At 28.7% G+C, this 72,089-nt stretch overlaps 5 protein-coding genes across 6 annotated transcripts; 2 read left to right on the plus strand and 3 right to left on the minus strand.

The window, feature by feature from the left end:
* Nucleotides 1-7,078: 7,078 nt before the first annotated feature.
* Nucleotides 7,079-12,217, minus strand: LOC126654520 (coniferyl alcohol acyltransferase-like). The gene is made up of 2 exons (XM_050348406.2): nt 11,710-12,217; nt 7,079-8,540 (listed from the first exon to the last, which is right to left on the minus strand). Exons 1-2 carry the CDS (start codon nt 12,118-12,120, stop codon nt 7,554-7,556), a joined length of 1,398 nt encoding a protein of 465 aa, XP_050204363.1. The 5' UTR covers nt 12,121-12,217; the 3' UTR covers nt 7,079-7,553.
* Nucleotides 12,218-31,791: 19,574 nt separating this feature from the next.
* Nucleotides 31,792-37,812, minus strand: LOC126654775 (pentatricopeptide repeat-containing protein At4g19191, mitochondrial-like). Of its 2 annotated transcripts, XM_056103874.1 has the most exons (3): nt 37,654-37,812; nt 36,502-37,529; nt 31,792-32,046 (listed from the first exon to the last, which is right to left on the minus strand). In XM_056103874.1, exons 1-2 carry the CDS (start codon nt 37,680-37,682, stop codon nt 36,512-36,514), a joined length of 1,047 nt encoding a protein of 348 aa, XP_055959849.1. In that variant the 5' UTR covers nt 37,683-37,812; the 3' UTR covers nt 31,792-32,046; nt 36,502-36,511. The 2 variants fall into 2 exon arrangements, with proteins under 2 accessions (XP_055959849.1, XP_050204710.1); XM_050348753.2 differs by lacking the exon at nt 31,792-32,046 and having other exon boundaries at nt 36,144-37,529.
* LOC126656778 (pentatricopeptide repeat-containing protein At4g19191, mitochondrial-like) lies at nt 37,713-38,491 on the minus strand. Its single transcript, XM_050351396.1, has 2 exons — nt 37,850-38,491; nt 37,713-37,739 (listed from the first exon to the last, which is right to left on the minus strand). The coding sequence occupies exons 1-2, from the start codon at nt 38,489-38,491 to the stop codon at nt 37,713-37,715; spliced, it is 669 nt and encodes a 222-aa protein (XP_050207353.1).
* Nucleotides 38,492-44,161: 5,670 nt separating this feature from the next.
* Nucleotides 44,162-44,581, plus strand: LOC126656779 (S-protein homolog 1-like). The gene has a single exon (XM_050351397.1). It carries the CDS (start codon nt 44,162-44,164, stop codon nt 44,579-44,581), a length of 420 nt encoding a protein of 139 aa, XP_050207354.1.
* A 7,727-nt stretch (nt 44,582-52,308) lies between these two features.
* Nucleotides 52,309-52,749, plus strand: LOC126656780 (S-protein homolog 74-like). Its single transcript, XM_050351398.2, has one exon. The coding sequence runs from the start codon at nt 52,309-52,311 to the stop codon at nt 52,726-52,728; it is 420 nt and encodes a 139-aa protein (XP_050207355.2). The 3' UTR covers nt 52,729-52,749.
* The last annotated feature ends 19,340 nt before the right edge of the window (nt 52,750-72,089 follow it).

Below are 72,089 nucleotides of genomic sequence, written 5' to 3' on the forward strand. Positions count from 1 at the left end.
TTATTTTTAGAGACGCTTCGTGCTTATGAGTGAATTGTTTTACATTTTGATATTGTAATATTAATTGATTTAATTATGAATGCTTACTTAACTGTTCTTTTTATATTGTTTATGTTATTCATTATTATTTTTTATTTTCTTTTATGTTATAAAATGAATTTCTCACCTACCTGACAGGCAGTCCTAACGTTCTGAATGATAGTTTCATTACTAGAGAGTTAAATTATTGCATGCATGGTGGTTGTTTGTAGTAATGAAGTAAAAGTCCTTTTTTTATAAGCCCATCCGGTTTCCAAAATTTCACCCTGACTAATCCGGATGGACCCGCGTCGCGCACCTGGTATGGTAGGTGAGTCTGCCAGTGGGAATTTTTTGCATTCACAAGGACTCGAATCCAAGACACCAAGCCGCTTACTACTTGTACGAACCCAAAACAATAGTATTCACTCTCATTTTCAAAATTCAAAAGGGAAAATATTTTTATTTTCTTTATTCAATATCAAAATAGATTGAAGACTACATGACTTGCAAATTAACTTTGAAACCTAATATTCACAGCAAGAAAATAATGAAGGACTAAAAGGGCAATATAGATCTTAGTGGCTGTTTGGTAAATAGAAAAACAAAGTTAACGATCATATAAAGACAAACTTGTAAGAAATCGTAAATTTGGATTAGTTTTTTAGAAATTAAGTATCAAAGAGGTGAGCATTTATATGATAAATAGCTGGAAATTACTAAAAAGCCAACAGAAATATAAACTAAGAAGAGAAATTAAAAGGGTTTAAAGGAGAAGTGAAGTTACTGTACAATATATAGTGTTTTTCACTTTTCCTTTATATGTTTTATATAAATTTTCACTTTGTATCAAAGGAAATTCTAATCTAAATTAAGGGGTCGTTTGGTTTAAGGTTGGGAATGGAAAATGGGAATCATTCTCATTCTCCCTTTTTTGTGGCGAACCAAACGGCCCTTTAATTCATGAATTTTTCATGCAGCTATTCAATATGGTATTAAAAAATCTAACACATAAAAAACTCATAGAGCGGATTGATAAGAATATCCATTTTATCAATTGGAGGTCACTTTTTAAGAATAACAATATTAGTTAGTTCTGTTTCGACCACTTACAGCTGGCTACTCATGCTCAACCCAACAAGCCATTGTGTTATCTTGTACCTATATACATTGGCAAAAATTAATAAACTTATTTGAGATCAAATTGGAAACAAGTAATATATTTAAAAAACGATTGAAAGGAATGGCTCAACAATGTAATATAAAAGTTGTCCTTAATTTTCATAAATAAATAAATACCAACCCATATACATAGATGACATTTATATGCCTACGTGGATACTTACATTTTCTTAGAAGAGCACTTAAAATACTACTCTCTCGGTTCTAATAGAATTGACCATTCTTTTTATCACACAATTTAAAATATTCAATCATTATTTATGGATTTTGTAATTTTTTCTTACTTTTTTTGTCAAACCTTTATTTAATATAGAGTTCATTTACAATTTATTTTCAATTTACTTATTAGTAGAATTTAAAAAGGAGTAATATAGAAAAGCTAAGTATAAAATTGTTATTTTTTGTGAATAAAAAATTTGGGATAATTTTTTTTAAAGCGGAAATCTCTATTGAGACGGAGAGAGAGAGTATATAGACGTTGAATTTATGCAAACCAATTACATGTATGTGTTAACGAGTGGCTTTCATAATCTTTCTTGATTGCGATGGGATTACCAATCCGATACAAATTTCTATTTGTTTAATTTAATAAAAACAATTTGTGTATGGACTCTTTGATATCTAATAATTTGACTAGTTCAGACCCTAATTCAAAGTATGTTTTCTTTATTGACAAGACTTGATGTCAAAGTCTCAGTTAAATAATACTAAATTTATAATCATTTAAATTAGAATTAATGTTATAAAACTTCACCAACTCTACATGTTTTTTCATTTTAATTACATCGTTTAAAAATCATAATTTTCAGACACTAACTACTAATTTTTATTCAAAAATCACTGAGTTGGAAACTAGGTATTGCATATCAGAGTGAACCGAATATTGACACGTCAGCATTTTTATCGGAGTTTTACTCGGTATATGGATTTAAAAAAATTGGTAGTTGATGTTTGAAAATGACGATTTTTATGATTTTTTATGATATTACTCCTTTAAATTATTATATTGGCATTGAATAAATTATCTTTAAGTGGTGAGAAACTACAAGATAATCGCATAAATATATCAAATAAATTATTTCAAGTATTAGACACTCCCTCCGTTCCAAATTTATAGGCACTATTTTAAATTTTTTTATTTTAAATTATAGGCACTAGATATTTATTTTACTAAATAAATGTCTTATATATACTCTAATTAATTACTCCCTCCGGTCCATAATATTTGTCGCATTTGAGAAATTTTTTTGGTCCATAATATTTGTCATGTTATAATATCAAGAGAGCATTAATTGCTATTTTTCCATGTTTGCCTCCCATTAATTCATTGAAAGAATACAATAAACAAATGAAAATAGTAGTCATAAATATAAACAAGTTTTAATGTAGGGTTAACTTAGTAAAAGTGTTTACAAATTAAGACATATTAATTATTTTCTTAATTCTTGTGTCAAAGCCAAATGCGACAAATATTATGGACCGGAGGGAGTATAGAATATCTTAAAAAGACAATAAAACTCATAAAAAGATATAAATTATCATCTATCTATAACTATCTTATATGTCGGAAAGGGGAGGGGGGAGGGGGAGGACAGACAAAATTACGATAATAGATTTCATTAAGGGTTCATATTAAAAAACTAGTTTCGCATTACGTGCTATGCACGTGGCTCGTAACGTAACACGTCAATGAACATATTAGTAAATTTATTATAATTATATCAATTTTTTATTTATAATTAATATTAAATTAGATAAAAAAATTTGTTAAAGTAAATATAATATATTCGGTTATTAAATTTGTTCCATACTGAATTTATTCTTCTTTTGGTTTTATAATAACCATAATTAAATAATTAATTTAATTTTATTAATAATATTTTTAGAAATAATAATAAGATAGAAATTTAAATAATAATATATTGACCAAATACAATGTTTTAATTTTGTAGTTTAATTAAAGTAAAAGATAGGTATTTCTACTAATTTGGAGACAATTTAGTTATTTTTTACATATTAAAACTGAATTGGAGATAAGTTAGCTACCTATTCTAATTAGAACTTTAATTACAATAGTAATTAATTAAATAACTAATTAGATAATGACTATAAAACCTTTATTTAATACTAAACTGAAAAGGATTATTCGGTAAATTTGCCTGTCTCCCCCATCCGTGCTTTTATATATAGTATAGATATAAATCACTAAAAGAATAAAAAAGGATTAGCATTTAATTTAGTTTCAAACACTGATAGTTGGTTTTAATCTTTTTCTATTGACTACGGTAACTTTAGTATTGCAACACAAATTGCAATAAACACAACCAAATATAGTTTGTATTAATTCAAATACTATCAGTTGCCTCTTAAAAATTGACATTTGATTTGCTTCTTTAAGTAATTAACATCGACGCTAGCTAATTACTTCAGATTAATGAATCACAAAATCTTCAAAACTGTACAGCTTAATGGGTCATATAAGTATAAGCACATGTGTTAAGAAATTTATCAAAATTATATGCAAAATTAATTCTAATAAAGAAAATAATGAATATTATTTAGTCTTAATTAATATCAAAGACTAATTCTATTTGAAATAGTCATGTCCTAAACTACTACTAAAATAATTTTAATTACAGTAGAAGTAATTAAGGATTTAAACAAACACATATTATCTATACAATTATTAAATAGTGTTGCCAAATTACGTAAAATTATAATTGATTAAAGACTTGAGAAAATTTACAGAACTTTTTCTACAATTAGAGAAAAAAATCACAAAAGCTATCATTCAAGTTTATATTATAATTTAAATGATTTAATTAATTAATTAATATATATATATATATATATATATATATATATATATATATATATATATATATATATATATATATATATACGGGTCATATCAATATATTTTTGCAATTTAATTAAAATTTAATATATATAAAGGGTTAAATATATATTAAGCATATGTTAAAATTTTAAAGTAAATAAAAAAAATAATAATTTCTTTAAAACTACAATTATTAAACATTTTAAATAATCTATATCTATCTATCTATACTATATATAAAAGTACGGAGGGGGGGGGGGGGGACAGGCAAATTTACCGAATAACCCTTTCTAATTTATTACTATTTGGTTATTTAATGAAAGGTTTTATGGTCATTTAAAATAGTAGTTTAATGATTTTTTTATTAAGCAATTGAAGTAGTCAATTTGATTTAAGTAACAAAACGTTTAATTTCACAATTAGCAAAACACCTCTAAACCTACTTATATATACGCCTTTTGTCCTCTAATTTTGCCCGCAATGTTCAAAAATTACCTGGTGAATAGTAGTATAAGGCAATATAAGTCTCATGCATGATTTTTTTTTTATGTTTCGTTTTCCTTTTTTTTTGTTTGATTTTGTGGCTAATTAAAGAACTAGATGAAAATTATAATTTGATTGTAAATCCTGTGGCAAGCCAATTTTATACTCCTGTAGCAAATAAATTTGGGACGTATTGTCAATTTTATATATTTTACTTTATATACTTCTCTTGAAAAAATTGATATCAATAAATAACAATATCATTAATTTTATTTTTCTTCCTACTTAATTAGTATAACAATTTAATTCAAACACTAAATAACAAAGATATCTATACTCTAAAATATAGCTTAATAATTTTAGTCAATTACAACTTACAAGTGTTTGGATTTACAGTACAACAAAACAAAAAATTCAAAAATATTATATTTTATATAACATGAAACCATCAATGCTAATCTGGTTTGCAAATTTCTATTTTCAAATTTAATTACTTTTTTTATTAATTACAAAATCACACTATTAAAGAATTATTGTTTTATTTAATAAGAAATATTATTATTACTGCCATAATAATGTATTTATAAAAAATGGTCCATAGTTTGTATAAAAAAAAGATTGTTAATTTAATCTCTTGCTAATAACTATCAAATAAATATATTTATTAAATTAAAAATATATTAATCTAATTAATTTTAAAATTAATCAATTGAAGTATTGTCTCTATTTCTATCAAAGACTCTAACTAATATAATATTAATGATCAATAAAATATATCGGTATAGTTGTAGTGAAACATTATTAATATTTAAATTGACAAGTCGCATTACGAGCCACGTGCGTAGCATGTAATGCGAAACTAGTCTATCTATCTATATCTATAACTATCTTATATGTGGGAAGGGGGGGGGGGAGGGGGGGGGGGGACAGACAAAATTACGCTAATAGGCTTCATTAAGGGTAAAATTTATTACTAAAAAAAGAAAAATAAAAAAAAATTAATTTAAATAATATAACAAAAAAGGATTAGTATTTAGTTAAACTTAAAACTCTATTGACCATGATAATATTAGAATTAGCATATACTTAGACCTCAAACACTATTAACTACGGTATTAGTACTTTTTACTACAACATTATCACTTCTTATAAATTAAGCTTTTATTAATTAAGCCATGTATGTGTATTTTCATTCACACACTTGAAGTAACACGTAAGCACTTGAACTTTTTCCAATTTTATAACAGATTATAAGAGTTATAGATTATAAATTATAAATTCTCAAATATCATAATAAACTATAGAAGTTATTGATTATAATTTGCAGATTTCATATAAACTGTAAAACTTATCGATTATAAATTTAAGGTATATATAATTTAAATATAAATACAATCTAAATTTTAAATAGAACAATTCAAGATGAGAGTAAAACAAATTTCATAATTTAATAAAAAATAAGATAATTAATATATTTTAAATTTTACTTACCTATGTGTATATATATGACGGGTCATGCAAATGTCATTTGCATGATACAATTTCAATCTAAATATGAAAAAATATAATAATATATTTATATCTAAATATTTAATAATTTAACTAATATTTAAGTTAAACAACGGATCATATCATGCGTACCCCATATAAATAAAAAAAATATTCATAACAATTTATTAACAATTAAACTATTTTATTTTTTTATTTTACTATCTATTTTATTTTTTTATTTTACTTACTATTAAATATACATAACGGGTCATGCAAATGTCGCTCACGTGTGTAGCACGTGGCTTAACGCTAGTATTTATTAAAAGCACGAATGGGGGGGGGGGACAAACAAATTTACTGAATAATCCTTTTCAGTTTACTACTAAATAAAGGTTTTATAGTCATTAACTAATTAGTTATTTAATTAATCACTATTGTAATTAAAGTCTTAATTAGAATAGTTAGCTAAATTGTCTCCAAATTAGTAGGAATACCTATCTTTTAGTTTGATTGAACTACAAAATTAAAATACAGTATTTGGTCAATATATTATTATTTAAATTTTTATCTTATTATTTTTAAAGATATTATTAATAAAATTAAGTTAATTATTTAATTATGATTATTATAAAACCAAAAGAAGAATAAATTTAGTATGGAAAAAATTTAATAACCGAGTATATTATATTTACTTTTACAAAAATTCTTAACTAATTTAATATTAATTATAAATAAAAAATTAATATAATTATAATAAATTTACTAATATGTTCATTGAGAAGTTACGTTACGAGCCACGTGCATAGCATGTAATGCGAAACTAGTTATATCAAATGAGGGCAAATATGATATTTTTTCATATATCAACTTATTTTATTTTAAAAATTAAATTTTTTTAATACCCATAGGAGTGCTAATTAAGTATCTACTAAACCCATAATCTTAGGTATAAAGTGGTTAAATTCAACATGTTGTAGCAATACATCATCATTATCCCAACCACACAATTTAAAAAATTTATATTCGAACCTCTCCTAGTATATGATAAAAGAAAAACAGTACATCTTGCTTTTAAATATTGAAATTCTTAGGTTTTAACTTGTAATATACAAATAGAAATGGTCACACGTACAAATTACATTCATCAACTCCAACTTAATATTGAACTCGATATTTTATAATTCTGAAAATAATTGAAGTATACCAGAAAACCCAATGGTAGTGCTGGCACATTAAATACTTTTACAATTACCTAATTACATTATTATTATAAAACAGTTACCGACATTCAATTATTATATTAAAAAAAACAGAAAGTTGTCCGATCAATTCAAGCAAAAATCTACGATATAGCCGATGTAGTCAATGTGTCACTCATCCCACACATGCAAAATTTAGCCCGAATAATCGAAAACCTTCCGTTGTTTTTTAAAATGCATACTGAATCATCAAAATATGATTAATTAAATGTCGGTAACTTTTTATAAAAATAATATAATTGAATAACCGTAAAAATATTTAACACTCTCACCAGCTAGTCTCATGCAGATGCTTGAAGATCATCCCAATTCAAGGGCATAAAAAACTTGGCAGCTTCAATCTCCAAGAAATCCAGTTGGTCACTAAAAAGATGCATATACAATATCCAATCTCCATTCCCTTGAGGACTAGGCATTGGCATGACATAACCAGTTTTTCCACCCCAAGGAAAATGATATGATCCAAAAATAGGCAAACCCCATCCAAAATCCATTTTTAAAATTGGAAATCTTTGCCCTGAAGATACAACAAAAGCTGGTCCATCTTCTTTATTACTTGTATATATTTTAGATATTGCTGCCTCTGGTCTTTGTGCTTCTACCCAATCAATTAACCCTAGAAAATGTTCCTTGGTTACTGCCTCATTCAAGAGCTCATGAACATTATTTGTCACCCAACTCAACTTATTTTCAACTAGTTCATCAATTTTCTTGCTATCGTAAGGTATCGAAAGAACGTTTCCGAAATAAGCGCACATCGAATCGTTCCCGTTTGATAATCTAGTCCGTCCATCGACAACGATCCCCAATTTCGACATTTTTACCTTCCCATTTTTTGTATTAGTACTAGCACATTTTGCAATAAGCTGCCATAAGAATGCACTAAACGCCTCGAGTTTAGTCCGTTTGTATCCGTTAGCGCTAGCGAGCGACTGTAGTCGAACGAGTTCGTCTTTTTTGACGTAGTATATGCGGCTAATAAGATGGTCATCATCGTCATGGTGCTCATCGGCATTATTATCGGTTTTCGAGTTTTTCGATGAGAAAAGTGAGGAGATGGGCACGTAAAGATTGTCGATAGAAGGATCGACATGAGCGGGACGTCTAGGGTTAAGCAAAGATCGTCGGAAGGACGGAATGATGGAGATGGGTTCGGATTGAGATGTTTGTGCCCATGATACAAGAAACATGTTGGCTGAGTAAGCATCTGCTATGCGATGGTCGAATGTGCACGCTACTACAATTCCTCCACATTTTAGTTCTGTCACCTGAAATATTATAATTGTGATTGGAAGCAAATGAACTTGTTATTTGAAAAATAAATAAAGACTTGCTTGACATCTAATTATTACTATTTTCATCTGAAAAATGGAAAAATATTTTTATATACATCCGCAACTATGATCCGTCTATCAAATATATCACGAGTTTAAAAATCATGTCTGATCAATTATTTGTTTAATATATGCTAAATAAATTCACAACTCCTTTGAGTATCAAAACGTCACTGTTTTGAGATGATTAATTTATATTGTTATTTAAAGATTTAAATCATTTTTCAAAGGAGTTGTGAATATATTTGGCACATGTCGAATAAATAATAGATCAAATTAACACAATTTTAAAATCGTGTTTTATTTGGCAAATAGACCTTAATTGTGGATATATACAAGAACAGTTTGCCCCGAAAATACTGATAGGTTGAGTGTGAGATCATTACTTTTGAGACATGGACATATGAAACCAATCTGTCCAAAGAGTTTAAATAGGTTCATTTTTTTTTTTGATAATGTAGGTTCATTTGATATATGGTCTTAAGATAATATAACTAATTATAGAGTATTGAAGATCACTTAACTATGCAATTATTACAGTTTGGTTAATTATTAAACTGTCTTTTTATTTCTTTTTGTTTAATATCTTTCTTTGACAATCTAAACCAACAAACTGTAGTTCAAATGGTGTAAGCGCCGAATCGTAAACTGTGAAGATTCTGAGTTCAAATTCTCCCACAAGCGCTCTCCCTCCCCCAATTATTAGAAAAAAACACAATATTTAGAATATAAGCAGTTATGTAGTTGTTTGAATTCAAAAAATAACGTAGTTATTATGACATAGTGATTAGTGACATTTGTTTACCATATATATGGTGGTTTATATTTTCCTCAAAATATATACTAATTTATTATAAATATAATTAAAATATTGAATTATACTGTAACATATTTATATTAATTAGACTTTTTTTATTTGTATTTTGAAAAGGATTGACTAAAAAATAATTTTTTTCAATTAAGCTGTTGAAATTTTTTATTTGTGATATATTTTTCAATTTAATCGTATTTATAGATAGATAAATTTATTTTATAGTTTTTTTATGAATAATAAATATATTAAGACCACAAATAATGGCAAAAAAATCCAAACTCCAAACTTTCGCATAATAAATGGCCCACTTAAAGTGGTGACGGCGTAGAGAGAAGGCAACAATCACGGTCCAGAGAATAAAATACAAAATGGATTTTTATAGAAATCCAAATCCGAATAGAAAAAGCTTCTATTATAAAATTTTAAAGAGTAAAACTATTTTTGAAAAACAGTTAAAAATAACCACATTCTTGATCCGAGAAAGACGATGTTGTATTTTATAGTTTAATTAATGCAAAAATAGAAACCTACCAAACATGATTTCGTTCAAATACATTTAGAATATATTGTATATTATATTACCTCATAGAGACATATTTTTCTTTTTATGTTCTTGTTAGTACTATTACATGGACAAGAACGTATCGTTTTATATTAAAAATTTGTAGCTTACGCAGAAAGAAAGCAGGAATGGTTTAACCAATTAAATGAAAGTTTGTCCCTTTTATGTGTTTGCTAGCAAATATTATTCCAGGAATATAATAAGTCTCGAGTAATTTTGTCCTATAACCGACGGTTTTGATTTAGAACCGATTTAGACCAAATTTAAAATTTAAACGATTTGAGTTTGACCGGTCCAGTTCACGATTCAACCCGGAAATGGCCACCTCTAGTAAATAGTTATCTTAGATGACATAAAAACATATATGAAAAAGTTATCGACTTTTTAGGATGAGATAAAATACAAATTACGAAATGAAAAAGTTAAATTGTACTATAAAAGAATAAAATTTTGGTATATTTATAGGATGCTATGGCCAGTTTGGCCACCCACTTTCTGAACTCCGTCATTAACTATATATATATATAATATAATCATGTTGCTAATTAAATTAAGGCATGTTTAGATTAGTACTCATGCCAATCAGAAGGAGACGAAGGCAATTTAGTTAGGGTAAACTAATTATTTTAGTTAAGACTACGAAATAACTAGCTCATCAATACAAAAGTTTAAAACAGTCTGGTAAGATTCTAATTATTATCTAAAATCAGAAAATAAAGGAAACAAGACGAAAATTAAAGAAAAAATGATTCTTTTTTTTGTACTTAGAAAGAATCTAATTATATAAATAGTTAATGGTTAGTAATTGAATTTTTAAATTTTTAATCGATCTTAAATCATCACTTTTATTGAAATTCAAAATTAAGACTTCAGACATACTCGGAAAGTCTTAACTATTTGGTCGGATTTTACTGGCAAAATGCGAGGGAAAAACTGTTAAAAATATATATCAAAAGAGTTATATAAAACACAATAAAAAGTAATTTTTATGTATTTTTAATTATTTCTTTCGGCGTATTTTGGCCTGCAGTATTTACATATGCATATATGCATATTTGACATAGTTGGTGTAAAAAGAATGACACTAGTTGAGGCGGCGAAGCCACTTAGTAAATATGGTTTAAATTGCAATTGACCATTTTCATAAGGACATTATATTCATATGTTACAATGATTAGTCAAAATTACATGTTATTTTTAATATTTATTGATTATTTTTTATTTTAAATTTAACTCTAGATATATCTACTTTCAAAATGGTTTATTGTATTGCCCTGCCAGTAGTCAAATTTAGAGGTGAACAAAAATCTGGTTAAACAAATTTAACAGATCTATTTTTGTTAATTAAATTAAATTTTTTTACTTCATTGAGTATTTCGGCTAAAGAGATATTTTTGTTTAGCTATGGGTACAATTTTTAAATTATTAGTTAATCAAACTAATCAAATTAATATATTTTTAAATCTTTATGTTTATTTGATAATTTATCAATGTAACCGATGAACCAACAAAATCAGTCAGTTTTTTATTTTCAATATTTAAATTAATTCATTTTCAATTAATTTTGATCAATTTAATCGTTTCAATTATAAATATAAAATAATTATATTAATTTAGTTACGGATAATTCAGTCCGAATTTAATCGAACCGACCAAATGCACTCCGCATGGTAAGATCAATTTAAGGAGATAACGAGGGAAAAGGAAAGATATAAAAGAAGACGAACCTGAACAGCAAAAACACCATTCTCCTTGCGAGGTACGAGTTTAGCTTCAACAGACTCATCAGGATTATACAAGTTTAACTCCACAAGTTCAACATCAGCAACCGCCTCATAAAACTCCACACCACGGTTGTTGCAAAAAATCTCCGGCTCGCCCACCGAGTTAGCCACAACCTCACCAGCAAAAGGATAGTATGACACCAGAGCCTGAGCCATGGCCTTTTTAAGAACATTAACCATAGCCCCAAAACTCAGTTTTGGTTTCTTGTAACAGAAGAAAACACCCACATCAACTGGAGGAAGAAGCAAATCAAGGTTTGAGAGTGGTAGCCAATGATCTTGCACTGGTAATACTGCAGCCACCACCTCTTTTTTGCTCATAGTAACTGTATAAATTTGCTCATTAGAACCCATTTTTTTTGTTTTTGGAGAATGTATTTTTATATGGAAGGAAGAAAGTTAATTATGATGGACATTTGGTTTGGAGATGTGTGTTAATTTATAGGCAAAGTGATCATTGTATAAGTTTAGGTTTTGCAAACTTTGTTGTATTATTTTTGTAATGTACATAATGTATAAGTTGGTGAAAACAACTCCCAGCTATAAAATCAATCATAAAATATAGTTTTATTAGAGATAATACTAGCGCTTTAAAAAATTGAAAAATCAAACCGAACTAATTGGTTCGTTTTGATTTTAATTGATATGATACTAAAATTTGGTTATTCGGTTCAGTTTGATTTTAACAACAGAACCAATCGATTCGGTTTGGAAAATTATACTTCCTCATAATTCTAAAAAATAATTTTAACATGTGATGAAATTTATTCTGTTTGTTAACTATGTCAGTTGACTTATTCAAATAGATAACTAAAAATATATTTTAATTATTTTTTGAATTTATATTTTTATAAACTTTTATAAACCAAAAATGATCATATTATTTTAAAAAAATTTAATTATTTTATATTCATTTTGAATTAGCATATTCTTTACAGATTTAGGAGAATTTTTTTTCTCTCTTTGGTGAAGAGTTTTATTTTTTGTTATTTTTTATAAAAACCAATTAATTTTATATTTTTAAAATTTTAACTCCTAATTTCACATTCTAATTTTTTTTTAAATATAAAATTTTCTACTTTAAAATAATTATAAATAAACAATTTTAATTATTTTTTTAAACAATTTCTTTGTGAGTTTATTGAATTTTGTGAAGAAAGATAAATTTATTATTGATATAGTGACCTTTTGATTAATTCAACTAACATAGTGATTGACAGATGAAAATATCAATAAATTTGAAAAACAAATTAAAAACATTATTTTTAAAAATGTAAAAAAAAAGTTTCGTTATTTTAATCTTACTCCAAATAATTTGTAGTTATTATTTCTAATCATGTGGCATTAATAAGGCTTAATTACTTAAAAACCGCCCACCTTGATTTTTTTTTTCGTTTATACCCTGACCTAGAAAAAAATTCATTTATACCCTGACGTATGTGTTTATGTTTCACCTCTACCCCGTGGCACTAAATTAACCTCTTTTCATTTAAAAAAAAGTTTAAAATAGTCCTTCATTTAGAGAAAAATTCATTTCTAATTAAACTCTAATTAGCTTAGGTTAAAAATGAAGAACTATTTTAAACTTTTTTCTTGATGGAAAGAGATTAAGTTAGTGTTTTGGGGTAGAGGTGAAACATAAATACATACGTCAGGGTATAAATGAATTTTTTCCTAGGTCATGGTATAAACGAAAAAAAAAGTTCAAGGTGAGTGGTTTTTAAGTAATTAAGCCCATTAATAATGATGTGGAATAACCTCAAGGCGTAGATGAGTTGGTAAGGCGCTTTTCTAGTTTAAGTGAGGTCGCTGGTTCGAACCGTATTCATGTATGCAGCCGTTAAAAATTTGGGGCCAGAATTTGCCTCCCATAAGAGACCTACACGGCTCAAATGGGAATTAATCTGAATGTGTAAGGTTTAAAGGTGCTGTCTCATATTTGAGACCCGTTCAAAAAAACTTCATGGACCCTATAAAGAAAGAAATGATGTGGAACGCATTTATATTGAAGCGATACGTTTTCAACGTTTTTATGGGAAACAATGTTCTAATAGTAATGGAATACGAGGAATGATCTAAAGAATGTTATTTGACGATGAAGAAGAGTATATGGTGGAAATTAGACGAAGTTAGTTATTCTTTTTTTTTATAATTGAAAAATAATAATATTTTATAGGAGGATTTGAAATTAAACCACGACATAATAGTTTAATGTCAGGGCTTAATGTCTTAAAAAACCCCCGACCTTTCATCCCCTTTTCAATCCTACCCTGACGTTGAAAAATTATCAATTTTACCCCAATTTACATTTTTTCATTTCAATTGTATTCTGAAGCATAAAATCGACCTTTATTTATTTGAAAAAAGTTCAATAAATTCTTTTAAAAATGGTCAATTTAATATAAAAAGTTAATCTAATGCAAAAAAGGGTCAATTTAGAGAATTTTTGCCAAATTAAAAAAGGTCAATTTGATGATTTAGAGTACAATTAAAATGAAAAAAATGCAAAATAGGGTAAAATTGACAGATTTGCAACGTCAGGGTAGGATTGAAAAGGGGACGAAAGGTCAGGGTTTTTTAAGACATTAAGCCTTGATGTCAGTGCATACCATTTAAATTATAACTCATTACTACTCTTTCGATTGTTTTTTCATTTATCTATGAAATAAAATGTATTTGTATATTTAAAAATTTAAGATAATTTTAATTATAATTTTCTATATTTATCACGTCTTATAATTATATGTCCATGTGATGGATCAAAATATCAATTTATTAATAAAATTATATTAGTTTTTAAGCTTAATGTCTTAAAAAAACTCTGACCTTTCATCCCCTTTTCAATCCTACCCTAATGTTGTAAATCTGTCAGTTTTACCCTATTTTATATTTTTTCATTTTAATTATACCCTAAAGCATAAAATTGACTTTTTTTATTTGGTAAATTTTTTCTAAAGTGACCCTTTTTGCATTAGATTAACTTTTTATATTAAATTGATCATTTTTAAAAAAATATGATTGAACTTTTGTCAAATAAATAAAGGTTAATTTTATGCTTCAGGGTACAATTGAAATAAAAAAAATACAACCTGGGGTAAAATTGACAATTTTTCAACGTCAGGGTAGGATTGAAAAGGGGATGAAAGGTCGGAGTTTTTTTAAGGCATTATGCCTAGTTTTTATTCTTACAATTTAAGACAAAAAAAACACCTTTTTTAATTTGTGTGGTATACTAAAACTATACAGAGAAACTATTTGCCAAGACCAAATTCAAAAATCGTGACCGGCGCTAGGATATGGGTGTGATAACTTCAAAACCCGTAACTATTTTCACGGATAACAAACGTAACATACAACCTGCATAAAGCCAATGCTCGAGGGAAACGAGACTCCAACATAAATCTAACAATTGATATAAGTAACATTTAACCAAAATGCTCGGCAAAACTCCGAGACTCCAACAACATGGCATGTATATAAATAATCACAATCTAAAGCAATAACATGCCAATAGGAGTAAAGCCAATAGTCAGACTAACCCGACAAAACAACAAGTCTAATGTAATAAAGACATAACACTAGTACTACTGCGGTTTAAGAGTTCTAAATAAGTTTTGATCATCTTTATTTAAGATAAAAGTAGACCTCCAAAGAATAATGAAGATCAATCAGACGTGCTAAAAAATAAACCTGGAAAATAGAAAAATAACGGGGGTCAAATATATTGAGATGAGTTCATGCTACCATTTAGATTTATTAAGTGAAAAACCTTAAAAACATTTATAAAGCATGATATCATTATGGATAAGCATTAGAACCCTAAACCACAAATATCTAAATTCAATTGTCGTGCCGGCAGTGGCGGATCCAGAAATTCATTTCAGCCCGGGCTAAATAATACATAATAAATAAATTCATTCATAAAATTATGTAATAAAAAACAAACAATAAATATTACTTTAGTTTCGATCAATACGAAGCAATTGTAGTTCAATTCCTTTTTTGATTTTTTATGAATAAATCAAGAGGAAAACCTAAAAAATTAGAATTGAATAGAGTTATTTCATAATAAGACAAATAAATTAATTGATATAAATAATTTTTTTTTAAAAAGCTTACCCAAAGTTAGAGGTTGATTGATTCTAGAGGAGAATTTGAAATTGAAAAATTAGGTTATGATATTTAAAAATTAGGTTGTAGATTTTGAAATTAGGTTAAAGAATTTGATTGGAGAATTTAGAAAATAATAATATTTATCTCAAATTCCATAAAACAGGAAAAATTGAGGGATTGAATAGAAACATTTGTGATTTATAAATAGAGTATTAATTAAGAAGGGTGGTGGGCATTCTTTTTATTATGCTGGAAAGTTTGGGACTGATGCATTTAATAAGCATCAGTCCCGTTTCATCTGTTTTGTTGTAAAACAGAGCGGATGAAACAACTAACAAGAGGCCAAAACGGCGTCGTTTTAGCCCCTTATTTTGTTAATTAAACTGAGGCCAAAACGACGTCGTTTTGGCCTCTTTAATTAAAACAAAATAGAAGGCAAACAGCTTCTTCTTGCGTGTTTCAGAAGAACAGTGGCGGCCATGGCTGACTTTCACTCTTCAATGAAATCAGCCCCTCAAGGCAGCCATGGCTGGCTTTCAGAAGAGCAGCGGTGGTCCTCAGGATTTCCGGCGGCAGCCCGTGCTCAAGCCTACCGGAGCCCAAGGTTAGATCCGCCCCTGCGTGCCGGTACGACGTATCTTCGTAAACGATCCTCGATTACCACTTAAATAAATCACGTGAGTCCTAAGAGACGTATCTTTCACCGGCGCCCACTAAGGTGAGACGAATCTCCAACCTACCTCAAATACAAAATGATCATACCGGTGCGCACACGGTCTCGATGATGCTCATCGAGTAGCCCTTTCAAATTAAGATCCATAAGTTCAAAAAACAGTTCGAAAACCGCGTATACAATATATATACAAAATATACAATTTAATTAATAAAACGGTAAGTAGCAATATAAACCCACTGCTTGTAAATTCCCACAAAACTCGGCAAGCACTAAACCTGGTTGTACTCTAACACACGAACAATCGATGAGTCTAAGAAAATATAAATAATAATTAAAATAAGTCCTAACTCTAGAGACAACTAAACGCCACATAGGACTAGCACAAACATCAACGAACCAAGACATACATCAAACACAGAGCAAACACGCATACTAAATACATAGCTAAAGTCATACGATAGCTACATCAAATCGAATTTCCACTTTGAAAAAATAATCTAGGATACAATTTAAATAACATAGTTAAAAATAGTAAACCAAGTTAAAATTTAAAGTGGCGAGTGAACGGAGTTATCATAATTGCCAAACTTCTTCTCACAAATTGTGTGCCCCAAGTATAACCCAAACCAAAGAAAATCAAACTATATCAACTCTAGCATGCATACTAACCACACAAATTATAACACATGATATGACCAAACATATAGAATCAAATAAGCATGCCTTGCATAAATAAAGCCAATTAAGCATACATGACACTTAGCCCAAAACGGGATCAAACACGAATCGCCAAACCAAACACTTTATATCAGATTATAATAATTCCTTAACATACAATATGGGTTCAAATAAAATCCTAAGTCAACACAACATATCGAATCCGAAAACATGGCATATTAGCGTAAAACTAGCTAGTTTCGCAAACTAAGCCAATATGAACCAACTCAACATGAATCAATATTACAATTCCTTAAAGATCAGTAGTATACCTCAAACATAAAATATCATTTTAGTTCAGATCATATCTCATGCCAAAAACACCAATTGAAACAATAACGCAATTTTGCTAGAAATTGCCTAAACATGCCAAATCAAACATCTAAGATTCCAAACATGTAATAACTTATTATAAACAATAAAAAAATCAAATTAAACATATCATATCAGTAGGTACATCATTCCAATTCGTTCGTTTAATTACGACATCCATAACTCATGAAATTGCCATATTTTATAAAATTGTCTAAACAATTGATTACATACAAATGTGTTTTAACACCCAACCCATTCAAATCATAAACATATAAACCACCCTGCATATGATACACATCAGTAGGTACAACATGACATATTAATTTCATAGATCGAAACAACCAACAACCTAAATCATACATTTCTAGGCAAAAAGATACAACGAGGATACCATGAATCATAGGGATAAGATATCATTAACTAAGATTGATACACAATAAGGTAATATTAAGATTAAACTCGAGGAATAGGTTCTGGACCGAAGTATGCTAAGCCACATACGCTCCAACGATAAATACAACGAATGATACAACAGTTGAATCTTGCGAGATAAACGTAAAATCACGTTGTAAATGATATTATTCACGCCCGGACAATCTAAAATGAAGAAATGAAGTTCTCTAAGTGTACTTAGTTGTTTTAGGGTTTGCTATCACATGGTAGCGGAGTGACTCAAGGTAAGGGGTCTATTTATAGACAAAAAGCTATCAGCAGATGACAAGGCATTTAAGGCAACATTATCATATGATATGGTGTCTTTCAAAGAAGGATTGCGAATCAATGTTTGTTTGGCAGGAGCGGGATGCACATGGGCTGTACGCACATGAGGAACATGTAAATAAGAATGTCTTTTTGGGAATTTTGCATGAAACACATGTAAGTGGAAACGTCCTGTACTAATATTATTCAGCTGAGAAATAACCTATTTGTTTAACAGGTTATTGTTAGGACGGAGAAATCAGAAACAACAATTTCTCTTATTCAACTTTTAGCTAGGGTAACGCTTTTGTAAACTTTGTATATCGCAAAAGCGTTTTGCAAATTGTTGTAATACCCCAAAATATTTAAGTATCTAACTGGACCACGTGTTCAGTGTTGAGTCGCCGGAGTAGCGATATCGAAAGGATTTCCAAGAAATTAAAGGAATTTAATATCATATTCCAATTCTAAAGTTGGAATTTAAATTAAAAGGGAAAATGTCAAGAAAAGTCCCGAACTAGAGTTAAGGGACTAAAGTGGTAATTTAACCATATAAATCTCGAAATGAAAATTATTTCGCCAAGGTCCGCGAAATGTTTTATAGTATCGGTGGTAAAAGTTTCGGGTCAATCGGAGACCTTTTAAAATTTGGACGCGGATGCGTTTTGGGCTAAATTGCAAGTTTTGAAAAGTTCAAGGACCAAAATGCAAATTATCCAATTAAGCCTCGAGAATAGCAATTGGAAGATTATTGACAGAAAGTAATAATCTTGTGTTAGTATTATTTATTTAAATATAAATTATACGTGAAGTAATTAAGTTGCAGTAAATAATTAACCATTTGGTTAAAATAGAAAGTTTAAAAGAGAAATGGTTAAAGTTAAAGAATTAAAGGATTAAACTGGCTAATTAGCCAAGCTATATGTAAAGGAAATGAAGGAATCAAATGGGAGAAGAAGGTTACAGAAAGAACGAGAGAAATTCGACGATCTATTACGATCCGCCGTCGTTTCGCCGTTTCTCATCCAAATCGAGCGTTCTTTATATCGATTCGTTCAGAATTCGATTCTCTATCAGCGTTAAGCTTCAAATTGAGGTAAGTTTGACGTTTTCATTGCGAGAATTAGTAAATAAGGGTTAATTCGTTTTAACAAATTAAACGAATCGTAATCGCGTTTCTATAGTCGTTTTTGGTGAGATTTAGATTGGATTATATGTTAAAATAGAGTGGGAGCATGTCGGGAGTATCGGCGCGCGGCGAAGCGCCCGGAAAATGGATTTTTCGGGGGTTGAGTGCGGTGTGCGTGCGATCGCACACTGGGCCGTGCGTATGCACGGGATCCTTCGGGCGCTCGCACAGCCAGCAATCGTGCTTGTTTCGACCTAGATTTCCGACTTTAAGTACGCCAGACATTAAAAGTTAATCACGGATCCCGAAAACGAGAAATTTGGATGTCGAACATAACGAGTTCGATTAGGGTTTCGGGATATAAGGAACCTAAGTTTATAACTTAAGATTTTAGTACTAAGTCTACGTTTATGAATTAAACGTACATATGATTTGAATAGGAATTGGATGTATCGTCAAGCTATCAGGCTTTCGAGCAGGAGTAGCTACGAGATCAAACAATGCACGGAGCCTACGTGTGCGGGTGACGATAATGCAGCTTTGGATAGCGGTCACTGTGAGTGGCAAATTTATTTTTGCGTATTATTATGAAAGTTATTTTCATACCTTATTAGTATAATTACCCGTATATCGCATTTATATGAATTGTTATATGAGATGATAGGTTGATGAATTTAATTGTATAGATGCTGTTGTATTCGTTGTTTTGAAGATGAGTGTCTAGTGTGCGGTCCGAAGAGACCAACTACCTATTGGGTGTCAATAGGTTGCGTGATCATTAGTGAGTCAGTCTAGAGTGCCTGATTTTGTGATTAAGATTTAATATTTTGATGCATGATATAATACGAATACGATATGAGGGTGAACTCGGTTACGATGTAACTTAAACCCCGTATCTAGTGGGTTGGACCCACCAGTGAGTTGGACTCAAACTTTAAATTTGATACGAGTGAGCACTCGGTTACGGTGTAGTCTGGAGTCCCCGTATCTAGTGAGTTGGACTCACACTTTTAAATTAAAAATGTTTACTGTTTACTTATATCGTTAATTTACATACATATTAAGCATACGATGCTATATTTTGATAATAGCATTAGTAACTTGCAAACTCACTCAGTATTTTTCCAAATATTGACCCCTCACTCTGATGTTTACAGGTAGTCGGAGTCGGATCAGACAAACCATCTCCATTGTTCCAGAAGTCGTGGGACTTGCACAAGTATGAATTCCTAGAGCTGCATTAGTCAGTAGGCGTCAATAGAAAACTTATGATTTGATTTCAAATAGTTAATTCTTAATGTAAACTCTAATATAATATTTCAATATCTATAATAGTATTATCTAAAAGAGTTTTCTAAAAATGTTTTATATATGATATTATATTTTTAATTGCGAAAAATTATTAGTGGTTTAGGCTTGCTACGGGTTTCGGAGCTACCACTCCCATTCCCTAGCGTCGGTCTCGGCTCAATAATTTGGGTCGTGACAATTGTATACTTCCAAACTCGTGAAAAGTTTTCAAAATTAATGACAGTAGATGTAGGTGGCGTGTTTAGAGGGATAATAATTTGATTTAGGTTTGATTGGTTGGGTTTGTAGGTTGGATTAATGAAGTTTTTGTTAGGGTTAGGGTTTTGGTTTTGGAGAGGGAGAGAAGGGAGAGGCATTATGTTCTTTTAGCAAATTAGCAGGAACTCTTAAATTAGGGTTTTGTGATTTTGCTTTTTTTTTGTTTTAATTTAGAGCTAATGGTCTGAAAAAACCTCCACCTTTTAAGCCCCTTTTTGTTTGCACCTTGACGTAAAATCGCCGGTTTTCACCCAAATTCGCACATTTCATTTTCAATTGCACACTCAAACATTAGATTGACTTCCTTTCACTTAAAAAAAATCAAACCAATATTTTATATTTTAATATATATTCTAATAGCGCTTATTGTTATATTTAAATTAAAAAAACTCTTCTTCTCAAAAAAATTTAAACTCAATAATAATTTTTTATTTAATACAAATAAATATTTTTATGTTATAAATATAATTTTTTATTTTAATTATAACGTTGAGGACTATTTAGAATATTTGTTAAAATATGAAGTATTAAAAAAGAGGTCAATTTGATGTTTGATGGTGCAATTGAAACCAAAAGGTTTGGATTTTTATATTTAAGGGTGCAATTGCAAACGAAAGAAGTGGTTTTGAGTGAAATTGGCGATTTTATAACGTCATGGTGCAAACTAAATGTGGCTAAAAAGTGGAAGTTTTTTCATACCGTTAACCCTTACTTTATTAACATGCTTACATCTTTTATTTTTGAATTAAATAAGTTAATATTAAAATTTATATTTTGAAAGATATAATTGATTAATGATAATTTTATAAAAAAAAAGTTATAATATTTGTTATTATGCTTTAAGAATCATTTTGTTTTTGGAAAAATAATTACAGCTGAATAAAATAATTTTTTTTTTGAATATTAGTCTCTTCGGACATAATCTATTAATAGTACTAATGTTGTAACTTGAACAAAAAAATATAGATTTGATTAGTAGCAAATCTTTGAAGATTTAAACTTTGGACTATGGATAAAAAATGTATATTCCAGTTAAATAAAGTGGTAAAAAAAGTCTGTTCAACAGAAAAAAAGTGGTATGAAAAGCACAATTTACATTTGACGCGAAAGATAATTACTAGCTACCAATAGAGTGTTAATTCTTTGAATACTTATGAGATAAAGAAAATACTTGGATTTTAATAATCTTTTAATTATTTATTTATTATATATGAGGTTCTTTTATAGACGGAATTCTAAAAAACGTCATCGTCTTTATTGGCCTAAAAGTCCCACACATGTACAATTTAAATAGTTAAAAGATGATTTATATGTAAAACTTTGATTAAGAATCAAGTGAAATAAAATTAATAATATAATAATTTTAGGATGAGTTTATTCAAAAATATATAATGTGGATCATACATGTGCAATCAAAAGGAGTTATAGATTTGCTAAAAAGAGTTTAGTGTGATCTAAAATAATTAGTAAAACTTAAAATTTGATATAAATGGAAATTTAAAAATGAGACCAAATTTAGTTTACATGTTAGAGTGGGTTAGTTTGGATTGAATTTTGAATTTCTTGAGTTTAAATATTATGCAGTAAAGTTAATTGACCTTGCCTTATTTAATTAAAGTTGATTCCATTGACTAACCCATTAAACAATTGATTTGATATTAGGTACAATAGTGGTTGTTACTGATTGGCACAAATGCCAGATCTTTGAGCAAATTCTCTGTAGTTGGTGCAGGTTGGTGCAAGTTACTAACACCACCAATTAAAATTTAGTCCCTAATCAAAGAATATATTTTTAAATTGTCAAAGTTAGTTTTTCTTTTTCCAACATTGCAAATGCCTTTGCAATTTTCCTCAAGGTTTCTGTTTAGCTATTGGTTTAATAATTCACAAACTTCAAACATTCCACCTTTTTATATCAATTTGAGTTTTTTTTATTTTATTAATTACAAAAAATTAATTAATTATAATCAAGTCTTCCATTGAATCAATCAAACATAACATGAGAGAAAACAATCATTTAATGGATGAAGAAAATTCGGATTTAATTCAACAAAAATGGTTATTATTAAATACGAACTATAATTAAGAGTTAATGACATAAAAAAATCACGGTTTTTATATATAGTGTCATTTTAATTGGACTAGTTTCGCATTACGTGCTATGCACGTGGCTCGTAACGTAACTCGTCAATGAACATATTAGTAATTTTATTATAATTATATCAATTTTTATTTATAATTAATATTAAATTAGTTAAGAATTTTTGTAAAAGTAAATATAATATATTCGGTTATTAATTTTTTTTTTTCATATTGAAAATTCTTCTTTTGGTTTTATAATAACCATAATTAAATAATTAACTTAATTTTATTAATAATATTTTTAAAAATAATAAAATAGAAATTTAGATAATAATATATTGACCAAATACAATATTTTAATTTTGTATTTCAATCAAACTAAAAGATAGGTATTCCTACTAATTTGGAGATAATTTAGTTATTTTTTACATATTAAAGCTAAATTGGAGATAATTTAGGTATTCCTACTAATTTGGAGATAATTTAGTTATTTTTTACATATTAAAGCTAAATTGGAGATAATTTAGTTACCTATGCTAATTAGGACTTTAATTACAATAGTGATTAATTAAATTATTAATTAGTTAATGACTATAAAACCTTTATTTAATAGTAAATTGGAAAGGATTATTCAGTAAATTTGCCTGTCCCCCCCCCCCCATCCGTGCTTTTATATATAGTATAGATTAGATCTGATCTAATCGAAATTAACAATAGTTTATTTTTCATTTTTAGAAATGAAATTGGTTTTTGCGGTGCAAGCGGCTTTTTCTCCAAATATAGATATATTTTGCGTCAATAGCGATGAAATTTTTAATGTTAAAGAAAAGAGATATATCACAGAAGATGTGATCAGGGACTTTAACTATGAAGTTATAGCTACTAGCTGTAGAAGTCGTGCGATTACAGTTAGTATTATTATGACAAACGAAGCTAATCTAATTTTTTTTATTTTAAATGTTGTAATGGATGCCTTCAACAATAAATTTTTGCTTTGTAATATTATCAGTTTGATAGCACATGACTACTTTAATTTATTTGAGATGCATAAATATTATTTTAATTACTATAGAAAATTTCATGAGGTAGCATATGACTATTTTAGTTTATTTAATTGGTTGGGGTGTTTCTCTCCGGTCATAAAATTTTATATACTGGCTAAGCAATTATCTTTTAATTAATAGAATTTTTTATTTCTTAAAAAAATATTTTATATGTTTATGTTACATTTTATATCCATTGAACTCGTCAATAAAGTATAAACTCATAATTAGGTTTCAAAATTATATTCTTTGATTAACTGTTTCCTAATCTTTAATTTTATTCTTTCCGATTCATAAATATATTATTTATATGTCTTATTCCCAATGTAATAATTTATTTTTTTGACAAAATAAAAATTAATTTCATATGAAACAAAAAATTATGAAATTACATTTTTATATGAATGAATGTCTTCTAATTTAACATTTTTAACACTAACATGTGATCTTACTGATAAATCAGAGTATTGCAGACAAACTTGGATTGCTCGTACATTATTCAAAAAGTTTCAAAACAAGTCTAACGAGTGTCTTATATGCACGATAATCTATTTTTTTACGATATTAATTTATTTATATTTTTAAATTTAAATAGATATTATTCTAATTAGATGAATTTCATATATAAAAAATTAAAAATATTAAATATCATAATCTTTTTAATTATTATTTTTATTGTCTATTAGATTCAAATTCATTCAAAAACTTGCAAAAAAAATATTATTAGTATATTTGGTGTTGTATTTTTTATAAAATCAATAAATTTTATATATTATAAAAAATATAGAGAGTTAAAGAGAGAAACGCTAACATTTAATTGGAGTAGTTTTTCCTTTTTCATACGAAGAATTTAATTATGACCGCGTTGGACGAATCTTCGGATTAGGATCGAATTTAACGAATCAAGGATCAGAAAGAAAAAATTGAAATTCAGAGACTAGTTCATCAAAATACATGTATTGTTTAGTCCCAAAGCGTATGTGAGTTGGTAATGCGCTCTTCTAACTTAAGTGAGATCGCAGGTTCAAACCGTACTTGTGTATGCATCTGTTTAAAATTTGAGGCTAGAGTTTTACCTCCCGCAAGGAACCTACCCGATTCGAGTGGAAATCAGTCTGAATATGAAAGGTTTAAATATGTCGTCTTATAGTTGGAGTCCGTTCAAAACACCGTGTATCAAAAGAGAACGAACAAATGATTAACGCGCCCTATAAACTTATGACAGAGGGTCATTTAATCCAATTTTTACTTTTTTGAGCAACTAACCTCAAAACTCTTCATTTTTGGATCAAATTATCCCATAATTATATTTTAAAAACGCGTGAAATTCAAACCAAAGGCGAAGGATGCAAAAAAGAAATGAGACAGTTCTCTAATTGTTGCGATAAAATTATCTTAAATCTATTTTTAGGTATAAAAATATAAATTATGGGGTAATTTGACCAAAAAATGAAGTGTTTTGGGGTTGGTTGTTCAAAAAAAACTAGATTAAATGTCTATGTGTCACAAGTTCAGGGGGCACGTTGACCCTTTGTTCAAAAAAGAAGGCGTATAATTTAGGTCCTCAAACTGAGTTTAATTCTAACAATTTTTTCATAAATGAAAATTATTTTTTAATATTTTTGTTAGTTAACGGAGCGTGACTGCACGCGAAAGACAGATATCCAAAGAAGGACTCATTTCAACCATAAATAAAAATTTAGGGATCAGAAAGAGAAAAATTGAAAATCAAGAACGACTAACTATAATAAACATATAATTAAGGGATTCAATTACAAGTTTATCCTAAAATAAACAATCATCTCTAAATTTTTACTATAAACATTGGACACCAAATGTAAGTCAGACAAGCATTATGCCAAATATGTTGGTTGAACCAAACTAAACTAGTGATTACTAACTTTAACTTATGAAGTGATTAGAATAATATGATATAGATTGCCAGCGTCGTAAATTATGAGTGTTTAAATCAGTATTTTAATAATCAGATCGAACTAGCAGTTCAACTGTAAACCGAGGGCTACTTAAGTTTGGTTCTTCTTAAGAATAAAATATATATAGTCCAGCCTTATTGAATCGTAAAACTGTATGAACCTGTGAATTATTGAGTCAGTGAACTAAAAAACTGACCCGTTTTTGTTAATTTGACAATAAATTATTGCAAAATATAACATAAGGTTCTGTATTATTTTTTCCGTCTCTAGGCGGTTTTGTTTTTTTACTTGATCCTATATTTTTCAAAACAATTTTTAAATTTTCTTTTTAATAAAAATGCAGAAATGTGAGGGAACAAGTAAGATTGTTTTGAAAGTACAAAACTAAGTAAAAAAACAAAAGGATTTTATAAATTTTGAAAATATAGAGACAAAGAAAAAAATAAAAATGCTTAGCAACAAAACAAAAAAAAATTAAAATAACAGAAATTTTAAAATATGTTAAGCCATAAATTAGTTATCTTTCTTTGTTTAAATTAGAAAAATTTATGGTTAAACTTCAAACGTGTAATTTAAGAGCTGCCCAATGCATGCAATGTTATCATAGAAATGGAAGTAATTAATCAATTTTAATTCAAAAGGAGAAGCCTAGACAGCTATATGTACGTAGATGCATGCAGTTATTGAGAAAGAGCTGAAAATGTTACTTGACGATAAAGTTATGTCCTAGGGTGGTTGAAATTTGTATTAGCACTAGCATAATCCGAAATTTAGACTTTCTCGATAATTAATAATCCTATCAAAACACAACACTAATGAATTATAATTCAAATAGTATAAACACTCGATAATAACTTGTCAAAATCGTAAATTAATTTTCTTTTATAAACGATTTCTCTTTCTCAATTATGTAAAAAAAAAAATCCTATCAAAACATTCTCACATGATATCTTCATTATAATGGTTTGTATGTAAATTTTAAACTTTCTATACCATAAAAATAGGGTTTTACTATTCGCCGTCCAAAATTACTACCCACCGCACTGAAAATTATCATTTTACCCTTTGAATAAAAAAATTTCTTAACAAAAAAAATGCATTCTCTCAAATAGATTTGAATAACCGATTAAAATGACGAACAACGCTCATGATTCGTCGAGAAACGAATATCCACCATCCGAAACTAGCGTACCCGGATAATTTTTCTATTTTACGTCGTTTTTAATTTTTTTTAATAAGTTTTAGTGGGCCATCGCCCTATGATGGCTCATGGCCCATAAGGCCATCACCATTTTATTGCGATGGCTTTATGGGCCATCGCCATCCTAAAGCGATGGCCCATATCATGGAGATAGCCCAAAAGGGCTATCTCCATGATTTGCTCCCTTTGGGCAATCGACATTTTTTTGCGATAGCCCAAAGGGATAATTGTCCCTGGGGGACGATTTCATCCCTGAGGGTCAATATTTATTTTTTTTAATTTTTTTAATTTAAATAAATAAATAAATTTAATTAATTAAATAAATAATTAAATATGTTTTAATTGATTTTTATTAGTTAGAGATTAATTATATTAAATTCTATTAGTCTTAGTATAAGTTTAGGATGTGCGTTTAATTATAAATTTTATTATTTGTATTTTATTAGACTAAATTAAATTGGTTAATTGTTTAGTTAATTAAATTTTAATTTTTAGTGTTTGTAATTAGAGTTTAGATTAGACGATGGCCCTTAAAAAAATAAAAAAAAATTATAAAATATTAAAACTGTTAAAAACAAAAATAAAATAATTACTGGAGGTCCCCGTATAGATCGGCTCCGGTTATCGTCGGGATTTTAGGTTGAGTTTGAGAGGTTTTTGAGTTGAGAGGATGTTTGTTTTTTTGTTTTTCAATTGAAAATAGGTTAGGGGTATTATAGTCAAAAGTTGGGCGGTGGGTAGTAATTTTGGGCGGTAAATAGTAGTCCACTAAAAGTATTACTCCTTCCGCTCCATTTAAAAAGTCGCATATACATTTTTAGAATATTCCATTTAGGAAGTTTTATTTCTATTTTTGGAATATTTTTTTAATAAAGTGTTTTTATCTTTTTTTAAAGCTTAATGTTTTAAACATACCCGACCTTTTAGCCCATTTCAATCCTATCCCGACGTTGAAAACTAGTCAATTTTACCTTATTTCACATTTTTTCGTTTCAATTATACCCTTAAGCATTAAATCGACCTCTTTAATGGGTAAAATTGACCAGTTTTCATCGTCATGATAGGATTGAATTTTCTTTGGTTTCTTTAATTAATGACTTTTCTTTGGTTAATTTTTTTTAATGAATATAAAATTTTATAAAAGCCACAAAAAGTGGCAACACGAAACTTTTAGTTATCGCACAATAAGTGGCACACTAGAGGCTTATGCTAAAAGAAACATGCCAAAAATCAATCGTTCGGATACAAAATACAGAATGCACTTCTAAAAAAATCCATACCTGAATAATTGAAACTCTTATTACAGCATTTGTAAATGAAAGTAGATCGCATAAAACAACTAAAAATGATTAACTCCTTGATCAATTGTTTATTACTGAAAACTCTTCTATTTCGGCAGTTCCATAACTCCCAAACTACCAGACACCATAAAATTTCTCATATAGAGGTGGCCATGGACCGGTTCAGCCCGTGAACCGGCCCGGTCAAACCCGACATGAAACAGGTCAAACTCGGAAACGGACTAAAACCGGCCCGGAACCGTACAAAAGGCGGTTCTGGGCCGGTTCCAGATTTGTTGTAATGTGAACCGGCGGTTTCGGGTCGGAACCGGCGATTTAAGAGTCGAACCCGTTGATAAAAAATATATATTATATATTTAAAATACATATCATATCTTTATCATATAATATATTTATTTTTAGAATAAAATATATGTTATATTTGTTTTAGTTAAATCTTTGGTTAATATTTTATTTTTTTTAAATTTTATTTTATTTTTTTATAATACTATCTCCGTGAGTTATTTTATTATTAAATTACATTCTTTAGTAATTAAATTTTAATTTTATTTTTAATTGTTTTTCTAAACCGTCCTAAACCGGCACCGGAACCGTCCGATTTCGAACCGTCATGGAACTGTCTCCTAGGCGGTTGCAGGCCGGTTCCATTTTTTCTTGAACCGTGATCCGGCGGTTTCGAACTGGAACCGCCGGGTTATAAACCGTGATCACCTCTATTCTCATTGCTTCCAATACGGTCCTCTCGGGACAATGTCCTGCCATTAAAACATGAAATCCTCAAAAGAAAACGGTAAAACCCAAGCTATATATATCCAACTTCTGCAGCAGACCACACCGAACATTCCTTTGGTAGTAATAACATTTTTTTTTTACTAAATCAGGATAGAATCGAAGGACAGAATAAGCGGCGGCCACTCTGAATTTCAATTACCAATTGTCTTCGGTATCATTATGTTTAATGTGTCGTTCCATTTCATTCTTCAGTCAGCAGTAACTTTTTTCATTTTGTGATTATTATTTAAATAGAGAGAAGAAGTTCGAGTCTATTGTCTATACATTTAACATAATATTCTTATAAATAGACAAAGCATGTAAGAAACAAAAAATAAAACAACCTATATATTGTCTCTAAGATATGGCATTATTGTACTAAAAATTTAGAAGATTGATAAAATTGGCAAAATAAATATTTTATGGTGGATATATTATCATTTTTTTAAATCTAAGGGACCGATTGGTTCGCCTAAAAATAAAATGAGAATGAGAATGATTCTCATTATTCGTGTTTGTTTTGTCAAATTGTAATAAGAAATAGGAATGTGATTACTCATTCAATGAAAAAATCAATTGTTTCCCCCCTACCCTGTGAGAGTGAGCTTTTGAAAATGGGAATCAAAATTTAACAAAATATTTGAATAACAAATAATAAATATATAATTATTATAAAAACTATTTTAAAAAATTTGTTTTAAAAGATATACTTAGAATAATAAAAAAATATTTTTTAATATTCTTTTAGAAAATAATTTTTTAAAATTTGTTAATATTTTTTTACAATTTTTTAAAATATATTTTTTTATTTTTTAACTTTTTCAAAAATAATGAATATTTTGTAAAAATATTTTTTTTAATTTTTGTTTTAAAAATTATTTTTTATATAAAAAATAAATTTTCTATGTAAAAAAATATTTTTAATAAATAAAATATACTTTTTTATTAAATTTTACCCATTCTCATTATTAAATTAATTTTGAACCAAACAACAAATGAAAACAATCATTCTCATTCCCATTCTTTCTTATTCCAATTCCAATTACAATTTCCATTTTCAATCTTAAACCAAATAGCCCCTAATATTAATAGCATATTTTCAAAAAAAATAAAATTCTAACGTTGTTTTTTTTTTTGAGGAACTAACGTTGTTTTTAGATCCGCTTCTATACATATAAATCTAAGCAAAAGTAGCATACCATATTATTCCTGTCTACGATTCTTGCCTTTTACTTCTTCAATTTTGTTTTTATTTAATCATCAATTTGGAATAGATTATGTAAATCTCAATAGCTATGAAGAATTTAGCTAAAAATAGCAATAACTTCTTTTTTTAGTTTGTACACAACTGAAACTACTTTTACATATTTAAGGCCAAATGTTGTAAAAAGGCCAAACCTTTTATAAAAGTTTCAAAAAAGTCCTGATTTTTCAATTTTGTCGATTTTGACCAAAAACTGATTATTTGCTTTTACAAAAATGACTTTTCAATTTTGTCGATTTTGGCCAAAAATGGATTATTTGGTTTCACAAAAATCCTGACCTTTTAATATTTGACATGCCACATAGGCGTCACATAAGCTCCATATAGGCAAATTGAAATCAAATTGAGAGTTGGCCACAATTGAAACCAAATAATTTGTTTTTGGCCAAAATCGACAAAATTAAAAAGTCAGAATTTTTGTGAAACTTTTATAAAAGGTTTGACTTTTTTAAGACATTTGGCCCATATTTAACCATAAAGAAGGAAATCTTAAAAAGTAAAGAAAAACCGTAGCCATGATTAGTCTTTCTTGAAGGAGTAATATTGACATCGACAATGAGCCAATTTTCTTGCATATATGGTTGCCCAAGGGTAATGGTTTCTATTGGAAGAATATTCATTTGCATAAATTTAAATACAAAATTAAAAAATAATTATATTTTAATGTGTATGTATTTAATATGTTGTTAGTTTAATTTTAATAAATTTTAATAAATTATCCATATAATATTTATATAATTTTAGTATAACTTTAATATATTTATGAAATCTAAATATATTTTGATATGCATATATTAGTTTGATTTTAGTATATTACTGATATAATACTAATGTATTTTTAATAAACTTTTGGTTCGGATAATATGCCACAAACTTATTACATAGTATTAGAGTGTATAGATATTTATAAAATATTATATGTGTATATCTATTATTATACTTCTAGTATATTATTAGATTTTTTTTCAAATAGATATTGATACACTGTTAGTGTAACTTTATTATATTTTTGATTTATATTATTAAATACAATATATAAATATATAGTCTAGTTGATTTTATAATTTAATTTTCGAAGTAGATGTTAGTAATATTTTATAACTAATTCTACTACTTATTATGTATGCTGAATATAATATTTCCCTTTTGACAAATAAATACAATCCAACCCCCCCCCCCCCCCCCCTAAAAAAAATATATAGGAAGATAGTCATTTTGATGTATAGAAAAAAAGAAGCGAAATAGTATACTAATTCCACGTCCTCGCGTTTAGAAAAGTTTTCGATATTCTTAATCGCTCTTTTTTTGGTGTGGGGCTTGGCCTACCCTTCAGCTCTGATACCACTTGTCACAGCGTTAAGTTCTTCAAGCCCAACTAAAGTAAAAATTACCTCAATTGACAGCCAAAATTTGTATATATCTTCCTAGCTCGCAAATATTTTTGAACTTAGTTTTGTGTATCACAACTGTAAATTCATGACAAACGAAAACCGAGTTAGAAAATGGAGAATAAAATTTGATTAGTTTTGTATATTCTTTTTACAAAAATAACTATTAAAAATGAAATCAGCAACCTTAAAAATCTTAGAAACAACCATTATTTGCTATTAAAAATTGTAAAAAGTGGTGATTCTACAAGGGCAGCAATATTTTTTAAGTTTTTGTGCAAATTTAGCGGCGAGGGAATTGTACTAAAAAGTCAAAGTGATGTGCGGCTCTTTATAAAATTTGGTGGTTATCCGAGACCGGTATACTGGTAAAGTGGTATATATAATAGGAGAAATTGTTAGGTAGACTCAATCTACCATGTCATCCATGGATTAAAACTATCACATTATGACACGTCATTAAAATAATGGCATTATCGTAATTTTGTTTATTACTTTTTACACTTTTAAATAGTAATATTACGATAATGCCATTATTTTAATAACGTATCAGAATGTGATAGACTAGTCCATAAATGACGTGATAAATTGAGTCTACCTAAAAATCTCTCACATAATAGAACAAAATTAGCGGGATGTTTGCCTAATTAGACAAATTAAAGAATATTTGTAAATAATCATTTTATGGTATAATACATAACTTCTTCTTTTTACAATGGTCCTAGTTCAAACTGTAAAAGCCTCAAAATGTTCATAGATGAACGGAATATTAATGCAGTCCATCAGGCCATTTTTTTTCATTAATTACCTACTATAAAGGACATATTGTACATATCATAATATGAAGAATTGTCATTTAAATAAACTAGTGTCAGTTTATGCGAGGCGCCGTCTTAGTCTTTCCTGACCAGGATCGCGACTTCGCTTTCATGGGCGAGCTTGTAGACTATAAAATTTTAAATCATTGCCTTTCTTATTTACTTTAAACTACCTTCTAAATTTGCATTAAAAATGAAAAAGTCCGCGGACTGGCGGTCGTTCCTAGGTCTAGTAAACTACTTATGATGTCAGGGAGCTTAAATACTGCTGAAAATCAGGATTCAAGAGGAAAAAAGTCGTGGGTAAATTCAATTTCATATGCTAAGTTTAGGTGTTTCCCACATGACTCGTCAAATAATGATAATTATATTATTATGGATTAGGATAATTATATAATATTATATTTAATTATAATAATTATTTTTATAATTATAAATTATATTTAAGTATAGAATATTAAATAAAAATTAAAATGGTAGTTAATTAAGAAAATTTTATCTTATTAGAAGTAGCTTGTCCTAGTTAGAATTTTAGATAATTTAATAATAATTTAATTTATAATAATTAAATATTTAAAATAGTTTATTTTAATTTTAAACAATTATTTTAACATAATATTATAAATAATTTATTCTAATTAATACAATTCTAAATAACTATTTGAATAAATTTAAATTAATAATTACATTTTATAAAGAATAATTTTTCTTTTGAAAAGAAGTCTAATAATGAATTTGCATTTGACATTATTTATTGTCAAGTCACAAACTTAAATAATTAAAAAATTATACATTTTAATAACAAATTTGAAACACTAAATGTGTTTGTATAGATAATAAAGTTGATATTTAGCTCTCTTGTATTATTAAAGTAGTAGTAATAGGACATGATATCGATTTTTTTAGATAGCAATATTCCACTTCTAAAAATTAGGGCATGACCAAGAATTAAATTGATAAATTTCATAATAATTCTATTCTAAATAGGATTCTAATCATACTATATTAAATAGATAAAGTACATTCATTTCTAAATTAGAATTCTAATCATACTATATCTAACTAGTACTCTAATTATAATCTATATTTAATAATAAATTAAATTAATAAATTAATCAATTACCATAAGAGCTTTATGTAGTAATAAATTGAAAAGAATTATTCGGTAAATTTGATTGTCCCCCCTATCTGTGTTTTTATATATAATAAGTATAGAGCAAATTATCAACTTCCACATATATTATAATTGACACTTTAATCTCTCATTTTTAAATATCAAACGATATTATCTCTCATTTATATTTGGCTTAATTACTTAAAAACCATCCACCTTGTAACTTTTTTTCATTTATACCATGACCTAGGAAAATTTTCATTTATACCCTATTTTTGATTTTTATGTTTCATTTGTACCCCAAAATTAAAAAATTTGATAATTTAATTAATTTAAGGATGAAAATATTAAAAACCAGATATATAAATGATTAATATTAAAGTTTTATCAGAATATAGGTTAAAATTGAAGGACTAATTTAAACTCCTTTTCGAAAGAAAATAGGTCAATTTAACTCGTTAGGGTAGAGATGAAACATAAAAATCGAAAATAGGATACAACTGAAAATTTTCCTAAGTCATGGTATAAATGAAAAAAAATTACAAGGTGTGTGGTTTTTAAGTAATTAGGCCTTTATATTTCCGTCAATAGTTTAGTCTCTCTGTCTATTTTTAGTGTTAGTTAACTGAATCAAAGGATTTTGAGGTAAATAGACATAAGAGACGAAATTGTTGACAGAAACAAAAATGGATGACCAATATCGTTTTTTTGAAATTAATTTTGTTTAAGTTAGTCCTTTACTCGGTTGACTAAAAGCAAAACTAAATTGTTGACGGAAACAAAAATGAGAGAGATTATACTATTTGATTTTCAAATATAAAAGACCGAAATATAAATTATAACGTATATGGAAGACCTCATTTTGCTCCAGATAAATACAGAACACCTTCAATCCAATCAAGGTGATACTGCAAATAATTGATTAGAAACAAGGTGATTCCAAAATTTTACTTTGTATTTCAATTTGATACAAAACTTCCAATTCGTATTAAAATGATACCAAAATTTTACTTTTTATTTGAAGCGATATACCTCGTCATTTTTTGATCATAGAATTAGTTGCCATGTTGGTCGCAATATCGGTCACCATTTCAGACGCCAGTTGACGTTTCATGTTCCGTTAGCAACATATTCTTTAATGGGTGTTTGGTTCAACTTTTTAGTGGAGTTTTTACCTTTTACTTTTCAAAAAGCTCCACTAAAGTGTTTGATGAGAATTTTCTAAAAAATTTTTGGAGCTTTTTGAACCTCCAACAGCTGCTTTTTGAAAAGCTCCATTTTGGAGATTTTTGCCAACAACTGATAACTTTCAATATTTTTAATTACTTAGACAAAACTACCCCTATTAGGATATCTTGTTTTTTAATAGGCTTAATTACTTAAAAACCACCCATCTTGTAACTTTTTTTCATTTATACCATGACCTAGGAAAATTTTCAATTGTACCCTATTTTCAATTTTTATGTTTTATTTGTACCCCAAAATTAAAAAAATTGATAGTTTAATTAATTCAAGGATGAAAATATTAAAAAAAAGATATATAAATAATTAATATTAACGTTTTATCAGAATATAGGTTAAAAATGAAGGACTAATTTAAACTCTTTTTCAAAAGAAAATAGGTCAATTAGACTCATTGGGGTAAAGATGAAACATAAAAATCGAATATATGGTACAATTGAAAATTTTCCTAGATCATGGTATAAATGAAAAAAAGTTACAAGGTGGGTGGTTTTTAAGTAATTAGGCCTTTTTAATATATATATATATATATATATATATATATATATATATATATATATTTATTTAAATTATTTTTAAATACTCTAATCATTTTTTTAATTATCTAATATTATTTATTTATATTAACAAAACTATAACTTAATTATTATTTTAAATACAAAAAACAATATCTAAATAAGTTTGAACTAAACGTTCCTTCTTATAAAAAAAATAATTTTTAACATTTTTATTGAATATTATATAATATAATATATTTATAAATTAATAAATAAAAATAAAAATAAAAATTATGTCTTACGGTCATTTTATATATAAACAGCAACAACTAATCAAACCTCATAAAACACGTATGGTTTATTAGCTACCAGCTACCAGGCAACAGCTAACAGCTATCAGGTATAAGAAACAGTTGAACCAAATAGGCGCTTAGAATATATTGCCACCGATGACTGCATCAACTTATTTTAATCTAAATTTTTTTGAAGTATTTTGACTATAAATAAAACTTGAAATTATGATACCACTTTAATATAAATTGAAGTTTTAGTATCAAACTAAACTAGAAGTTAAAAGTTTAGTACCACTGACTCTGTGATCCCGTTGAATTATAGAAAATTATACAACACAACCGTTGCACCATGTCACTCGTGCAAACACTAATAGTGTGTTAGCCATATGGAAAATTGAATGATAAAAAAAAAGTAATAATTAAAAAAATATCCTATCGCAAATGCTCATTGACTTGTTGTAAAAATGACATGACGCAACGGTTGTATGAGATAAACACTCACATACCAAATAACTAACCTCTAACTCCATTATATTGTGAAGAGAAATTTTTCTTTTTGTAACACTCACCTTGGAAGAGCTAACTGATGCTTTCTAACACATGCTCCAGAGTAGAATCTAACTGCTGTGATGTCTCGTCATCCTTTGATTGCAAAACCAGACAGTCCAAAATATCATATATAAGCTCCCCATTATAATGACCTCTGTCTTCAACAGTAAATGCATGAGTTTTCCCATTTATTTCTAGTAAGCTTTGTCCTGGAGACTTTATCACCCTTTTATTTTTCATCATTGTTCTTATCCTTGCAACTCCATTCCATCTTCCGGCGGATGCATATATGTTTGCCAAAGCCACATATGGATACGACACATGTGGCTCCATTTCTATAACTCGATGAGCTGCATATTCACCAATCTGAACATTTTGGTATATCTTGCAGGAACTGAGCAATGAGCTCCAAATGGCAGCATCGGGTTTGATAGGCATTGCTTGAACAAACTCAAACGCCTCTTTAATCTTTCCTTTACGTCCGAGGAGATCTACCATGCAGGAATAATGATCTAATCCTGGGTTTATTTTGTAGATTTCAGTCATCATATTGAAGCACTCCCATCCTTTCTCAAGAAAACCGCCATGAGTACAAGCTTGAAGTACGGAAAGGAACGTAATGTGATTTGGCTTCAGTCCGGAGTACACCATTTGGTTAAAAAGATCTAAAGACACTTCAAATAGTCCACCAAGAGCACATCCAGCAATCATGGTTGTCCAAGTGACAACGGTTCTATCAGGCATAGTAGTGAAGATATACCACGCATCATCTATGTTTCCACATTTTGCATACATGTCTATCAACGCATTGCAAATAATAGCGTTATGCTTTAAACAATTAGAATCTGCATAGGCATCAATCCACTTTCCAATTTCAAGAACTCCGGTTTGGCCACAACCTGAAATCACAGACAGTACAGTAATCAAATCAGGTTTCTCACCGGCTGCTCCCATAGCATTAAACAGTTTCAACGCTTCCTCCATATTTCCTTTCTCAGCATAACCACTGATTATTGCAGTCCATGTAACACAGCTTCTGTCGCTTACGCTGTCAAATAAACATCTAGCAGAGTAAATATCACCACATTTGGAATACATAGATATAAGAGTATTTGCCACTTGAACATCTAAATCACAGCCTAATTTAATCCCATGAGAATGAACTTGCATACCTTGAAAAACTGCCTCCGGCTGTACACATGAAGAAAGCAAGCTAACAATCGAACTAATGTCAGGACAAAATCCATCCCACAGCATCCTTTGGTAAGAATTTAAAGCATCAAAACTTTTCTCATGATAAGCATAACCACCAATTAGAGAATTCCATGAGACTAAACTCCTTAATCCCACTCTAATTCCATTAAAAACCGATTCAGCCATCGCCAAATCGCCACATTTAGCATACAAAGATATCCAAGTATTAGAAACAGAAACCTCACTGTCTATCCCACTACGAACCCCATACGAATGAACCCCTTTAGCTAACTCCAATTCCCTAACAGCCAATATCGCTCGACTCACTCCCATAACCGTAACTGAATCTGGCAAAATCCCATCAAACCTCATCTCGCGAAACATCCAAAACACTCTATCCGAAAACCCCAGTTGAGAAAAACCCAAAAGCATCACATTCCAAGCAGCAACATCTCTCTCAGGCATTTTAACAAACACCTTGTATGCTAACTCCACCTGATGACATTTCATGTACATGTCAACCAGAGCTGTCTGGACAAAGACATTGAAGTGAAAGGGTGATTTTATGACATGGGTATGGATGATCTTAGAGTGTCCGAGACTGGAGAGCTTCGCACAGGCTTTGGATAGGAAAGGAAAGGTCAAGTTGTTGGGTTGTAACCCTAATTGTTTCAACTCGCGAAACAGGGTTAGGGCTTTTTGGGGGTTGTCTTGATTTACAGCTTGTCGGATTTGGGAGTTAAATGTGTTAATATTGATGGTTATTGAAAGATTTGAAAATTGGTTATGGCGAGAGCAGAGTGAAGATCTAACCATTTCATAGTGTTGGTTAAAATTTGGCGGGAGCAAACGTTTTAAGTTTCACTTCATCAATGTTCAATGTCTTTGTCCAAACAACTGACAAGACAACGCCCAAAAGTTTTAGGTAAATCTAGTTTACTACACGTAACTATAGGAATCTATGAAATATGTTAATAAATAGTTTTGCCTCACTTGGTTCACAAGTTTATAATTCCCGGGAGTTGGTGTGGAAGAAATTAATTTTTTTATTAATCGGTTCACTTAATAAATTTTCGGAAAGTTACATTCTATTTTTAATTAATTTAAATTTAAAGATAATATTATCTTTGATAATTAACTTAACTAATTAAATATATAAATATAACTGTATTTTAATTAATTTACTAGGGAAGTAGAATTTATCGAAATTTTATTAGGAAAGTTATTTCATTAATCAAAGGGAAGTCGACCCCTCAACTTTTCGCGAAATAGATTGAAAAATGTGAACCAACTAAAAAAAAATGCTATCTTCCGGAAAATTAGATTTTTTTAGTGAATTTACCCCAACCAAGTGAAGCCAAAAAATGTTTGTATGTGCTTCAATTATATGATAAAAGAAGGTTCATTTTTTCTTTTTGAAAAATAAAAGAAACCTAATATTAAAGAGGATCATAGACCAATACATCGCAAACAAAAAGAAGAGGATTAGAAATTCAAACCCCTAAATGAGGCTGAGAGTTAACAGTTTGAGCTAGAGCATGAGCTACTTGGTTCACTGATCGACAAACAATAGAAAAAGTACAATGAAGAATATCCTTTGGCAAGAATTTCATGGTCTTCGATAATCATTCTAAAAGCAGAATTAGCAGTAGTTTGACTATGAAGTGCATAAATAAACAGTTCTGAATTAGACTTGGAATTCTAAGCTGCAAGAGATTTGATCCACGAAAGAGCCTCCCCAAGCCATAGCTTCTGCCACTAGAGGTCCCAACAAACCCATGAACTTACCATTTGATGCAACACCATTACCAGTAAAATCATGATTAATAATGCCAAAACGGGTAATATCTTATGCAGCAAAAAGGGAAGCATCAACGTTACATTTAAGTTGATACCAATTCGAAGCAACCCAGCTTGTGATATGCTACAAGCTAAGACTACTGCCATATGTAGGAGTAGAAACTTGAGCCTCACGCCATCGACTAAGCATATGCCCCATATCCGAAACAATTTGATTATTAGTAGATCGCGTCTGGAAACCAAATTGTTCCTATTCATCCATATGCCGTATAAAGAACTACAACTAAAGTAAGAACATCTGTACTATGACCTTGCGCCAACCTACTCCACCATTCCACAAAACTCAAAGACCCCGAGCAAAAATTGCCTACTACAAAGAGACTCCAGATTGGTTGAAAGAGAGTTCATCTGATTAAAGCATGAAAAGTATTATCCAAAACATTGTGAAAAACCGGACAAGAACATGATATATCCACTCCTTTAACAAGGTAGGAAGACAATTATAATAAAAGTATACATGAACGTTCTACATCATGAATACCGTAAAAAATGGTTTAGCCATAAGAAAAAATAGAATACATCAAGAGATGATAAATTCCATGTTGAGGCATTATGAATCGTCGTTTAATTTATGGGGTGAAGCTTTACTATCTACATGCCATATTATGAACATTATTCCTTTAAAGAAAATTGGTATTTCTCCATATGAGATTTGGAAAGACCGAGCAAGCGCCAAATATCGGTTATTTTAGAGTATTAAGGCTGTGTAGCCTATTATAGGAACATGGATCCTAAAAGGAATAAGTTGGGTCCTTGTGGAATCAAAAGTGCTTTTGTAGGATATGCATCCAATATTAAGACATATAGACTTTTAAATTTGGAGTCTAATGTCATTATTGAATCTCGAGATATGGCGTTTTTTTTATCATCTTATCACGAAGGATAAGGATATGCATCACGAGGATTTTTTGTTATCTTTTGAGAACTAAATTTTTTGGCCTCCATTATAGTAGATGTCATGCCATACTAGAAGGATATATCGATGCAAGTTGGAATTCTAATATTGGAGATCATAAATCTACAATAGTATGGGTGTTTACACTTGGCGGAGGTGTAATTTTTTGGAAGAGTAAGAAACAAACATACAACACTCTTTCAACCATGGAATCAGAGTTTGTTGCTTTCACAGGACAAGAAGCTGAATTGTTGAAGGATCTTTTATTGAAAGTTCCATTGGCTAAAGATGATATTATAAAAGTGTTGACACATTATGATAACCAAGCCATTTTAACTAGAGCATACAATATACAATAGGAAATCTAAACACATAGTTCTAAGACAAACTTATGTGAGAAAATTAATTAAAGATGGAATCATTTCACTCACGTATATACGATCAAGCTATAATTTAGCTGATCCGTTTACTTATTAATCACTAGCTAGAGATTTAGTAAAAACTATGTCGAGAGAAATAGGACTGAAACTTCATGAGTAAGAGTTCTAACAATGGTAATAACTCAATCTAACGTTAGAAAATCCTTAACCTTAGATTCAATGGGTAGTAACAAACTGCTAATTTGGATAAAAGTGAAACATTATATAATAATATTGACTGTTCCATTAGGAGGATTGAGTTCTTTTCAAAATTTTAATGAAGTTCGGTTATGAGAATATTTCTTTCACGATAAATTTACGAAACAAGATAAAGCACATGGACATAAATAGTGCTAAGCGAACACCGATCTTGTTACATGGAATAACAAGTTCAAAGCTCAACTACCTGAAATTTCAACGAGATTTTGTGCTATTTCACTGGGTTATGTTTAAATCTAAAGGTACCTAATTATATTAGCATACTCGTTTTTTTTTTTTTTTGGTAAGCCCAATGTGTTGAGAAGAGAAGAGTCATGGTTTTTCGTCAAGGGTCGCAATGTTTTAAAAGAGGTGTGACTTTTGGTCAAGGGCCGCAACTTTTGATAGAAGATGTGACTTTTAGTTTATTAGGGTCGCGATTTTTAAAAAAAGGTGTGACATTTGGTCAAGGGGTGTGTCTTAAATCAAGAATCGCAATCTTTAAGAAACAACACCTATTTCTCTATAAATAGAGACTCAACATCATAATAAAATGATTTATTGATTTCTCAACTTCTTTATACTTCCAGAAACATATTCTTACCTACTGTTGGATTTCATTTTGTCTTGTACAAATTCAACTAGACTTGTCGTATCTTAAGTATTCTTGCGTGTAGACTCTCTAACATTTAACAGTGTTCGAAATACTATTAGGAAAGCGGATGAGCGATTCAAGTCTTGATACTATTAACTTATAAAAATTATCTAACAAGTAGGAGTAGGGGCGAAACCAGTCACTTGACAAAGGCAGCGACCGCCTCCAGATTTTTTTTTTTAATAAAATTATCACTTCAAATTTTAATTTTTTAAAAAAGTTTGGTTACTAATTTTTTTAACACGATTAGCTCCTTCAAATTTTACTTTATGCAAATTAACCATTTCATAATAGAATTTCTAATTCCGTCTCTGAATAGGAGGCCCCCTATTCCGAGCTTATTCGCAACCTCATATAAGCAACGTCTGTTTCCACCCGACTAAAGTTGGTTTCCAACGCATAAATCGATCCTCCATTTTCCCAAAACTGTTCTCCATATGGGTAAGTTTACCGATCAAATTCTCAATATATCCATAAATGAGAGACAAGAGTTGGTCAGTATGGAGACCAGAAGATGGTTTTTGATAATCACCACTTATGCCTTTCGTAAATCCGTCGGTAAACGGTTGGGCGGTTGCCTATACTACAACTTTTAGTGGGCATTTAACACTAGTTAGATGGTGTATTTAAGCTATGTTCAATATAAATTTGTAGTAGAGGCAGCATGGAGAAAAAGAAACAAACATAAATTTAATGTTTGAATTCATTTCAAAAAAAGAAATGTTCGAATTTGGTTTGGTAAAAAGTATAAAAAAGAACACCTTCATAAAAATACACATAAATTTTTAATATTAATTTAGGACATAACTAAACTTTCATTATTTCAAAAATGATCAATTGAATTCTTTCGTCCATCAATATTTATAAATCACCGTTAATAGGTGACGTATCTCCCATAACTTTAAAAAAAAGATACAAAACTGTCTGTATGTGTGATGTATTTATCAATTTTATATTTGAGAATCATTTATCATTTTTTCACCCCCTTCTACCTAATTAGCTCTAATTAATTAAAAAATTTATTAAAATAAATTAAAATCTAATTAAAACAATCAAAATCCAATCAAAACTTAATTAAATCAATCAAAACCAGTTAAACCTAATTAATTCTATCAAAATCACATCAATCCTAATTAAACCTAATCAAACCAATCAGTATCAATTAAACCAATAAAAACTCAATTAAATCCATTTAAACCAATTAAAATATAATTAAACCAAATTAAATTTAATTGAAACATAACTAAAATCGAATTAAATTTTTATTAAACCAATCGCACACCATCGCCGCCCTCCTCCCGCAACGAACCACCGCTAGCCTGAGGGTTCATATCAGTTCTATGAGAACTGACGAGCCTCGTATGTTTTCACAGAACATACGTTTGTTCTCTCGTCTGAGAACAAACATGCTTCTTCTGTTCTCATATGAGAGAACAAACAAACGTTTGTTCTCGCGTTTGAGAATAGACAGTGTCGTCTATTTTTAGGAAAAAAAATTAAAAAGAAAAAGTATCTATTGGGTCCTTAATTTAAATTTTTTATTAATAAAAGATTAATTTGAAAAATATTATAAATATTAAAGTCATTTTTGAACCTTTTTTTTCTTATAAATCTGATTTTGTTAACTGTTCTATTTAACAAATGATTTTATATGTACGATTTAAAATTTTAGAGGTTTAAATGTTCGGTTCTGAAACAACGGGGGTCTAATTGTGCCCAAAATTAGTTTAAATTTTAGGCTTAATAGCAAAAAAAAGCCAAACCTTTACGACTTGTTGCAATTATATCCAAACCTTTTAATTTTTGCAATAATATCCAAATTGCATTATTTTGTTGCAATAATATCCAAATTGCACTTTTTATGTGATTTTTTTTGAGTTTTTTTGCCATTTTTTGGGAATTTTACTATATTATTATACATCAAAACATAATAATAGCCTAATATTTTAATTGAAAACAACGAGTTTAGCCATCAATTTGACTATTATTGCTACAAAAAATGCAATTTGGATATTATTGCAACAAAAAAATGCAATTTAGATATTATTGCAAAAATTAAAAGGTTTGAATATAATTGCAACAAGTCGTAAAGGTTTGGGTTTTTTTTACCATTAGGCCTAAATTTTATGAATACTTTTGGAGAAAGTACAATTTTTTTTTTTTTACCTTTTGCCATTATTTTATTGATATGCTTTGCAATTCTTGAATTATCCATTCTTAGCACCTTATTTATCAATCATTTATTGCACATAGATTTGCAGGATTACAACATATCTACAAATCAAAAAACAATTGATGATAATAAATCTACATTTCAAATTGTGGGATCTCAAGTTTAAGACTAAATAATAAATTAAAACCCTACTATTCATCTATATAATGAAAAGAAAACATACAGAACAATCAAACATAATAATATACATATAATTTATCACTAATTATTGTAGTGAATTAGTACCATGAGTGGTATAACAAGTTACACAGCCTTGCTAATCATATTAAATACTCTTCTGGCAATAAACAATTATTCTTGTGTTAGAGCAAGACCAACAATTCATGTGCACGTCATCAATGGGTTGACAGCAGAATCTTTGCACGTCCATTGTTATTCGAAAGATGATGATTTAGGGCAACATTTACTTGCAGTCTCCGAGCATTTGGATTGGAGTTTTCGAACAAGTATCTTTGGAACCACAAGATTTACTTGTGAAATGAATTGGGCTCAGGGTCACGGCGTGTTCAAAGTTTTCTGGCAAGGTCCGACAATTCAACTTAGATGCTACAAAAACTGTATTTGGTTGGCGACTGCTACTGGTTTATACTTGAAGGATTTTAGCTTAGATAAGTTTGTATTTGTGTATCCATGGGAAAAATACTAATCCTGCCTACCATATATATATATTTAGAACATGGTTTACCTCAAGATTATCAAGTCTCAATAAAGTTTTTCATATTTTAATTAATTGGTGCATGCTAGTTCATATAAATATATGGTAAAATGAACTTATCTATACACAACTATTATTGTAGTTTTGCTAAATATGGCATGATTTTTAAACTTTGCGAATTTGATCTATCATTTATTCGATTTTTGCCAAATATATCCAAATATATTCAAATCTTGGATATATTTGGTAAATATTAAATAAATCATATCAAATTGGAAAAGCATAAAGATAATTATATTATATATTTGGCAAAATCCCAAAATCCCAATAGTTATAGGTAGATAAATTCATTTTGTCTAAATATATTTATCATCCAAAAATACTCTATTTTTTTGAATTTTTTTTAATAATTGAGAAGGGGCCCGGGAACACTTGTGGGAGGAATTGAACCCACGATTTAACAGTTTGTTGTCCAACGCTTATAACATTTGAACTATAACTCATTAGTCCTTTTCGGCTTTTTTATATGGACTGTTAAATACCGTCCCGACTTTACTACATACCGCCCATATTATTAACTTTCTATCCTTTACCTATCAAAACCTAAAAATCCTATATTCAAACTGTCTCAACTCACATTCAAACCCGAAGAACGACGATAACTATTCAAAGCCTAAATGTCAGAATTTAACCGGGTAAGTGGACGGAAACACCCGGTAAGTAATCATTTTTATTTTTTTTAACTTTTTTGATGGTTTTTAAAAAAAAAAATATTTTTGCTGCCGAACGCGAGTAGTAATGAAGTATATACTGCTAAGATCAAGTCTTCTCAGCAGAATCCAAGTGAAGCACATAAGTCTTCCTCATTGGTGCACTCTCAGCCACATCAGCAAGCAACAAGTACAGTGTGTCAACAGAATCCAAGAGACAACCATAGTGTTGCAACGCTCCCATGCTTCATAAATTGGATCTGTTGGCAATGGAACAGGTATTGAACCATTGACAAATTTGTACTTGTTCTTCGATAGTAGTGATATTCTCATGGATCTGAACCATGTATGATAGTTTCCTTCGACTAATTGACTGGAAACAAGCATTAGTGATGGATTTTCTCCTGGATGGAGAAAATAAGGACTTGAAATCATTTCTTCAGGCCTTAACTCTCTGTTAACATAACTTGCCATTGTTACTCACAGTAAAAGCTTCAGAAATGAAGAAGAAGAAGATTGAAAAGAAGAAAGAAGAAGAATACTCAGAGCTTTTCTCTGAGCTCTGATACCATGAAGAGAAAATGAATCTTTATTGAATTGGAAAAGATTACAAACTATGTTGGTAACTGCCATGCTTTTATAGACTAAGCATTTAACAGAAAACCAACCAATTCTAACAGAATACAAAAGCTGTTAAAATAACTAATTGACAACTAATAAACTAACAGAATCTAGCTAACAGAAGTTATAAGAAGCTTGTGCTGATGAAGCTTGCTGCACACACATGAGCAATGTATGTTTGCTTCACTTGGATTCTGTTGACACACTGTACTTGTTGCTTGCTGATGTGGCTGAGAGTGCACCAATGAGGAAGACTTGTGTGCTTCACTTGGATTCTGCTGAGAAGACTTGATCTTAGCAGTATATACTTCATTAAGTAGGGACACCTCCGAATCGCGTCTGGCAGCGTGCCGCACGTCCGCAGGAGACGTGCGGCATGAAGCCTCACGTCTCCGACGGATAAGCGACTGTTAGCCGGACATGATCCTAAGGTTTTTAAATGGGCTCATTTAGGCCACTAGTATTTTTCAAAAAATGGTCATATATATTCCTAACCGTATTAAGTGTAAGAACCTAAATAAGTCTATTTAGAAACGTTAGGGGCATACCTTTTCAAACCATAAAGGTATAAATGATCCCGAGCCAAACATTAGGAGCATATGTAACCTTATCCCTTTAATATAAATAGGTCTTATTTAAATTTGAATTATGTCCGAATGATTTTGAAATCATGAAAAAATTAATAAAAATAATTAAAGTTATTTCTCTTTTTTCTTAGAAAATTATAAAAAATACAAAAACGGTAATTTTTTTTTCAAATGCTAACTTTACAAAATCTTTACATTCACTATATCTTTTTCTTTTATATTTTTTATCCTTTCAATAAAAAAAAACATGTCGCATCAATATTGGTAATGTTAGATATATTAGACGGAAAATGCTTTATAACCCAACACTTTGTACCAACTCTTTTAATCCACCTTACGTGGCAAAGTTTCATTCGTCTAATCCCCACCCAAAAGTGTATATCTCAAAAAACAGAATTTAATCAATCTATTCTTTGATTGCCACGTCAGGCGGTACAAAAAGGTGGGTTAAAAGTGTTGGGTTATATAGCATTACTCATATTAGACGCATTAGTGCGTCAATGCTTAAGACACGTGGCCGCGTTAGCATGCCATCTCATTAGTAACGATATCTCAATGCAATTAAAGATACATTCTAGATACCTATTTAATACGTCTCTCAAATATCATAAATACATAAAAAAATACATTTTTGTCTTTATATTTTTTAAACTTCCAATAAAAAAATGAATGTCTGTGCCAGTCATGTTTGACGCATCAGTCTGTCAGTGCGTCAAAGCGTTAACTTTTTCAGCACGCCATCTCATCAACAACAATACCTAATGCGTTAGAGATACATATATGATACATCTCAAATGCGTCTCTTATAAATCCAAAAAATACACATCAGAAATAACTTAAATACATTCTCTTTCAAATAAATATTAATTTAATAAAACATGTCTAAGATGTTTCTTAAGATGTATTTGATCAACGTATCCTTATTATATAATTTACATATGATAGAAGTAGCATTGATACATAATAAATGATAGATACATCAATTATAATTTTTTTGGAACGTGATTTATTGACATTTCAAATACATATAGATAATATTCAGTGTGTTAGAGATACAACTCTAATGTAGATTTTATACATCTACGATATATCTCAAGTACATATCAAAATAGCTCAGATACATTTTTGTTCAAATATATATTTTTTATTTATAAGACGTATTTTTAGATGTATTTAATATATATATCATTGATATATAATTTTTATATATATTAATATATAATACATGACAAATCTTGCAATTTCCATTTTCATGGCCTTATTTGTCAATCAATAATATATATGTAGAAAGAAAAACCAATTAATGATGGCAAATCTACAATTTAAAACTGAATCTACAAATTTAAAGCTATGAGATTTCAAATTTAAGACTCAACAATTTTTTTATTCATCCATCTATAAGCAAAAGAACAAACAAACATGATTATATATATATATATCTCTATAAACTACAACTAATAATTTTAGTGAAGAAACATGAGAAATCATATAGTTTTGCTAATCATATTAAATATTTTTCTAGCTACAAACAATTATTCTTGTGTTAGGGCAAGACCCCTAATTCATGTGCATGTCATCAATGGAATAAACGCTAATGTTTTGCGCACGCATTGTTATTCAAAAGACGATGATTTGGGGGAACATGTAATTCCATTCCCTGGACATTTAGATTGGCGTTTTAGAACGAGCATCATCGGAACCACACTATTCACCTGCGAAATGAACTGGTCGCAAGGCCATGGCGTCTTCAAAGTTTTCTGGCAAGGTCCGACATTTGAACGTAGATGCAATTACAAGGACTGTATTTGGTTGGCTTCTGCTACTGGTTTATACTTGAAGGATCTTAACTTAAATAAATTTATATTCGTGTATCCATGGGAAAAATAGTTATGCTACCTGCGATATGTATCACATGGTTTTACCTCAAGACTATCGACTATGACTAATAAAGGTTTTCAAATCGTTTATATTTTTTTTTTTGTATTCTTTAGAAATAATAAGCTATATTGATACGGATTTTCTACAAAACTAAAATGAAAAAGTTACGTATACTAGCTAAAAATGAAATTTCTTAAAAAGGAAGTTATTGATTGAATATAAGAATTATTTCTATTAGATTATGTACTGATTAGATGAAAAAAATTATCTAAGAAAATTATCTCCAATTACTCTGATCGAATTTGAATATCAGGAGGATTACTTCATTATTGATGTATGTTTTGATGAAAAAAAAAATCCAAAATGGTGGAAATTGCAGATCTTGAAAATAGTCCCGACACGCAAATATATTAATGTTTCATTTATCAATTTGTTGTTCATTGATCGATTTATTAGTAAAGTTTTCATTAAATTTACTATTTGTTACTCTTAGGGTATCTCCAATTATAGGGATCAAAATAGCATAATTTTACAATAAAGTTAAATTGTTGCATTATTTTATCTCCAACATTTAACTCTATTTTTTTCTCTAAAGAATATTTGCAATATAGTTTAATCTGGTAAATTTTTAAATATTTTATAATTACACCCATGAATTATTCAATACTTACAAAATACATCTATATATTTATTTAGAATAAAATATATTATCAATTTTAATAATATATTTTCTAAATTAATATATTTATATATTTTTAAATATATAAAATAGCTATATTAATTATTTACCAAATTAATTAATGAAAATATAATTTATGTTTATATATATAAGCTAAATATGTTAAAATAATTATATTTATTAAAAAAATATTTTTTAAATAACAAAATACATAAAATATACTCTATTTATAAAGTGTTGAATAAACTAATACAAATCTATTTTGTTTAACGTTACATATTTAAATTTCCGATTAAATTGAACATTTTTATTTGACTATATTGTAAAAAAACTAACAAATATAAAAATAAAATTTATAATAAAATCAAAAAGTAAAATAGAGTTAGCTATTTTAATTTTCAATAGTATTCTATCTTAAGATACACTATAATTAATAGAGTGACTCTATATACAGTAAAAAAATAAACTGTGATACATTCTAAATATTAATGATACTAAATTTTTTATTTTAAAGGTAGAATTATTATAAACTATGCTATGAATGCTAATGAGTTAGTTCATTTAGTTAAAAGGAGAAAAGTTAAACTTTTTATTCTGAAACTAGAATTTAACAAGACTTTTGACAATTTAGATTGAAATTATTTTTTGCATGTCTTGGATGTTTAGTTGTCTATCATCAACCTCTACCTATGTTTTTATGAACGGCAGTCTTATTGACCCTTTTCAGCTTGAAAGGGGTATTTGACAGGAAGATCCAATTTTCCCATATCTATTTGTGACTGTAGTTGAAAGATTGAAAAGTTTATTGCAAAAATTGAAAAAAATGGGTTTAATTAACAGTTTAGTTTACTCAGAGGATCATTAACCGTTATCTCTCTTATAATTTGCAGAAGATACGTTTTTTTATATCTTCCTTTTGATTTGGAACGTCTACAAAATTCGACTACAATTCTCTACTGCTTTGAATCAATTATAGGTTTGAAAAGTAATTTTCATAAGAGCTCTAGACTTTTTATAAATGTCTCTGATTTTAATGTTGATATAACTTCGCAGACGATGATCATCGTTCTGGTTTTTACATAAACCTCCTTTTTTCGTTTTTTTAGTAGAGAATTATTGTATGTGTGAGGTTGGTTCACTAGCTCGTCCTTCATTTGGACATGCTGCTCATCATTCTGTTGTGTTGCAGGGAGCTATTGCCATAGTTGTGGTTAATATTTTAGGTCAGTGTTCTATTGCTGCCGCTGCTCAGGGGACGGGTGGAGCTGCTGTTGTCACGACGGGGGAGAGAGGTTCTGCCAGGTGGTCAGTTTGCAGGGGTTTCAGTAGAACAATTCCTGTTATCATGGCTCCGTTTTCACAAGTTTAAAAATTAAAAAAAAAAAACACCTCAAGTTAAGTTCTTTATATGGTTAGCTTTGCATAATAGAGTTCAATTTTTAGATCTTTTGGATAGAAGTTCGATTATCTCTACTGAAAATTCCTTATACATTTTTTACGGTGTTATGGAAACGCAAGATCATATTTGTATTCGCTGTGTTTTTCCAGAAGTATTTAACATTTTCTAAAGATTAGATATGGTATGAATATTTCCTCTCTTTTGTGGATTTTATGATATAATGAAAAAATATTATTCAAACAAAATCCTATTGGTAATTGTAGCAGATTATATGGTTTCGTGTGGTGCAAGTGTAGAAATGTAAGAATTTTTCAGAATAAAGCGCAAAATAAGGATGTGATGATTTTTAACTGTTTTTTAAAGATAATTTGTTTTATATATACAAAATTTATATAGGAAGTTTTCTTACTTGGATATGGATGTTTTTAGGAATCATTATTGTATCGTATTCTCTTAACCGTGATTGTTTTAGTCTTTCCTCTAAGTAGTAGTTTTTAGTGTCCCAAAAATTTCGAGTTGGATTTTTCTATCACTTCTTGTGGCGTTAAGGTACATATTATTCATTAAAAAAAATCAGTGTAATAGTAATTATATACAGTTTTGGAATTGAAATCTATTTAAAATATAGTTGGTAAAAAAATTGAAGGACGCATGTAGAGCTATCAAAAATATAAATGAACATTCATAACTAAATTTAATTTGTTTAAAATCATTAAATCTTTATATCCTTATTAATTCGAGTGCAATTTTTTTATGAATAATATGTATAATAAGCAAACAATAAATAGAAAAAATTTGTTTAAAATTTTCGCATAAAAAGTGATACGCTAATGGCTTCAAATTTTATTACTAATTTGTTTGAATATTGAAAAAATTAATAAAAATGTTAAAATAATATTTTTATAGATCTAACCAAATTAATTGACAAACACCCACCATGATATTTATTACTCCCTCCGTCCCAATAGAGTTGTCCACTTTGAGAATTTTTTTTGTCCCAAAATTCTTGTCCACTTTCAAAAAGTAACTAACTTTACACTTAATTTTCCTACATTACCCCTATTTAAAGTCCACTAATAAAAGTAAATTGTAAGTGGACCCTACATTAAATAGGGGTATGACAAGAAAAGTAAGGAAAATTTTACAAAAACTATAAACAATGATTGCTTTTCTTAAACTATGTGATAAAGGTAAAGTGGACAACTCTATTGGGACGGAGGGAGTACTTTATTTGGCCTATAACTTACATTCATGGAATATTACATGCATGCATGTCTTCTAAACCAAAAACAGCAAGCAAATCCGGAAAATAAAAAAATAGGTTCTAAAATGTGAGAAATTCTTAGGTATCACATAATGATACGTCATTAAAATGATGGCAATCTTGTAATATTACTATCCAAATGTGTAAATAAATAATAAATAAATTTACAAGATTGCCATCATTTGAATGACGTGTCATTATGTGATAGGCTTAGTCTATGGATGATGTGGTGGACCGAGTCTACCTAAAAATTTCTCCTAAAATATTTGAAAATCTTGCATATTCCACTCCTAGAACCTTATTTATCAATCATTTGCTGGGCAAAGATATGCAAGATCATAAAAATATATTTAAATAGAAAAAGAAAAGACAATTAATTAATGATGATAAATCTACATTATAAAACTGTATCTGCTTTTTAAAATTGTGAGATTTCAAATTAAAGAGGCTGTAATTTTTTCATTAATAACAAAAAAACCAAAAAAATACTATTCATCATCTATATAAGCAAACAAAAACACATCACAAACAAACAAGATAATACAAATATATTATTTCTTACTATTGTAGTGAAGAAAACATGGGTGGTATAACAAGTTATTTATCCCTGCTAATCATATTGAATATTTTTCTAGCTATAAACAATTATTCTTGTGTTAGGGCAAGATCAAAGATTCATGTGCATGTCATCAATGGCTTAACAGCTAACGATTTGCACGTTCATTGTTATTCAAAAGACAATGATTTAGGGCAACATTTACTTGCAGTGTCGGAGCATTTGGATTGGAGTTTTAGAACAAGCATCTTCGGAACCACACGGTTCAGTTGTGAAATGAACTGGGCTCAGGGTCACGGCGTCTTCAAAGTTTTCTGGCAAGGACCGGGACTTCAACGGAAATGCGATTACAAGGACTGTATTTGGGTTGTTGCTGATGATGGTTTGCATTTGAAGGATTTTGGCACAAATAAATTTGTATTCATGTATCCATGGGAAAAATAATAATAATAATCCTACCTGCCATTTAGCACATAGTTTTACCTCAAAACTATCAAGTATCAATAAAGTTTTTTATATCCTAATTAATATTGGATATGATATATTTGTAAGTCCCCAAAAAATAATTTTAAGTTTTTTTTTTACGTAGACTCATTAGAGAGATTTTTAGATTAATGGGTTTAGCTCTTTCAAAAAAACAATTAAATAGAAATTCTTAGATAAACCGAGTCAATTACGTCATCCGTAGATTAAGCCATTCATAATACAACACCACATTAAAATAATGGCAATATCGTAATATCATCATTAAGATTTGAATGCATTTATTGCACAGTTATTATGATATTGCCATTAAAAGGCTTAGTCTATGGATAACCCAAGAATCTCTCATTGTTAAAACGATCTTGAGATTTTATTTTTAATAAAAAATATTTGGCTAGATTCTGAAATTAAACCACAATCTTATAACAATCTAAAATTTTAATTTCCTGAACTTGTAGATAAAACTCTCTTATGCTAAAATCCGTGGATTATAAAAAAAAATCATGGATTTTGTTCCTTTAAAATACCTCAATCCAAACAAAACATTAATTGTGATCATGCATCATAGCGCTTTCCAGTTTGACATTCGTTCTACCCTTTCTGAATCTACCCAACACTTCACCACAAGGTCTTTAAAATCATCTTTTACTGTCCATGCCTCTTCAAAGTGATGCTTGTTCTTTCTCACGCCTCCTCGGTCTAAAGTATCCTTCTTTCTATCTCCCCACATTACAATTGGTTTGTGATCGAAACCCCAAAAGTCGAGATGATGCTCCTCACAATCTGGGAACAAAGCTTTCCAATCCGTGTTAACTACAAATCGATCTAATCGTTCCATGATCACTCCACTACCTCTTCTTCCCCACCAAGTAATGCCATCATCCTTATGCCCTGCATCAAACAATCTGCTCTCATCTAGGACACGCCTAAAGTTCATCATCAAATAATCCGGCCTTTTAACCTCCCTTTTTCTCCTCTTCGGATAAAATTTCATTAAAATCCCCCCCCACGAAGCCAAGGGACATTGAACATACCACTAAGTCTATTTAATAGAGTCCAAGTATGTAATTGCTGAGATTGAACAGGGTTCCCGTAGAAACCCGGTAAATCTCCAATTCACATGAATATCATCAATAATCATACAATCAATAAAAAACTTGGGAGAGCTCAGAATGTTTACCCTACCTGAGCTGTTCCAGAAGAGGGCTAAGCCGCCGCTTTTTCCCTCACAGTCAACGCCAAAACACCCTGTCATCCCAAGTTTCTGTCTCATTTTTTCCAATTTGTTTGCCTTCGTGCGAGTCTCCATCAAGAAGACGATTGTGGGCTTAATCTTATGAATATGATCACATAGATTTCGAAACATCCCAGGGGAGCCCAACCCTTGGACGTTCCGGCATAGAGCATTCATGGCGATCGGCGGGCCTACAAAGCAGGTGTTGTCGTTGAGCAATTATCTTTTTTCTCATCTTTTCCACAGTCTTTCTCAGAAGATAGTGAAATAGACGCATCGTTCCTCAAACTAAAATCGGTTTTTCCCCATTGCCCTCACCACCGTTAGGCTCTGTTTGTATTGATGGTAAGGAAAGGAAAGGGAGGGAAAAGGAAGGGAGATAAATTACTTATAACCCTTGATTGAGAGATAAAATTTAAAGGAAGGGAAGCCTTACACTCCTAACTCATGAAACCCTCACTTTTCTTACACTCCAAATTGGGGTGCAAGTGATGGAGAAAAAATAATTAATGATTTTTTTATCAGTTTTATTTTCATCTTAAATAAAAAAAACATTAATTTTATTTTTATTTGCTGTAATAGTAGAATTTATTCTTTTATATGAAGTTAACTATTAGTTTTATTTGATCATCTATAAAATGTTACTAGACTTAAAAAATAGTTATATTTTATTTTAAAAAATTATTTTTTATATAAATTAACTACTAATTATTATTTTAATTTGCTTAATTTCATTTTATAATATATTAAATAATTTAAGATGATAATGAATATGTAAACTGTTAAAATAAATTTTTGTACTACACCATATATTGTTTAATATTTAATTATTTTAAATTTTTTAAATTAATTTTAATGTAGTTATCTATGTTTAAAAAACATTATTTTTTTCATCATTAAACTTAAACAATTAATATTTCTAATAAAAATAAATATAATATCTAATTTTAGTCTATAACCATATATTTTTTAAATTATAAAACTATTTTAATAATTATAATATTTAATTTTTTTTACTTTACACTCCTTTAAAATTCTCCTCCCAAACAAAAGAAAGATAAGCACTTTTATTTCCCTTCCTTTTTTAGATTTACCCTTTTTTACCCTTACATTACTTACACTTCAACTCACCCCATCTAAATAGAGTGGTACTTTCTATTCCAACCAGGTTTGTAATGTCTAGCAGTGGTAAAAGTTTGCTCCCTTTCTGGATTTGGGTTTTCCTAAAGAGATTTTTACATAAACACAAGAAACAAACGAAATATTTACAAGGATACTACATAAGTGTTTCACTTTAAAAATATACTATCTTTACAAACTTAATTACAAAAATATTATGTTTTAAAACATATTTACAATATACAGTATCTTATGTATGAATCCTAAATAGAGAAAAAAAAATATTTATAAATATCTACATAATTAATTTTACAAAAAAAAAAACAATTTTTCAAAAACAATTATAAGAATATGATTTAATAAATAGTTAGAAATTACAATTTTTTGATATAAAATTCGGTTTCCAGTTTTTGTATATATTTGATATATAATACATATGTAATCTGACTAATATATGTATACAATATGTATGTAAACTGAATTATATTCGTATGTAATTTTTTATTTCGTAAATAATCTACATATAACCTATATATAATACAAATAATAAAAAAAATGTAAAAACACAAGATCTGAAAATATGGATTCAAATCTGGGTGGAATAAACTACTCAAAACCTCCAACTTTATCAATTTCAAATATTCAACAAATTGGATGTCACATTTATACTAAATCTTAAAATTATTTTAATGAACATCGATACCATTTTAAGGAAAATTCAATCAAAATTCAAATCTAATAAGTTCAGATCTAATATTTCAACATTGAACGGAGAAAAGGGGACGACGGCGGTGTGCGCGAACAGAGAAGAAAGGAGTAGCGACGAGCGGAGAAAGCACAGCGGAAGAATCACAGCGGCGGCGAGCAAAAGGTAGCAGCGACGAGTGGGGCAAGGCGGCGAGCGGAGGAGAAGGACATTAGAGCACCGGAGAAAGTGAAGGAAATTCACCTGTGAGTGGAAGCAACAATAAAAACCATTTAACCCAAACAAACAATTTAGAAGAAACTGATCATATCAATTTTTCATGAAATGGGTTCTCCACGATTTTGATTTGCCTTTTAAGTTGAAAAAACCCACAATTTTTTCCTATTTTTGTAAATAAGAAAGATGATTTTTTATATCTGTTATATACGATACTTGATATGTAAATACAAAATTAAGGTAGTAAGTTTGTAATTATTTTATGTTTTAGTAGTATATGGTGTAATTTCTTCTTTCATAAAAGGCTTTGCTGTTGAATTGGGCTTTTTAACTCATTTCCCATTAATGCTAAGCCCAGCCTTAATCTCTCCCCCTTCTCTGGACTCGTTGTACTTATAAGGACCATCCTCATTTCCAGAACTAAGCTGACATTCGCACTTTGTAACATAGATCAGGCAGCTTCTCATATCTCAGAATCGCTATGACTAGTGTCCTGCTGTTGTCAATCTTTACTTTCAAACCTCTCTTTAAAGGTTTTGTGATATTAACTTGAACTCTAACCCGCAGGTACTTCCCCAAACAATCTCCAGAGGCTCCAGGATTCACTTCTTCCACTATTCCGATCTAGGAACCCATAAACCGGTCAGCCTCTCTATTATGACACATCAATGGCAAGTTATGAATATGCACTAGAGGTGGCAATTTTCACCCATACTCATTTACCCACCCATACCCACCCATTGTATAAAGGGTATGGATTATAAAAGGGTAGTTATATGTTAAATGGATAGTAAATGGGTAAAAATCTTCCAACCCATTAAAATAAGGGTTATAAAAGGGTTTGACATGGGTACCCACACTCTACCCATAATAATTCAATAAGCAAAATTGGTTGAATGACACATGTCAATTTAGGAGTATTTGAATTTTTTTTATAATATCAAATAAATTTTAAATTTCAAAATCAATATTCAAAAGTCATAATAAACCAAAATAATTTTTTTCGAAAATAATTTTTTTTGAAAATAATTTTTTTTCAGAAAATATTTTATTTTTCGGAAAATATTTTTTTTTCGGAAATTTTTTTTTCCAGAAAATATTTCTTTTTCGGAATTTTTTGTTTCAAAAAATAATTTTTTTCAGAAATTTTATTTATTCAGAAAATTTTTTATTTCCAGAAAATTTTTTTTCCGGAATTTTTTTTTTCAGAAAATAATTTTTTTCAGAAAATAATTTTATCCAGAAAATTTTTTTATCCAGAGATTTTTTTTATCTATAAATCTTTTTTTTCCAGAAATTTTTTTGTCGGAAAATATATTTTTTCCATGATTTTTTATTTTCAGAATTTTTTTTCCAGAAAATAGTTATTTTTCAGAAAATATTTTTTTTGTCGAAAAAAACTTTTTCCCACATTTTTTTTTCGGATTTCCATAAATTTTTTTCGGGAAGTATTTTTTCCTATAACATATTCTCTCTAAAAATTATTAATTCTCACAAGATGTACAATTAGAATGTAATATAATTTAAATTTAAAAAAGTCAATTTTTAACATTATACATATTAAGTGGGTTAATGGGTGGGTTAGGGTCATACAGGGTTACATGGGTATGGGCACCCATATAAAATTAAAACGGGTCATAAATGGGTAGATCACCCATTTATAACCCTACCCATTTAAACCCAACCCATACCCACCCATTTGCCACCTCTAATCTGCACCCAAAAAGGGGTGTGATCAAACTTCATGTCTCCATAGTCTCCCAATCCTTGTGGAATTTCCAAAACTATCAAACTGTCCTGAAATTTCCATGGTCCTCCTGCTAGGACTCGTTTCCTATCTTCTTGGTTTCTGAAATGGAAAACAAACAGGTTGTCACCCACAGTCTCCACTACCAAAGGCGTTTTCGTTCTCCACATGTAGTTGACAGAGACGATGAAACCTTCTATGTTTATCTTTTTCGTTGACAGCAGTTTCCCTATTAAAGAACTAGCTACTTTTTGTTCTCCGATCAGTCTCCCTTTATCCCCCAAGTCGCAGGAAACAAAATCCTCATCATCTGATAATGGTAAAGATTGGCATAGCGATGTAATGTCCATTTTTCTGATGGTAAAAATGGTTGAACTTCTCAAGAAAGAGGAACTATCAGCTAGAAAGAGTTTTTATGATTTTGCAAGCTATTTATGACCAAACCATTTATGCATTTCAACTTCAGTGTGTATGAAGGTTTTATATGGTATCAAAACACCAAATAATTTAGGAATAATTACAGAGTTAGGCTTTTTTTGGACCCAAATTATATGACCACTTTATTTCTCAAAAATATTACATATGTACGAAAAACGCCAAATTATTACAATCACTGTCTATTTTGCTGATATCAACGCGCATCTCTGTGCGCTGACATCAGAGTGCATCAGGAGCGTCAGGCCTCCTGACGCGCGACACTGACCCGCATGATGCGCGGGTCAGTTTGTTTGAATTGTTCATTGAACAATTCAAAAGGCTGTTCTTTTTTGAATTGCTCAATGAACAATTCAAAATACTTTACAAATATTTATTTTATTTTTACAAATATATTAAAAACATTATTTATATATTTTCTCTAAAATATAATTATTTATATATTTATTTATTTAAATTATACTAAAAAATAACCTGTTTTGAAATTCTATTATTAATATGTCTTTTTTAAATTTAAAAATTGTAATACCCCGTATTTGTTTTTATGTTCCGCCGTATTTGTTGTGAAATAATAATAATAATAATAATAATAATAAGAAGAATAAGAATAATAATAATAATAATAAGAAGAAGAAGAAGAAGAAGAAGAAGAAGAAGAAGAAGAAGAAGAAGAAGAAGAAGAAGAAGAAGAAGAAGAAGAAGAAGAAGAAGAAGAAGAAGAAGAAGAAGAAAGTTTAATATGAAACCAAAGCTCATGCACTTACTTAAGTTAGCCATGTACTAAATTTTGTTAGCCCATGCACATTTAAGCCCAAATAATGTGAGCAACCTCTATTCTTGTTCTAATTGCAGCTTTTCTGCATATTCTTCATCATAAATAAAACGTTTTCTAACCCTGTATTATTTCACCTAATCTTTTCTAATTTTATAAACAAAAACCTAGCCGACCTCACACATAAAACGCTCTAATATCATATGTCCCTTCTCGTTTGGAAATCAAGTCATCTTGTTAAGTAATTCACGTTACTTTCATATAATCAATTCGATATCGTCAATAACGTTCTTGATACGTATCTCTTGTTTTAGTATCATTTTGAGATTTGTCTCGTCACCGCATCAGTTTTCATTATCCCCGACAATACTAACGCGTTGGAATCAATTTCGGTACGTTATTCTATCCGTTTTAGGCGACGTCAATTCATCGTTTTTCTTGGTTCATTGCTGCCGATTTTCATGTGTGTTGCTGCCGATTTCTATGACAATTTTTTTGGTTTCATGCTGTTTTGGGGACTTCAATCTAATGTTTTGCTAGTTGTAATTGAATCATTGTGGTTTGCTTCAAATCTTTTGGTTTTACGTGGTCGCGGTTCATCGTTCTTGTGATTCATTGGTTACGGTTTCTTAAACTGATTTTCTACCTATTGTCCTTTAACTTGCTACTGTGATTCATAGGTTATTGAAATTGTTTAATGTTGGGCTTAAGGTTTGTGTAATGTTCAAATACGTTTTGGCTAAGATTTCTAACGTAGCTTCTGAGCGTGGTTTGTTAATTGAGATTTATTATTGCCACTGTTAACTTCTATGCATGACTAGGAGAAAATTTCAAATTAGTTGGGTAATTGATTTCACAATTGTTTGTTTCAATCTGAGTGGTCATGCAAATTTGAGTTATGAAGGTTTCATTGGCTTATGTAATGTTTGTTTACTGTTGCGTGGAAATCATTCTTTAATAATTTTATATTTTTGGCTACAATTTGAGGTGGTTCTTGATTTGAACCTTTAATTTCATTAGCTAATTGTTAATCATGGCTAATTTGTCTTTTGTTTAACTTGAACTTGATTTTGGCGAGTTGGCTTATTCTTTTTCAAACCAAATGTGTTGGCTTGCTTTTGTTAAATTGGAGATGATGAGACATGGTTAAGTAATTAGTTTCCATTGTTATTATTTAAAAGATATTAATTTATTTTAAATTATTATTTTTTATCGATTTTAATTTTGGACTTTCGAATTTCGTTTTGATTTTTAATTTGGCAATTTGATAGTATTATTTTAAATCTAAAAATAATGTTAGTTTTATTTATTATTTAATTTATTTTGATTATTGTAAACGGAAAGCGAATAATTATATTTTTAACCAATAATATATAATTACTCGGGTAATTATTAAATTTTGAAATTATTGACTAAACTTGTCAATTTGACGTTTTAGATTTTAAACATTTTCTTAACTTATTTCAGTAAAGTTTTGACGGTAACTAATGGTTACTTGAGTTATAAGTTATTGAGTTCCGTTTTAAATTTTGATTATTATTTTATCAAAGTTGTTCTATAATTATAAACTATGACTTATAATTGGATATAAATAAATTTATTTTATCAAGTTATTTTTGGAATTATATATAAAATCTGGTTTATATTTGATAAAATATTTGGGTCGGGTTAGACTTGGGTCACCCGACATGTGAGGCAGCTTGGTAGTTATCGGTAACTCGGCGGACCCAATATTTGGAAATTGATTTATTTTATTATTTAAATAAATTTCAATAATATTTTCTAAAACGGATTTTAAAGCGGAAACTCAATAAACTTGACTAATTGTGGACTTATTAATTATTTGAGTATTGTATTACTCGATGTTGTTAGTATTTTGACTCAGATTGTGTTGTGGTTAATTGTCCATTCTGGTTGGCTATACTTGTGTTTGACTCGGTTTTGTGCTAGTCCTATGTGGTGTTTAGTACTCTCTAGAATTAGGGATTGATTTTAATATGGTTTCTACTCTGTTCTTAGACTCGTCGACTACTTGTGCTTCAGAGTCGAATCAGGTTTTGTCGCTTACTAGGTTTTCACATGGATTAGCAAGCAGTGAGTTTGTAGTGCTATTTACCGCTTTATTAAGTACCGCATCATATTTTAATATTATAAATGCTTTTGAATTGTTTTAAGCGATTATGGATCTGGATTGAAACGAGCTACTCGATAGGCTTGTATCGAGACTGTGTGCACCGATAAGTACTCTGGGATCGGCAGACTAATGTCTTGCTTACGCTGGTATATGACGAGGATATGTTCCTGTCCACTCTGAGTTTATCAGTATGCTATGTCATACTTACGCTGGGATCATTTCAATACTGTTTTCCATAATCATACTATATTAGTATAAAAGGTTTTGATTTAAGGGTTTTAATTTAATAAATGTAAATAGTATTTCGAACTCATCTCAGTATATCTGACCCCGTTGTTTTCCCAAATTTTCCAAGTTTAAGATTTGAAAGTTTGGCCAACTCCGATCCTTTGATTCCTCGGAGGTTTTATGTTATTTAAACTAGTCATCTGTTTTCGAACTCTTAGACCGTAGTAAAACTAGTTATATTATTATTTAGATTGTTGTACTCTGGGATTGGCAGATTTGTCTGATTGATTTAATTTTATTGTTGGCATGTTACTCTGGATTATAACGTTATATATAAGGCATGCTGTTGAAACTTGGTTCAGATATTTAAGTTGTTTATATTAGAACTGTGATATAAATTGCTAGATTTAGGTTGGAGTCTCGGTTTCCCCCGAGCATGTTTCTGCAGGTTTATGTGTTTGATTGTTTTCCGCGAGACTTGCTACGGGTTTTGGTACAACCATACTCATACCCTAGCGCCGGTCGCGATCCATAAAATTGGGTCGGGACAAAAACATTATTTATATATTTTCTTATTTTTTTTATATCTTTTTAAAAATTCTATTACTAATATTTTTTATACATAGCAGAAACTTATTGAAAATAATTTAATCTATGTAAATTTAAAAAATATTAATTTAATTTAACAAATATAAATAATTGAATTAATTAAAAAAATATTAATATTAACTTTTTTAAACATCTTGGATCAAGAAGTGAATTATATGTAGTAACTTGAAGTTTAATCAATTTGATACATACAAAAGACATTTAAAATATTTCCAATACATATTTGATATATATTCATCTTTTGAAACTTTTTTTTTATTTTTCTATGTGTTTTTTAAATTTTATTACTAATTTTTTTATACATACCAGCGACTTGTCAAAATTTAATTGAATCAGCCGATTGATATATGATACATAGAATTGGTATTTGAAAAATATATTTGATGAATATGCGATACATATTTGATACATCTCCAATAAATATCAAATACATATCTGATACATATTTGATACATTTTCGTTGTTTGAAACCTTTTTCTTACTTTTTATGTCTTTTTTTAAGTTCTATTATTAATATTTTTATACGTCTCAAAAACTTATCAAAATTTTTAATACATGTTTTACATATATATTTACTATATACATTTTTTCAGATGTAGTAAATTGAAATTTAATTAATTAAATTAATTAAATTTTTAAACTATTATTTTTTATTTTTATCAATTTAATTGAATCAAGTGATGTATATTTGATACATACAAAAGATATTTGAAAACTATATTTGATGCATGTCCGATACATATTTGATACATCTCTGATACATATAGTGTACAAAATTGATACATCTCCGATACATATACAATACATAATTGATACATATTCGTTGTTCCAAACTTTTTCCTTGCTTTTTATGTCTTTTTTTAAGTTATATTACTAATATTTTTATACATCTTAGAGACTTATCAAAAAATTTAATAGATGTATTTCATATATATTTTGTATATATATTTGATATATCCATAATACATAATTTATTTATATATATATATGATAGATACATTTTTAAAATGTATTAAATAGATAAATTGGTGATACACAATTTATACATAATATATATATTTTTAAATATATTTAATAAATATATTTTTTAAATATACTTAGTAAATATATTTTTTAAATATACTTATTAAATACATAACTTATGCATAATAAATATATTCTTAATGCATCAAATCCGTGTTTTGGTGTGTAAAAATAATGTGTTCGATAAGTAATTTATAAAATTATATAAGATAGATACATTTTTAAAATGTATTAAATAAATAAATCGTTGATACATAATTTATACATGATATATACATTTTTTATATAGAGGGTACTTCGATAATTTTATTTTTTATTAATAATAGATGTGGCTATTTGTTTTATTTTTATAGGATAAAAAAATGTTTATTTTTTCTATTTTTATGAGACGGTAAAAATATTATTTTTGTATTTTTATATTTTTAAAATTTAATATATTTATATTTTTAAAATTAATACTAAATAAATAAATAAATATTAGTATTTTGAATTTTAAATAATAAATAAGTAAATAAATAGATAAGATGAAAAAACAATTTAAATAAATCATTTAGTTTAAATGTGAGGTAAATTTTAGATATTAGATAAGTGAGTAAGTAAAATATTTTATTTAAAAAGAAAAAAGAAACAGGTGACCCGACCCGCGCGTCACCCGCGGGTCAGTGGAGCATGTGCACGAGCTGTGCTGGTGCACATGTTCACGCTTCAGCAGACCTGACGCGCGTCAGGCCTGCTGACTTAAAATAATGTTAGCATTTTATGTAAAAAAAGGTAGGGAAAAAGATGCTCATGTAATCAAAGAGAGAAAAAATGTATATGTATCTCATGTAAAAGTCACCACTTTTTTGTATAATTATGTAAGTAACCCAATAATTTAACGGTTAGCAGATTATGATTAAGGATTCGAACAAAACAAATTAATTTTATGCATATTTAGATTTTAATCACATTATCTATTACATAATACGTTTCTATGATTAAATTATAGCATTAACAACTTGGTCAAATCTTATAATTTATGGGATAGTTATCAAATAAATATGCAACAAATAAACAATAGATCAAAAAGAAGTAGATTCATAGAAACTCAATCTATATTAATAATAACACCCAATGCATACAAAGATTGAATAGGAACTCGAATTTACTTTACCATAAGAAACATATTTAGTACTAGAAAAACATAATTTATTTATTTAGGGACCAAATGGAATTAATTTTCCAGTTTAGCAAGGAGTAAAACATTGACAAGTATTAGAATTTTGGCATTTGCCAGAAGCATTTGGTGCGACATGAATCTTGCATTGTTGATCGCATACAGAATTCACACACTCGTCAATATGTCTTGTCCCGCTCGCGCACACCTTTTGTGCTTCTACCATCATTCTCTTGTTTCCTGAATCTGTATATTGAAATATAAATTACGTTAATTTCATTTGATCCTAAATTAAATATAAAATTCATAAATACAAAGTTTAATAGGGTTAAAAAATTAAATTACTCCTTATAAATTTTATAAAAATAGCAATTGATGAGGAGTAATTTATGTCAATTTGGACATTCACTAGAAAATTTATCCACTTTTCAAAATGAGTTTAAATGTGATGACAGTTGAATGTTTAAATTATAATTACATAATTTATGCCAATTTGGCATTATCACGGAGACACAACTAAATTTATATATATTTGAATATAAATTTTGGTTAAATTGAGATATATTAACAACTTTTAAAAGGTTTATATATATTTTAAAAAAAGTATAAGTTTGGATTTTTTACCCTATTAAACTTAAATAAAACTAGTTAAAAAAACAAAATAAGTTAGATTGAAAAAAACAAATAAAAGAGTTTACCTGTGATTACAAGGCAAACAAGCAAAAGAACAATGATCGAGATAGTTTTCATGTTGAATATTCTAATTTGTGAAAGAAAGAAATAGATTGATAAGTTGAGATTTTAGTGGAAATAATATTGTAAATGGTCTCATATTTATATGCATCATGTGAGCTTATATTTGCTAACAAAATCGTTGCTTTGACAAAAACAAAAAACAAAATCGTTGCCATTTAATTAGAGAATAATTATAATTATGAATATAACATATGCATGGGTGTAATATCTATATAAAGAAATACGTTTGAAATTCTGAAATTAATTCGGGACTTTATATCAACGTATTCAATGGGAATTATAATGATTGAATAACATATCAGAACAGGAGCTAAACGACCAAAAGGAAACATAGAATTGTCATTTAAAAATAAACATAGAATTGTCATTTATTTTATAAATTTCTTATATAGAATTTAATAAATGATTTCTACAATAAATTCAATATAAATACAATGAAGAATGATATTTTCTACATAAATTTGTAAAGATGCAATTTTTAAAAGCTTTAGAGCATCTCAATAGAATTTTTAAAATTGTCAAACTCTTTAATTTAAATTGCAGAGTTTGCAATAAACTAAAGATCCAATTAATTCTCCATTTTTAAAATTTATAGTAGGGAGTGATCAAAATGGCGCTCCACATATAGGGAGTCATTTTCACTCTCGGAATATTCTTACCTAAACCGGGTCTATGAAAAATTCACAGATCTATCCAATAAGATGTTAGAAAAATTAGAAAAAAAAGAAAAATTATAATAAAAAAGAGAAATTTATGTTAAATTTTCTAACACCTCATTGGTTAGAATTTTCTTGCACTCTCTACTTCAAATTTTAAAAGATAAAATTTTAAATTTTAAAAGATAAGTTAGTTAATTTCATTTAAAATATAATATTGGTTATTTTCAATATAAAAATTGAATAAATAAATAATTTAAAAATAAAAATAAATTATAATATTAGTATTTAATATTAATATTAATATTTTTTTCAAAAATAAAACAAAAAAAATTAATGTTAAAAAATCTATTAAATTAATTTTATTAATATTGATATTGATATTTCTATTATTATTTATAAAAATTAAAAAAAATTAAAAATTATTTATAAAGAGTTTATTAGAGTGAAAATAAAAATATCATTTTTCATTTTCAAGATGCTCTAATAAAGAGCACCATTTGAGATGCTCTTATGAAAAAAAAATTAAATTTTTAAAATTTAAAATTTATTGCAATTTAATTCAAATTTTTTAATTTTTGTAAGGCCAAATGACCAAAAAATGCCAAAACTTTAAAAAAAATTAACAAAGATCCAAACCTTTCAATTTTATCCAATTTGTCTTGAAATGCATGATTTCGTTTCGATAATGTTCAGCTACGTGATTCTGCTCATGTGGCGCCTATGTGCCGCTAATCTGGCATATGCCGCACATCAGCGTCACATAAGCAAAATTGTGCAGTTGGGTATAATTAAAACGAAATTATGTATTTCAGGACAAATTGGATAAAATTGAAAGGTTTGAACTTTTATGAATCTTTTATGAAATGTTTGGCCTTTTTTAGTCATTTGGCCTTTTTGTAATAATAGCCAAATTATATTTTCTTTTTTATAATGATAGTCAAATTATACTTTTTGTACGAAATGTTTTGTGTCTATCCTAGATTCGGAAAGCCAATCAATTGCCGGACAACGAGCTCATGGAGCTTAATGGAAATTGTTCGATCGAAGTTTTTGAAGTAGCAAGTTGTGAGTTATATATGTTTACCTTTGATGTATTAAAAGAGATTATACGTAAATGTTTTATACAAATTGAATAGCATTGTTTATGATCGCCAATGTTTTGTATGAAATGCATATATCATTGCTTTGAGACCAATATAGACCCGATGAAACAAGAAGCTTTCCTATTGGGCGGCAATAGAAACTGTGTGATCAGCAGTTTAGTTCAGATATCTGCAGTGCTTCATTTGATCAGAATTTTGAAGACGTCTTTCTCACTCGTTAGTTAGATACGAGTTTAACTCGGTGGAATTATCTTAGGACCAGTATCTAAGAGTTAACTCCGTGGAATTATCCTGGGACTCATCTCGGTCGTTGGGTGTGAGAAGTAGTACGCGTTAATTCGGTGAAACTATCCCGGTACTGTATTACATGGTATCGGTTAACTTGGTTGAATTATCTCGGAACCAAACCATCAGGAATAGGTTACTCTCTCTAGGAAGTTCAGTTTGGATGGGTTATGATACAATTTGAGGATTAGCTTTTCAATGGAAACTTATTTTTGGATGCATATGAATGAATGCTTTATAACATTGTTTTATTTTACTGAATACTCACTTGTAAACTTATAAACTCACTCAGTGTCGACTTACCCCCCCCCCCCCCCCCAACAATTTTTTTCTTTCAGGTAAATAATATTTTGATGTGATGGACTTCTCCTCTTGTTCCCGATGTCTATGTTTTGAAGTATGTACAAAAGATGGTCTCAATTGATAGAGTTGCAATAGAAGAGTCATAATGTTGTGATATGTTGTTTTGTCAAACGGTTTTATGTATCGTTTATACTTTGATATGTGATAAACTTGTATTGTTTTGAATTGTGCCTTAACTGTTTGTTTTTGTGTGCAAAACGGAGCTATGCTTGATATGCGACATAGCATTATAAGTTTCTGGTTTCTATGTATCGTTTTCAGACGATGTTTGATGTTTGTAATCGTTTAAAGACTTTCTGAAAATATTTTAATTATGATCATGTGTTTGATATGTTTGATTAGATCGCGAAAAGTTTTAGTAGTTTTAGGCTTGTTACGAATATTGAAGTTACCAGTCCCATTTCCTAGCGTCGGTCTCGGCTCGAGATTTTGTGTCATGACAATATGTGCTTTACGAATAAGATTTCAGTTTTATAAACTTGATGTTTATTAGTAGACCTAATCACTCAAAAACCCCTGACCTTTATTTTTTTTTCAATTCCACCTCGACGTTGAAAAGTTATCAATTTTACCCATTTTTGATTTTTCCGTTTTCAGTTGTACCCTGAAACATCAAATTGACCTCTTTTCACTTGGATAACATTCAAAATAAATTTTTCATATTTAAGATAAATTTTAAATATGCACTAAAATTAAAACCATTACAAAATAAAATTGACCTATTATTTAACATTCATAATAGGTCTTCCTTAGACCCACAAAATAAAAAGGATGAAAGATGAAGTGTTACATCTTCACGATATAAAAGAAGGCTTAATGGCAAAAAAAACTCAAACCTTTACGACTTGTTGCAATTATATCCAAACCTTTTAATTTTTGCAATAATATCCAAATTGCATTATTTTGTTGCAATAATATCCAAATTGCATTATTTTGTTGCAATAATATCCAAATTGCACTTTTTATATGATTTTTTTTGAGTTTTTTGTCATTTTTTGGGACTTTTACTATATTATTATACATCAAAACATAATAATAGCCTAATCTCTTAATTGAAAACAACAAGTTTAGCCATCAATTTGACTATTATTGCTACAAAAAATGCAATTTGAATATTATTGCAACAACAAAAATGCAATTTGGATATTATTGCAAAAATTAAAAGGTTTGAATATAATTGCAACAAATCGTAAAGGTTTGGATTTTTTTTACCATTAGGCCATAAAAGAACTCATAATGTACCATTTATTATTGTTAGTGTAGTCGTTGATGACAAATATTCGACTGTTGAAATTTTACAAGGATTACAATCCAAATTTCAACACCCTCAATCAAAAGGAAAATGTTTCAAAGACAAATCTCTCACCCGGTGAATGATTATATTCCTTTAGTTTTTAAGTCTAAAATTACATTTCATAAAGGTCATACTTTAAGTTCAAATAAGAGAAGAAAAACATTATCTACAAAACGTGATTTTTCATTACATGAAATAGTTGAAAACGTGAGAAAATATGGCATTTGCGAAACTGCAGGCCATGGTTGTCGTACGTGTCCGAAACAATCCGAAAATAATAGTTCAAGTTCTAATTGAAGGCACAGTGCACATAATTGATTTGAATATGTCATATTTCTCTGATCCTTTTATGGATTAAATATTTGGTACAATTTAGTTGAGATGGTAATTGTGAAATAACAGAAATTTAAATTAGAACTCAACTATCAAAGAGTAGTGTAAAAATTTCCAATCTAATCTAATAAGGCATGAAGACTACCAGTAGATTATAATCAATGATTCTATTACAACCCAATTATGCATATTTAGATTTTGATCATATTATCTATTACTACATAATACGTTTCTATTATTGAATTCTAACATTTAAAAATTTGACAAATATTATAATTCATGGGATTATTATCTAATAAACTTGCAACAAATAAACAGTAGAAAAAGAGAGTAGATTCATAGAAACTCAAGCGAGATTGATATTAATAAAACACAAACACGCATACAAATATTGATAGAAAAACGAAATTTCTTTCTCATAAGGAACATATTTAGGACTAGAAAAGCATAATTTATTTATTTAGGGACCAAATGGAATTAATTTTACACTTTAGCAAGGAGTAAAACATTGACAAGTATTAGAATTCTGGCATTTCCCAGAAGCATTTGGTGCGACATGAATCTTGCATTGTTGATCGCATACAGAATTCACACACTCGTCAATATGTCTTGTCCCGCTTGCGCACACTTTTTGTGCTTCTACCATCATTCTCTTGTTTCCTGAATCTGTATATTGAAATATATATAAATTACGTTAATTTAATTCGATCCTAAATTAAATATTAAAAGTTTAATAGGGATAAATAGTTGATTTTTCAACTTTTTACAAATTTATTCAAATATTTCAAAAGTTATAAATTTATCTCAACTTGGACAATTCGATAAAAAATTATCCAAATTTTCAAAATTAATTTAGTTGTGTTTACATAGCAATTGATTGAGCAAATTATATGCCTATTTGGTATATTGCCCGTAGATACAATTGTATTAATTTTAAAAAAGTTTAAAGATTTTTAGTGAATTGGTAAAATTAAAACATATTTACAACTTTTAAAAAGTTTAGATGTATTTTTAAAAAGGCAAAATATTTGGCTTTTTTGCACTATTAGACTTAAATAAAATTAGTTCAATACAAAATAAATCCAATTGAAAAAAAAGCAAAGAAAATATAATTTACCTGTAATTACAAGGCAAACAAGTAAAAGAACAATGATTGAGATAGTTTTCATGTTGAATATTCTAATTTGTAAAAGAAAAAAATAGATTGATAGAGTGAGATTTTAGTGAAAATGACATTGTAAATGATCTCATATTTATATGCATCATGTGAGGTTATATTTGCTAACATTTGCTTTGATAAAAAAAACAAAAAAAGAAATAAAATCGTTGCCATTTAATTAGAGAATAATTATAGTTATGAAAATAAAACGCATGGGTGTAATATCTAAATGAAGAAATTCGTTTAACTTTTTCAAAAACTCATAATGGGGATTAATTCGAGACTTTATAACGTATTCAATGGGAATTATAATTATTGAAGAACATACCAAAAACAGGAGCTAAACGGCTAAAAGGAATCATAGAATAGAATTATTATTTAAAAAAAACATATATAACTTTAAATAACTTATTATTATTAACACTTTATCATGAATAAAATTTTAAATTAATTAAACGTAACTCATATATATTGATAGTAAAATTAAACTTATATTATATTTTAATAATTTAAACGTTTTATTATAACAATCACATCAAAAAGAAACTTATACAACTTTAAATAACTTATGCCATCATTAAATAACTTATATATATTAAATATATTTATTTAAAATAATGTATTTCTGTACGAAATTTTTATATAAATAAAGGTTAATAATATTTTTAAAGTTAAATTAACGAATTTAATAATATTTTTAATTTTATTCACATTTGACCTCATTATATATAAATTAAATTTTGTTCGTTCATGAAAAAAAAAAATTAATTTAATTATTTAGTCAAAATAAAACTAATAAATTCAAAATAAGACTAAAAATTTAATTTAATTATACAACGCAACGTTTGTAAAACGTCATTCGTGTAACAAACCAATGAGGCGTTAGCCATGTGCAAACGTTTAATTATAGAAAAATAAGCAATAAATAAAGATTCCCTATCGCCAATGATTATTGGCTTGTTGTAAAAATGACGTGGCACATCCATTATGTGGGATAAACACTCTATATAAACTCATATGAATCATAATTCAAGAAGAGAGAAGAACACAAGAGAAAGGAGAAAATGAGAGAAAACTTACGATCGTTAGGGTTTCGGCGTTCGACGTCCGAATCGCGCGATTCTCGTTCTGTTCTCTTCAGAAATTCGATTTCTACCATCTCTAAACTTCATAACAAGGTAAGCTTGAGGTTTTGTTTGTGCGTTTTGGAGGTTTATAGCTGTTTTGAGTTAAGTAACGTAGCGGTAGAATCGAACTCGCTTAAATCGTGTTGTTATTGCCCTTTTTTATCGTTTCGAAGAAGGGTTTTGTGGGTTATATGTATAGAAGAATGTCGGGATGAATTCGTAAGATTAAAAGTATGAAAAAATGTTGGATAAGGGCTGGTCATGGTAATGTCTCGCGACGCGAGACCTTGTCTCGCGACGCGAGATAATCTCTCACGACGTGAGACTATGTCTCACACTGTGAGAGAGGCTATGCACAATGTGCCTAGCCACCGACGACTCCCATGAGAGGAGGAGCTCGAAAATCGGAAATATTTAAAAAAAAAAATAGTAGCGGGTTTTTAAATCGGAGTATGCTGTTAGGTCGAAATTAACTGGTCCGACGGAAATAATTTATCTGTTTTATGTAAGTTTTAATTTTTTTCACGGTTTTTAATTTTTAAAAAATTATTGATAATTAATATAAATTAAAAAATAATTATTAGTTTAATTTTTTAAAGAAGAAGGTGTTTTTGTATAATTAATAACATTAACGTGTAATTAGAATATATGCTAAAAATGAAGGAGTATTTAAACTTTTTTTTTAAATGAAAAGAGGTCAATTTAATATCTCAAGGGTAGAGGTAAAATATAAAAACCCAAACTAGAGTGAAATGAATTTTTTTCTAATGAGAGTATAAATGAAAGAAAAGTTTAAAGTGGTTGATTTTTAAGGGCCTAATGTCTTAAAAAACCCCCGACCTTTTAGCCCCTTTTCAATCATAC

This window comes from Mercurialis annua, linkage group LG7 (genome assembly GCF_937616625.2).
Source record: "Mercurialis annua linkage group LG7, ddMerAnnu1.2, whole genome shotgun sequence".
Taxonomy (NCBI): Eukaryota; Viridiplantae; Streptophyta; class Magnoliopsida; order Malpighiales; family Euphorbiaceae; genus Mercurialis; species Mercurialis annua.

Bases quoted from the DNA above. Each gene is read 5' to 3' on its own strand.
- LOC126656778 (XM_050351396.1), bottom strand. From the start codon at position 38,491: ATGGTTAGATCTTCACTCTGCTCTCGCCATAACCAATTTTCAAATCTT. The intron at 37,740-37,849 runs GTTTTTAATGGA...TTCTTACCAAAG, and splicing joins ATTTGGCGATGGCTGAATCG to GATGCTGTGGGATGGATTTT.
- LOC126656779 (XM_050351397.1), top strand. From the start codon at position 44,162: ATGAGTGGTATAACAAGTTACACAGCCTTGCTAATCATATTAAATACT.
- LOC126654775 (XM_056103874.1), bottom strand. From the start codon at position 37,682: ATGTGTACAGCCGGAGGCAGTTTTTCAAG. The intron at 37,530-37,653 runs GTATGCAAGTTC...TTTATTTGACAG, and splicing joins GCCGGAGGCAGTTTTTCAAG to CGTAAGCGACAGAAGCTGTG.
- LOC126656780 (XM_050351398.2), top strand. From the start codon at position 52,309: ATGGGTGGTATAACAAGTTATTTATCCCTGCTAATCATATTGAATATT.
- LOC126654520 (XM_050348406.2), bottom strand. From the start codon at position 12,120: ATGGGTTCTAATGAGCAAATTTATACAGTTACTATGAGCAAAAAAGAG. The intron at 8,541-11,709 runs GTTCGTCTTCTT...ATAATATTTCAG, and splicing joins ATGGTGTTTTTGCTGTTCAG to GTGACAGAACTAAAATGTGG.